At 36.1% G+C, this 72,089-nt stretch overlaps 1 pseudogene; it reads left to right on the top strand.

Annotated features, from left to right (window-relative positions):
- The first annotated feature begins 17,654 nt into the window (after window positions 1-17,654).
- LOC122427573 lies at window positions 17,655-19,731 on the top strand (annotated as a pseudogene).
- Window positions 19,732-72,089: the final 52,358 nt, after the last annotated feature.

Genomic DNA, 72,089 nt, shown 5'->3' with positions numbered 1-72,089 from the left:
TATTTAAATGTTTCTAAAATACATGAACATCATTTTTAGGGACATATTTCTTGCCTCTTGATTTTTTTTACTTTATTTTTGTAAATTTGGTGCCAATCTTAGATTTTGGACACTAAAAAAACTTGCAGGTTTGAATAGTTCGTTACAGATTTTAGGATTAAGAATCTATAATACACAGGCTAAGAGCACATGGAGCAGGAATGAAATCAGTTGTGCTGTGCATCCTTCTAAACCAGCACTTTCACAAAGGTTATAAGGAGCATGAAATGCAGCTTCAAATTTAAATATACAATTTATAACCACATCTGCCTGCAATGAACATTATTTGTTCTATGTGCTTGTGATACAAATATGACTAAAATAGGGTCTTATTGACTGAAAGTTTTGGAAAAAGAGAGAAGGAATTTAAAGTCTACTTTTCTGTCTATTAATGAGTGCTTGGAAACAGGAAATGAAGAATTGAACACAAAGTGCCAGAGAGAGGAAAGAAGACTAAAAAAATATATAGGGTGGTTCATTGCATGCTTATAGTATATATTTTATTTCTTCAAGCAAGATGTAACAGAGTCAGAGGCATTTACTCTGCAAGCCATGTTTCCATTAGGAAATTTGATGGCAAAATATGACACATTGTCCAACCTTATGGTTGAAGCAAGAGGAGATAAATAAAAAAGGAGTAATTGCCAAGTAATATATATGGTGAGAAAGGAGTAATTATGAAATAAAGAGCAAGGTATTTAAGCTAGTTATAGAGGTAATATTTTGGGGTGGGAGGATTCCCCAACACTTTTATAGCTTAATGCAGAAAGAGTCTATATTAAGAAAAAAGTCAACTGAAAGAAATGTTTCCTTAGATGCACTGATAGGAAGCTAAAAGTCTGAGATAGCTGCCAATGATGGCTAGGGGCTAGTTTAAGCAAGATGGGTATCTCTTCTTACATTTGTCTGCCCTCAACTCCAGTTAAGTAGTAGCAGGAGATGAATTGAAATATGGCTTTGGCCACTCCAGCGCTAAATTACAAACGACTGCTGGGTAATAATAAAGTTTGGAGATTCAAAGAAAAATAGCCGAATAACTATCATAAAGGGGAAAAGTGTGGTCATGACAAAATGTAAAATATTTTATTTACTCCCTGGAATCAGAATACTGAGTTAGTATGATTTAACTTAGGGGATGTGTAGCGATTTGGGGTGTGATATTTTTGTTTTTACTATATTACTAATACACCCTGAGACACTAATGATTTGTCTGATCATTTTACTTAATTTAGAAGAAATTTAAAGAACTGTGACGTCTGAATTGAGATGTCTGAAACTTAATCTGTTTTCCTAAAATAGTTGATGCAATATCAAATTAAATCACCGCTGTCTTAAATTTAGCAAAAGTTCAAGTTTATTTTGACTTAGAAAATATTTCAGAAAAAGTATAAATATTATGTCTACATGTTTAAATTTCTGATTTTGTATCATCAATTTTCTTTAGTGTGCTGGATGCTGCCACTCTAGAAATGAGAGCCAAATAGAGAGGGTTTATGAGGTGATGCTTTTTCTCCTTGGAAAGTTTTAAACCTTGAACACAAAAACATTCTGAAAATTTATCATTGTTTAGTTTTGGTCCAAAGCATTCAATATGACTTTAATTAGCTTTCAAAGTCTCCAGCACAAAATAGAGTGGTGGCAGAAATAAGTTGTTTAAAGGAAAAATACACACTGTGCGGAAATGCACAGTCTAATCTTCAAGAAATACTGTATTCCAAGCACAACAGAGTGTTGCCTTCATATCGCCTTTGCTTCGTTTTGATATAAAAGTGGGTTTCTTCCATTTCCCACAGAATATAAATAGCTTAAGAAATTTAAAGTTAACTTGGAAAATTGTAGCCAACAGTGCTTTTTCTGCAAGAGTTTACATTTGTTATTTAAAGAAACACTGAACTCAAAAGTTTATCGCTCATCAAGTTCTTTGATTTAGGGTTTATTTACAAATTATGAGGGGCTTCCCTCATAACTCAGTCAGTACAGAATCTGCCTGCAATGCAGAAGACCCTGGTTTGATTCCTGGGTCAGGAAGATCCCCTAGAGAAGGAAATGGCAACCCACTCCAGTACTCTTGCCTGGAGAATCCCATAGGGGAGCCTGGCAGGCTATAGTCCATGGGGTCACAAGAGTCGGACATGACTTAGTGACTAAACCACCAACCACCACCACAAATTATTGAAAATGTTCACAGATGTGAATTTCCAATGGGAAAACAGTGCTATCAAGGGGACTGTTGATTATTTCTACATTGGCTCTAAGGCTATGCTCAGCCCTACATGTAAATGCTGAAAGGACAAATGACAGCAGGATAGGGGGAAGTTAAATTAAATTTAAAATTAAAGCAGTTGCTTAGAGGTAGATTTGAAATATTCTTTGGAAAACTACAGATTTTGAATGTATTCTCCCTGGAAGTTGATCTTACAGTAATACTCCCAAGTTAAGTCTGGGATTATAAACTTATACAAATTAAAGTAATAGTACCTTATATTTTATCAATATATTAATTTTTACTCATAGAACTTTTTTTAACTATTTGCTGCTTGTTGTTGTTCAGTCACTAGGTCATGTCCAACTCTTTACAACTCCATGGACTACAGCACACCAGGCTTGCCTGTCCTTCACTGTCTCCCAGAATTTGCTCAAACTCATATTCATTGAGTGGGTGATGCCATCCAACCATCTCATCCTCTGTTGCCTCCTTTTCCTCCTGCCTTCAATCTTTTCTAGCATCAGGGTCTTTTCTAATGAGTCAGCTTTTTGTATCAGGTGGCCAAAGTATTGGAGCTTCTGTATCAGTCCTTCTAATAAATATTCCGGGTTGATTTCCTTTAGGATTGACTGGTTTGACCTCTTTGCTGTCCAAGAGACTCTTGAGAGTCTTCTCCAGCACCGCAGTTCAAAAGCATCAATTCTTCAGTACTCAGTCTTCTTCATGGTCCAACTCTCACATCTGTACATGACAAATGGGAAACCATAACTTTGACTATATGGACCTTTGTCAACGAAGTCTCATTTTAATCTAACGAAGCACTCATAAATGATTGGCAGTTGTTTTTTTTTGTTTTTTTTAACAATTTGAAATATGAGAACACTTATGAAAATATATTGGCTGATAAGTCTTCATTAGCAGGAACAGACACTTTTTCTATCACTTTCATTACCCACGCTGTAGGTACTCTCTCCAGGTTCTGCAGCTTAAAGATTCCAGCTTCTAAGAACAGGGTGCAGCAAACATTTTGGTTTCCTATGATGCCAAGTTGTATTGCTCAATCATACGATATTTTAGCCTAGACCCCTTCAACCCAACAATGCTATTTATGTGATCATAAGTTAATGACTTTATTTCTCTTTTATTCCATTTCATTATCTGTAAAATAATAGTAACACTATGGAGAGTTTTCAGAATTAAATATGCAAAGTTTCTAGAACCTAGTAAGTTCTCAATAAATGGTATTCTTTGTTATTGTTGTTTAGTTGCTAAGTCATGTCCAATTCTTTTGCAAACCCATGGATCATAGCTCACCAGGTTCCTCTGTCCATGGGATTTCCTAGGCAAGAATACTGGAATGGGTTTCCATTTCCTTCTCCAGGGTATCTTCCCCAACCCAGGGATTAAACTTGTATCTTCTGCATTGGCTGGTGGATCCTTTACCACTGAGCCACCAGGGAAGCCTTAAATTATTATTACTAACATTTAATTTAGAAACATCATCTTTACAAACAATCAAAATAGTAATTGTCATTCTTCTTTCATACATTTACATGAATTTTCTTATACAACCCGTATAATAATCGTACTTGTAATTAATTACTAATCCTAATTCCACTTTATAAATGGGAAAATAAGATGATTGAGAAATTCATCAAAATTGTTCAGGATAACACAAACTAGTAAATAATGAAGTCTGTGTCATAACCTCATGGAGTCTGACTTCAGGGCCATAATTCTTAACCAGTATAGATGACTCCTTACATATTTCACATCCGGTTCTCTCTCCCCTTGACTTTCAGACACACACTAAAATCATAATATTTTCTCATGTAAATTGTTAAAGGTATTATTTTCTGCATTACTGATTGAGAGAAAATTCTAGCTTGTTTTATATTTCATTGTTCCAAGGTTTCTGAAGACACAAGCATACCAACAAACCCAAATTAGACTGGATTATTTTGTGACCATATAAATATTAGGCAGCCAGATAAATTTCAGAACACATTAACTAGAGTCTCCACTGCTATTAATTCTTTTAAATTAATTAACTGAGTTTCCCTGGTGGCTTAGATGATAAAGAATCTGCCTGCAATGCAGGAGACCTGGTTTCAATACCTGGGTTGGGAAGATCCCCTGGAGAAGGGAATGGCTAACCATTCTAGTGTTCTTGCCTGGAGAATTCTATGGACAGAAGAGCCTCTTGGGCTACATCCACAGTGCCATAAAGAGTTGGACACGACTGAGTGACTAACACTTTCACAATTATATAATTATTTTTTTACTGGCCACTCCAAGCAACTTGTGGGATCTTAGTTCCTGACCAGACCAGAGATCAAACCCATGCATCCTGCAGTGGAAGCATGGAGTCCCAGCAACTAGACCACCAGGGAAGTTCCAGAAACTTAATGCTTTAATTCATTCAAAAGAAAAGTTCTTTGTTATGATAAAATTTTGTCTTCAAGCTATACATTTGTCTATGTAGAATGGTGTATACAACTTTCCCCCCATATTCCCTATTCCTTTAAATATCCTGACAGTCACGTGGAAATATTATAAATTATATATTTTCATAATTGAGTAAAAATCAAATAGTGCATACTTTTAAATCTGCTGCACTAACATTAGGGCTTCCCTGTTGGCTCAGATAGTAAAAAAAAAAATCTGCCTTCAATGCATGAGACCTGGGTTTGATCCCTGGGTTGGGAAGATCCCCTAGAGAAGGGAATGGCTACCCACTCCAGTATTCTTGTATGGAGAATTCCATGGACTAACATTATTTAGTCCAGATATTTTTAGATCTAGTTAGTATTAGCATATATTGGTGAAATGATTATGTGTGCTTACTCTTTTTTTTTTTCATGTGAAATATAGTTAATACACAATGTTATGTTAGTTTCAGCTGAACAACATAAGGATTTGATGTTTGTATAAAATATGAAATGATCATAAGAATAATCTAGTAATTCTCAGTCCCCTTAAAAAGTTGTCACTGTATTAATCATATACCTTATGCTGTGTATTACATCCTCATGATTTATTTATTGTATAAGTGGAAGTTTGTACCTCTTAATCCCTTTCACATATTTCTGTCACCCCATCATGCCTCTCCCTTCTGAAAACCACTGGTCTATTCTCTATCTATAAATCTGTTTTTATTTTGTTTTGTTTTTTCAGATTCCACATATAAGTGAGATCATTTACCTTTTTCTGTCTGATTTATTTCACTTAGTGTAAAGCTTTCTAGATTTACACGTGTTGTGGCAAGAAGCAAGATTTAATTTTTTATGCCTGAGTACTAGTTCATTGTGTATATAAACTGTGTATATATAAGTATATATACATAATATGCATATATATACCTATACATACACACCACCTCCTTTTTATCCATTCATTTATTGATGGCCACTTACAGTCTAAGTGTAAATGGCTATTGTAAAAAGTGCTACAATGAAAATGAAGTGCATATATATTTTTGATTTAGTGTTTTTGTTTTCATTGAGTAAATAACCAGAAGTGGAATTGCCAGATCATATGGCAATTTTGTTTTAATTTTTTTGAGAAATTCCCATTCTATTTTTTATAGTGGCTCCACTAATTTACAGTCTTATCAACAATGCACAAATGTTACCTTTTTTTCCACATCCTCACCAACTCTTATTGTTTATTGTCTTTTTAAAATTATTTTTAAATGGAGGATAAATGCATTATAATGATGTGTTGGTTTCTGCCATACATCAACATGATTCAGCAATAGGTATACATATGTCCTCTCCCTCTTGAAACTCCCTCCCACCTCCCACCCCATTCTACCCCTAGAGGTTGTCACAGAGCACCAAGTTGAGATCCCTGAGTCATATAGCAAATTCCCACTATTTATCTATTTTATATATGGTAATATATATGTTTCAATGCTACTCTCTCAATTTATCCCACCCTCTCCTTCCCCCACTGTGTCCACAATTCTGTTCTCTACGTCTGTGTGTCTATTCCTGCCCTACAAATAGGCCCATTGGTACCATTTTTCCTAATTTCCATATTATGCATTACTATGTGATATTTGTCTTTCTCGTCTGACTTATTTCACTCTGTATAACAGGCTCTAGGTTCATTCACCTCAGTTCAACTGAATCAAATTAGTTCTTTTTTATGGCTGAGTATTCCACTGTATATATGTGCCACAATTTCTTTATCCATTCATCTGTCAGTGGGCATCAAGGTTGCTTCCACGTCCTTGCTTTAGTAAGTAGTGCTGCAATGAACCCTGGGGTACATGTGTCTTTTGGAATTGTGGTTTGCTCCAGGTATATGCCCAGTAGTGGGACTGCTGGATCATATGGTATTTTTATTGATGATAGCCATTCTTTGTGAGGTGCTATCTCATTGTCATTTTGGTTTGTGCTTCCCAGATTAGAATGTTGGGCATCTTTTCATATACCTATTAGCCATCTGCATGTCTTCTCTGGATTCATGCTTTTTCAAATCCTCTGCCCATTTATTAATCAATTTTTTTGTTAGTGAGTTGTATGAGTTCTTTGGATATATCATTTGAAAATATCTTCTCCCATTCAGTAGACTGCCTTTTCATTTTGTAGGCAGTTTCCTTTGCTGTGCAAAAGCTTTTTAGTTTGATATAGTCTCTTTTTGCTTTTGTTTCCCTTGCCTGAGGAGATAAACCCAAAATAATATTTCTAAGACTGATGTCAAAAAGCGTGCTGCCTACATTTTCTTCTAGGAGTTTTAGGTCTAACTTTAAGTCTTTAATCAATTCTGAGTTTATTTTTGTATATAGTGTGAGAAAGACCATTATGATTCTTTTTGAATGTAGCTAGTTTTCACAACACCATTTATTGAAGAGGCTGTTTCTCCCCCATTTTATATTCTTGCCTCTTTTACAATAGATTAATTAATCACATAGATGTAGGTTTATTTTTGGGCTCTTTTTTCTCTTTCATTGATGTACATGATTTTGTCGTGTAGTTTGAAATCAGGATGTGTGATGCTTATAGTTTTTGTTCTTCTCCCTCAAGATTATTTTGACTATTTGGGATCTTTTGTGTTTCCATACAAATTTTAGAATTATTTCTTCTAGTCATATGAAAAATGCCATAGATATTTTGATAGAGATTGCATTAAATCTGAGAATTACCTTCTGTATTACAGTCATTTAAACAATATTAATTCATGTAGTCCATGAGCACAGTATATTTATTCATTTGTTTGTGTCATCTGTAATTTGTTTCATCAATGTATTGTATTTTTTTGAGTATAGGTCTTACCTCCCTGGTTAGAGTTATTCCTAGGTATTTTATTCTTTCTTATGAGATTGTTTTCTTAATTTTTTTAAACAATTCATTATTAGTGCATAGAAACACAAAACATTTCTCTATTAATTTTTTATTGACATTTTAATGAATTCATTGAGCTGTTAGAGTTTTCTGGTGGCCTTTTTAGGATATTCTTTTTATAATATCATGTCATCTGCAGTGACAGTTTTACTCTTTTCCTTTCCAGTTTGGATTCCTTTTATTTCTTTCTTGTTTGATTGTTATCCCAGTACTAACTACAGTGAGTAAAAATGGTAAGAGTGAGCATTTTATCTTGTTTATGATATTAGAGGAAATGCTTTCAGCTTTTCATTGTTGAGTGTGTGAGTTTGATATATATGACATTTATTATGTTGAAGTGTGTTTCCTCTTTACCCACTTTATTGGAGTTTTTATGATATGTTGAATTTTGTCAAAAACTTTTTCTGATCGAGATGATCTTACTTTTATTTAATTTGTTAACATGGTGCATTACACTGATTGATTTGTGGATACTGAACCATCCTGGATTTTGTTTGTTATCATAGTGATGCTGGCCTCACAGAATAAGTTTAGAAGCATTCTTTTCTATTCAATTCTGGAATAGTTTGAGAAGGATGGGTCTTAATTCTTCTTTAAATGTTTGATAGAAGTACCTGTGAAATTATATGGTCCTGGACTTTTTGTTGGGAATATTTTGATTGGTGATTCAATTTCAATTCTGGTAATTGATCTGATCATATTTTCTATTTCTTCCTGATTCAATCTTGGTAGATTTTTTGTTTCTAGGAACACATCCATTTCTTTTAGGTTGTACACTTTACTGGTATATGATTGTTCACAGTAACTCTTTATGATCATTTGGTGTCAATTGCAACTTCTTTCATTTTTCATTTTATTGATTTGGGCCCTCTCCTCTTCTTGAGGAATCTGGCTAAAGGTTGATCAATTTTGTTTATCTTCTCAAAGAACCAGCTTTTCTGGGGACTTTTTAGCCTCTATTTTTGCTCTGATCTTTATTATTTCTTTCCTTATACTAATTTGGGTTTTGTTTATTCTTCTGTTTCAAATTCTTATAGGTGTGAGGTTAGATTGCTTGAGAATTTTTCTTTTTCCTGAGGTAGGGTTGTATTGCTATACACTGCCTTCTTAGAACTGTTACTGCCGTATCCCATAGATTTTACATGATTGTGTTTCCATTTTCATTTGTCTCCAGTATTTTTTAATTTCCTCTTTGATTTCTTCTGTGACCCACTGGTGGTTAGTAGTACATTGTTTTTCTTCCTTGTGTTTGAGGTTTTTGCAGTTTTTTCTTGTTATTTCTGTTTTCATATCTTTGTGATCAGAAAAGATGCTTGTTATAAATAATATGATTTCAGTCTTAAATGCATCTTGGAGAACGTTTCATGCACAGTTGAAAAGAACATTTATTTTGCTGCTTTTGGATGGAATATTATATACCTACTTGCTTTATAGGTGCTTGATCTTAATCAACCTTATTGTACATTTGCCGTTATCAATGAGATTTTTCCTTTTGTAATCTTTACAGTTGTCATCATTTCTTTCCCACATAGAGAAGTTCCTTTAACATTTCTTATTAAGCAAGCTTAGTGGTACTAAACTCTTTCAGCTTTTGATGATAAGTAAAGCTCTTTATCTGTCCTTCAAAGCTGAGTGAGAGCCTTGGTGGGTAGACCATTTTTGGTTGTAAGTTTGTTTTTGTTTTTGTTTTTTCTTTTCTTTTTAGTACTTTGAATATATTGTGCCACTTACTTCCAGACTGTAAAGTTTCTGCTGGAAAGCCAGCTTATATGCTTATGGGAGCATACATAACTTGTATGTAACTAGTTGATTTTCTCTTTATCTTTTTGCCTTTTTAATTATTATATGTCTTGGCATGGCCACTCTGGGTTCATTTTGTTTCGGGCTTTCTGTTCCTCCTGGATCTGAATGTCTGTTTCCTTTCCTAGACTAGGAAAAACTTTAACTAATACTATTCAAATAATATTCAGGCTTCCCTTGGTGGCTCAGATGGTAAACAATCTGCCTGCAATGTGGGAGACCTGGGTTCAATCCCTAGATCTGGAAGATCCCCTGGAGAAGGGAATGGCAACCCACTCCAGTATATTTGCCTGGAGGATCCCATAGATGGAGGAGCCTGGAGGGCTACAGTCCATATGGTCACAAAGAGTCAAACACCACTGAGTGACTAACACTAACTATTCAAATAAAATCTTTGCCCCTCCTCTCTCTTTTCTCCTCTGGGACTCCTATAATGTGAATATTAGTATACTTGATATTGTCATAGATGTCTTGTAAACTCTCTTCATATTTAAAAAAATTTTTTGTTGTTGTTTATCTTGGGTGATTTCCACTACTATCTTGAAGTTTGTTCATCTGTTCCTCTTTAATCTACTGTTGATTTTCTTCTTGTATGTTTTCTATTTCAGTTATAGTAAGCATTGGTTTGATTCTTCTCTATATAATATTTTCTAACTCTGTTAAAATTCTCACTGTGTTTATTAATTCTTCTCAAGTTCATTGAGCATCTTAATTTTTTTATTTTTTTAAATAAATTTTATTTTTTAATATAAATTTATTTATTTTAATTGGATCTTTATGATCATTACCTTGAACTTTTTATTGGATTGATTGCTTATTTTCACTTCATTTAATTCTTTTTCTGAGGTTTTAATCTTCTTCCTTCATTTTGAACTTAATTCCTCTATCTCCTCATTTTGCCTAATTGTTTTTATTTACTTCTACGTATTAGGAAGCTTGGTTACATTTCCTGATCTTGGACAACAGTCTTATGTAGAGATGTCTTATGGGGGACAGCAGCATACTCCCCTCTAGACACCAGAGCTATCTTCTACAATGGTGCCCCCATATGTGCTGTTCGGGCCTTTATGTTGTGGCAGGGCCAACAACTGTGGGCACAAGTACATGGGTCTGGTCTCCAGCCCAGTTGGTTCCCAGGCCCTGCCTTGCTTTTCAGTGGCTGCTGGGCCAGGGTCCTGACATGACTGGTTGTGGGACCTGGGGAGGGTGGTGGTTGAGGCTGGCATTGGCTCACTCATGGATGGGTAAGCCCCACTACTAACATGCTAGATGAGACCCCCAAATGGCATTTGCCTGTACCATTGTTCTCCTGGTAGAATGAGCTCCCAGAAATAGCTGCCATTGTATCTATATACCCAGGGGAAGTTACAGTTGCCTCCTGCCTCTCTGTAAGGCTCTACCAAAAGGGTCTAACCCAGGCTTCTTTCAAATTACTGTCTTTGAAATGGAACTTGGAGTGTGTGGAGACTCTTTAAAGCAGAGTGTTTCCTACAACGCTCCAGCTTTGCTGTATCTATACCCACTCACCTTCAAAACCAGTCTGGGGGATATGGCTTCCTGGTATAGTACCCCCAGGCTGTGGAGCCTAATGTGGGCTTTGACACCTTGCTTCTTGCAGAGAACCTCTACATTCTCCCAGTTGCAGGTTACCTCCTCAGGGGTATAAGTCTTAACTACTCTGCATCTCTGTCTTCCCTAACCTATCTTGTTTTGGTTGTTTTTGTGTGTGTGTGTCTATAGTTGTAGAAGATTTTTTCTATTTTTTAGGTCATTCCCACTGATAATTTATCGGTAAATAGTTGGAATTTTGGTGTTCTCACAGGAGGAGGTGAGCTCAGGGTCTTCCTACTCTATCTTGGTCACACCTCTGTGCATACTCTGTTTTTACATTAGGTTGTGACCAAGACTAAAGGGAAAGTGATTATGACTTAGGAAACAATTTGTATACATTTCTTTATTATTACATATAGTTAAATCCTGGAGAAGGAAATGGCAACCCACTCCAGTATTTCTACCTGGAAAATTCCATGGACAGAGAAGCCTGGTGATCTACAGTCAGTCCATGAGGCAACAATGGGTTGTGTGCAACTGAGTGACTGAACACACACACACTTAAATCTAGGATAAATTCTTAATATGTCTCTAGAACAGTATCTGACATCACCTAATGGACAAAGGGCAAGACACTCTTCCTTAAACTGGGAAGCAGACAGACAAAGCTGCTTTTATCACTTCTTGAATTAGAACAGAAAGACTGCTTCAATAATTTAACATTTTTTTCTAACTTTAAAGCAAAATGATGTTATGATGCCAGAAAAATTGTATTTAAAAGTCTATTTACATAGTATATGCTAAGCATATATTTTGAATTTTATGAATTTACTTCGTTTAGAATTTCTGGTTTTGGAATTCTTATTAGATTATCAGAGTGTTCAATTCCTTCTACCCTTTTGCTAACTGATGGGTCCCATAAATATTGAACCCCATCAGTTATACTGATTATAATCTCTGTGCTCAGAATTCTTACTCTTAATTAAGAGGTGATGCTCATAAATTTTAGACCATGAATTTTCTAGGAAGTCACAGTTAGAATGTTTATCAGCCAACATATCTCTTCATTTTCTTTGTTTTATAAAATGAAATGTTGCTGCTATATAACATTGAATGTGATAGATAAAGAGTGGTTGTTTATTTGGCCTCCTTTTTTTTGGAAGCACTAATATTTTGGAAGATAAATAGTACTTGATGCTTCATTTACTTTGATTGTTTTTAATCTCAAGGTACTTTGGAAAGTTTATTATGCTATAAAGCTTGAGTTAGCTACAGCTTTTCTGTTCTGATCCAAATAAGCAACAATCATCAAAATAAAAGTAATTTAGAAACCTTGTGCCATGGATATAGCAACAGAACCATTTCAGAATGAAACTAATTATTGATTATCCCCAGGGCTTCTAAGATTGAGTATGCCTCAGTAGAGTTAATTATGCCCTCAATTTTGTGGAACTTTGCAATGGCAGGTTCAATTTACTTAGCAAAAGTATTGCTTTGTAAGATTTGCAGATGAGTCAATTAGACAGTCATTAATTGGGTGTCCATTGGAAATGGGGTGGGGCCCAGTTGGGAAATGGTCTGCTCCAATGACTAATGTATATTAATGCCAGCATTAATGGGCTTTGAGTTTTTCCCCACATATCTGTGGGAAAGCAAATCAAAGAAACTTTCAAGGAAAAATAGATTTTGCTGAACTGGTATGTTTTTCTGCTCAGAGACTAAGATTGCTTATTGAATGCACCAAAACCAAAAAATTCAGGACAACATTAATAATTATCCTTAACTGAATGATACTAAGAGCTAGAAAGGTCAGAATTTTCAGTGTTGTATTTTCAATGTTTTTATTAGGTAAGGGGTTTTAGTCTCTTTAAGGAAGTATATTACCAAAATATAAGAATTTTCAAAATACAAGAATTATATTCAAAATATAAGAACTAAAGCATTTTCCATTTTAAGTAAATTAGATAGATAGATTTGAGTACTTTATTATCTTTATACCTGATAGTTTATCACCAAATAATTTTACTTTCCAAAGTTAAATTTGAAACATAAAAACAAATGAAGACTTTGTAGTGGGTTTAGTCTCAATTTAGTCTTAGCTGTGGTTGAATCTCAATCCCTAAGGGCTTGACAGGATGTGACTAGGGCAGAGTAGCATAAAGTAGCTTTTTTCACCTACTCAGCTATCTTTGGCCTTTCTCTACTGGTATAAGATAGTTTTCTGTGTATTATTTCTATCTTGATGATTTTCTGAAGCTTGCATATTTGCTTGCAAATATTTTCTGAACTGACTACAAAGGTGACATAATTATTGTTGGTTAATTTTGGTATTCTTTCTGGCCTCAGAATGTCACAGAAAGAGATCCTATTTTCTCCATTATCTTCCAAAGCGAATGTTGAAAAAAAAAATGAGATTGGCTTTTATTCTAGATTACTCATTATATCTTCATTTAATACTGGATTAGCTCCTGCAAACCTGGCAGTGAAGACCAAGTCATTGTTTATATTTTACTTTTTATATTTTATCTTTTGAGTCCCTTTACCCGTTTCTCACACCTTCCAACTCTGGGAACCACCAATCTATTCTCTGTATTTATGCACTTTCTTTTTTCATATTCCACATATGAAAGAAACTGTATGGCATTTGTCATTTTTATTTCTCTGACATTTCACTTAGCATAATGCCCTTGAGGAATATCTGCATTGTCCCAAATGGCAAAATTTTGTTCTTTTTTAATGATTGCGTATATTACTTTGTATGTATATAACACATCTTCTTTATCCATCCACTCATCCATGGACACTTACTTAGGCTGTTTCCATATCTTGGCTATTGTAAATAATGCTGCAAAGTTAGAGTTTTCATTTTCTTTGGATAAATACTCAGAAGTAGAATTGTTAGGTTATATGTTAGTTCTATTTTTTATCTTTTTACTTTTTTGAGGATTCTCCATACTGTTTTCCCTAGTGGCATTACCAAGTTATATTCACATCAACATCACACAAAGAAGTCCCTTTTCTCCACATCCTTACCAATACTTGTTATTTCTTGTATAACAGCCATCCTAACACGTGTGAAGGTATCTCATTGTGGTTTTAATCTGCATTTCTCTGATGATTAATGGTTTCATTAATGTCATTAATGAAAAGATGATTGAGTATCTTTTCATGTACTTGTTTGCCATCTATATGTCTTCTATGGAAAATAATGTCTGCTCAGGTCCTCTACCTATTTTTAATCAGACTCCTTTTCTGCTGTTGAGTTGTACAAATTCTTTATATATTTTGGATATCAACCCCTTGTTCGATATATGATTTGCAAATATTTTCACCCACTTAGTAGGTTGCTGTTTTATTTTGTTGATAGTTTCCTTTGCTATGCAGAAGCTTTTTAATTTGTTGTTGTCCCACTTCTTTAATTTTGCTTTTTATGAATAGTATTAAGTAGCTTATTGAATTGCCTAATTTCTCAAAAGTTAACTAAAATATTAAGAATTTCTCTTATATTCTTGAAGCACATGATAATTAAAATAATAGAATTATGCTGTGTCCTTATTTATGAAATTTACACTGAATTACTAATACTTTGTTGAGTAAGTTGTTATATTAGTAATATTAATTTGAGGCAGTGTGGAAGTAGCGTAATCTGATTTTCAAGAATAATCTCTTTAATTAGTATAATCATACTCTAAAAGAACCATATAATTAAAAATGGAATTAGGTGAAGAGGAAATTATATCTAGATAAAAATTTGGCCTGTAATGTATGGAAGAATAGACCTAAATTTTTTTTCAACACATCTTACATTGATTTTGAAAGCTTCATTTAAATTTCATTCTATAATAAAGAGGAATGAATTAGACATATGTGATCCAGCAACCTTATATAAACCTAAAATAAATTACACGCACTTGTGGATAAAAAAGTTAAGAAAGCATAGACAGCAATGTATGATTAGGTCAATATTCATATCACACAGAAAGATATCTATGCTGAAGGGATACAGAATAGAGATTCACCCGCCCTATACAAACTCAAGCCTGCAAAATTGGTCTAAGAGCTTTTCCCAAGCATCATCTTTCATAATTTTTCAGAGATTTATTTTTTCCCACCCATGAATGGCATTGGTGACTATAGATTTACAGCAGCCCTGGTAAGTGTAGCATCAGTTTTTCCTCAAGTATGTTCCACTGAACAGTATTTTTAGTAATGTGAAATGATGGAAGAAATGTTGTGATCACATATGTTTGAGAAACAATGAATTTATAAAATCAAATTTGTTTACTAAAGTCTTCTCTATCCCCTGGAGAAGGAATTGGCAACGCACTCCAGCATTCTTGACAATTCTATGGGGAGAGGTTCCTGGCAGGGTACAGTTCACGGGATTGCAAAGAGTTCGACACATTTGAGCAACATTCACTTTTTCTTTAGACCTATAGTTTTACCACTGCCCAGACTTAGAAATCTTTAATTCCATACATTCCCTCTTATGTGTTATCTTATCATATTCCTGTATTTTAATTTTGCATATATTTTAAACCTCTTAAAATATTGAGCTTGTTTTAATCAATGTTACTTATTTACCCAAACATCTCCTCTCCTTTAGTCTCTCTTCCTGCATTGCCAGTATCTTTTTAGGATCATTTAGGTTTTGTTTTAGGAATTCCCTTTGATACTTCTTTTCTTTAAGTTCACAGGCAAAACAGCCTTTCAATTTATCTATAAACATCTTTACATAGCTATAATTTTGAAGGATATTTTCCAGAGACAAAATCTGGGTTGGCAGGTATTTTCTCTCAAGTTTTTGAAAAAATTCATCCTGTTTTCTTTTGGTTACTGTCCTTCCGATTTAAAAGTTAGCACTCTTCCTAACAGTGTCATGCTTTTATTTTTCTCTGCCTTTAGACGTTTGTTTGTTGCTGGTTTTCAGCAGGTTTTAATGATGTAACTTGGTGCAAAGGTCCTTTTATATCTCCTTCTTGATTTTGTAGGTCTTCCTTAATTTGTAGTTTAATTTTTTTTCTGCCAGTTGTGAAAATTCCCAGCTGTTTTTCTCATATTGCTTTCTGCCCCTTCTCTCACTCATCCCATTCAAAGATTGCCTTATACATACATTACAACTTTTACCCAAGTCTCACACTTTAGGTGTTTCTCGTAATTATTTTCTGTTTGTGTTTTACACTGAATTTTTTTACTCACAGAAAGTCCAGTTTACTAATTTTGTATTTGCTAAATACATGATTAAATCTAGATGTGAAGTCATTTATTGTAAATATTGTAATTTTCAGTTCTACAATATGAATTTTATATTTCAGAACAAATTTTATTCTCTGGTGATATTCTCCATCTAGTCATACATTATCACCAACATATTAATCACAGTAATTTTAAAGTCTGTGTATGATAACCAATTTTTCTCTTGGATTTGACTATTTGCTCCTGTTTTTTGGTTTGTTTCTTTTGGTTTTGTTTGTTTCTTTTGTGGATCTTTTTTATTTTTGCATGTCTCTTACATTTTGGCTAAATTCCAGAGATTGTATTTGAAGTTGCAGAGATTCAGGATGATACTACCTTCCTCAAAAAAGAAAAAAAAAAAATATGTAATTTATTTTTTTAAGAATTCCTGTCAGGTAGTTATAGAAGAGCAGATAGCCTTGATCCAACAAGGTTTGATATAATTTGTGAGGAATTTCATTCATCCTGAAGAACTTGTTTTCAATTTTCCTTTACTCCTAGAATTCCTCCAGAACTTTCAAATAACTTGATTTTTCCAAAATATCCCCTAATTGCTGAGCCCTAAACAGGTTTTTGCTTCTACTCCCTAGACCTATGCAATTGCTAGCAAATCTGAACTACTATTTTCAGCTTCTTCCATTAAAGTTGACAAATCTCTTAAGGGATACAATGCAGTGCAATTTTTCCTTTTTCTTTGGGACTTTGTTCCTCCTCAGATTCTAACTTAAAGTTCTCTGATGCTTACAAAAGCAGTGTGTGTATTGTGTTTGTTTAGTTTTTAGTTTTTCTTATAATGAGGGTTGTTTTCTGGTATAGGCTCTGACTTCATAGATCAGAAGGATCAGTTTGAGTTATATTTATAAAGGGAATCCAAAGACTCATATTGGTTTGATTGCCAAGTGTGAGGAAAAAATGAAATTAAAGATGATCTCAATATTTCTACCTTAAGCCACTTAAAGAATGGACTTGTCATTAAAAGAAATGTGGGAAACTATAAGTGCGGCACATTTTGAGATGAGAAATAATTGTAATAACTGAAGCTCAAGAATAGGAAACGGACAAGAAATAGGAATATAGGAGTCATTAGCCCACAAAGAAAATTTAAAACATGTGGCTAGATGAGATCACCAAGAACATAAAATATTGTAAATATAGAGAAGGGAAAACACAAGTGGACTGAACCTCAGGGGACATCAGTTTTCAAAGTTAGGGAGGGCCTCTGTGTGCTCGACCAACGGCCCCTGACAGTGCCCACCCCACTGCCTGGGAGCCTGTGGGCAGCAGCACTTGCCGCCAGCATCCCTCCACCAGGCCCAAGGGGACAAAAGTAACTCTAAATCCAGCACATGCATATGGAAGCAAGTTTAAAGGATTTATTATGAAGCACAGGAGCAGATAATGCTAAAAAGCAAGCAGTAGTTGGTCCACATTTAGTGAGTGGGGAAGTATTCCCTTCTCCCTTTGCAGCTGAGATGGCAGAACTTAGTCAAATTCAGTATAAAATGGAATATACCAAAAGTCTTAGTGAGCAAACCAGGTCTGTAGAAAAATTAAAGGTAATGCCACCAAATGCTGACCTGAAACAAGGATTCCAGGAAGGAGTTTCAAATGCTAGCGTGATGTTGCAGGTGCCAGATAGAGTTGAGAATTGTTGTAGCAGGAACTAACAAAGAGATTGCATTTTCAGGACTAGCACATCTTGACCTTATACAGTCTCTCCCTTTAAGCCTCTGGCACTAAAAACACTACCTTGTGTGTTGATGCTAACTGAAAGACCACTGGATTTTCTGGATTTAGAAAGACCTTTTCCAACCTCTCCAAATAAAAAAATCCATGCAAAGTGTTGGCCAAAAATAAAGTGCTGCTCTAAGAGTGAAAATGCTGTTGGCCAAAACAGCTTATCAGAACTTACTCCACATATTTCAAATATAGATAGAAGATTAATCCTTTGTCTGTTGCTTCATTTGCTATTATTTTCTCCCATTCTGAGGGCTGTCTTTTCACCTTGCTTATAGTTTCCTTTGTTGTGCAAAAGCTTTTAAGTTTCATTAGGTCCCATTTGTGTATTTTTGCTTTTATTTCCAATATTCTGGGATGTGGGTCATAGAGGATCCTGCTGTGATTTATGTCGGAGAGTGTTTTGCCTATGTTCTCCTCTAGGAGTTTTATAGTTTCTGGTCTTACATTTAGAAATTTAATCCATTTTGAGTTTATTTTTGTGTATGGTGTTAGAAGGTGTTCTAGTTTCATTCTTTTACAAGTGGTTGACCAGTTTTCCACACCACTTTTAAAGAGGTTGTCTTTTTTCCATTGTATATCCTTGCCTCCTTTGTCGAAGATAAGGTGTCCATAGGTACGTAGATTTATCTCTGGGCTTTCAATTCTGTTCCATTGATCTATATTTCTGTCTTTGTGCCAGTACTATACTGTCTTGATGACTGTGGCTTTGTAGTAGAGCCTGAAGTCAGGCAGGTTGATTCCTCCAGTTCCATTCTTCTTTCTCAAGATTGCTTTGGCTATTCAAGGTTTTTTGTATTTCCATACAAATTGTGAAATTATTTGTTCTAGTTCTGTGAAAAATACCATTGGTAGCTTGATAGGGATTGCATTGAATCTATAGATTGCTTTGGGTAGTATAGCCATTTTCACAATGTTAAATCTCCCAATCCATGAACACGGTATATTTCTCCATCTATACCGAGGAAACTAGATCTGAAAGAAACACGTGCACCCCAGTGTTCATCGCAGCACTGTTTATAATTGCCAGGACATGGAAGCAACCTAGATGCCCATCAGCAGATGAATGGATAAGGAAGCTATGGTACATATACACAATGGAGTAATACTCAGCCATTAAAAAGAATTCATTTGAATCAGTTCTAATGAGATGGATGAAACTGGAGCCCATTATACAGAGTGAAGTAAGCCAGAAAGATAAAGACCAATACAGTATACTAACGCATATATATGGAATTTTAAAAGATGGTAACGATAACCCATATGCAAAACAGAAAAAGAGACACAGATGTACAGAACAGACTTTTGGACTCTATGGGAGAAGGCGAGGGTGGGATGTTCTGAGAGAATAGCATTGAAACAAGTATACCATCAAAGGTGAAACAGATCACCAGCCCAGGTTGGATGCATGAGACAAGTGCTCAGGGCTGGTGCACTGGGAAGACCCAGAGGGATGGGATGGGGAGGGAGGCGGGAGGGGGGATCGGGATGGGGAATCCATGTAAATCCATGGCTGATTCATGTCAATATATGGCAAAAGCCGCTACAATATTGTAAAGTAATTAGCCTCCAACTAATAAAAATAAATGAAAAAAAAAAGAAAAATAAATAAATAAAAATTATCAAAAAAAATATAGATAGAAGAATTGAAAAAACTTCAGATGGCATAATTGTAAATGCAGCTTCCTTAAGACAACAGATAAACTAAAGAGACATCTACAACTTCTGTAAGAGAACACAGAAGGTGCTAAAAGAAAACTCATTATGTATTCATTTACTGTGGCATTCTGGCTGCTTAATAGCTGGCTCTAGTTTTGCCACTAAAGGTAACCTCAACCCTCAGAAATACTGTCTCAACAGCTGGAAATATAAAGAATTGGCAAACAAACCAAAAAAAAAAAAAAAGGTGGGGGTGGGGAGAATCAGCAAAGAGCCTGAGGATAGTCAACCAAAATGATAAGGGGAGGACAATGAAAATGTGGTGTCCACGAAGCCACAGACAAAATGTTTTAAGAAGAGAATGAACAACTGTACTAAATGCTGCTGCTAGGTCAGCAATAGCAGAAACTTAAGCCATTAGATTTAGAAACATAAATACTATTGATGACTTTTAGAAAAAATAATTTCAAGAAGAAAGAAAATCCCTCCATTAGGGGTTGGTTTAAAAAAGAAATTGAGGAGCCTATTTGGAAGCAATAAGTATAGACAATTGTGTAAGGAATTTTGCTGCAAATAGGAACAAAAAATTATCTCAGTAAAGATATAGAAAAGAAAGTTGGGCTAGAAATAAAAATGTTAGGTGAGTTGTATATCCATCCAAGGGGAAGAGATTGTCAAGACTGTTAATCAGTTGGGTTTTGTTTGTTCTTGTTTTTATAAACTTTATTTTTAGAGCAATTTTAAGTTCACAGCAAAACTGAGTGAAAGTTAATGAGATTTCCCATATCTTACCCAGGCTACACACATGCACAGCCTCCCCCATTCTCAACATCCTCCACTCTCAACATACCCCACTATCTATGTCCCTCACTATCAACATCCCCCACAAGAGAGGTACATTTATTACAATCAGCAAACCAACACTGATACATCATTATCACCCAAGTCCATTGTTTATATTAGGATTCACTCTTGGTTCTATATATTCTATAGGTTTGGACAAATGTATAATGGACATGCCTCCACCATTATAGTATTATACAGAATACATCCATTGCCCTAAAAGTCTTCTGTGCTTTGTCTATTTATACCTGTGATTCAGATGGTAAAGATGGTAATGATGATCCTACATGCAGGGCAGCAAGAGACACAGATGTAAAGAACAGACTTTTGGACTCTGTTGGTGAAGGTGAGGGTGGGATGATGTGAGAGAACAGCACTGAAAGATGTATATTACCATATGTAAAATAGACGACCAGTGCAAGTTTGATGTATGAAGCTGGGCACTCAAAGCCAGGGCTCTGAGACAACCCAGAAGGACAGGGTGGGGAGGGAGGTAAGAGGCAGGTTTGGGATGGGGGAACACATATACACCCATGGCCGATTCATGTTGATGTATGGCAAAAATCATCACAATATTGTAAAGTAATTATCCTCCAATTAAAATAAATTAAAAAAAAAAAAAAAAGAATCTGCCTGAAATGCAGGAGACCAGGTTCAATCCCTGGGTCAGAAAGATCCCTTGTGTGGGGGGCGGGGGGGGGGGTGCAGGGGGGAAATGGCAACCCACTCCAGTATTCTTGCATAGAGAATTCCATGGACAGAGGCTACAGTCTGTGGGGTTGCAGAGTTGGACATGACTGAGTGACTAACACCCCACTAACCCTTGGCAACCACTGAGGTTTTTACTGTCTCCATAGTTTTGCCATTTCCATAAGGTCATATTTATAGCTGGGATAATATAAAATATAACCTTTTCAGATTGTTTATTTTGTTTTAATGGGAAAAATAAAATATGTATCAACTAATCGTAGAAGATGGAAATGACCATGTATGGCAGGAGAGAATAGGGCTGATATAATATTCTTATGAAACCACAATTGGACATTATTTTCTCATTTAATTCTCACAAGACACTTTAAGGTAGATATTATTACTATTATTGCCTCAATTTTATATATGGAAGGAGGGAGGTTCTGTAATGTAGTCGATTCTACCAGTTTTTAGTGGTGTTTATTGTGGTGATTCGGAGAAGGCAATGGCACCCCACCCCAGTACTCTTGCCTGGAAAATCCCATGGACGGAGGAGCCTGGTACGCTGCAGTCCATGGGGTTGCTAAGGGTCAGACATGACTGGGTGACTTCACTTTCACTTTTCACTTTCATGCATTGGAGAGGGCAATGGCAACCCACTCCAGTATTCTTGCCTGGAGAATCCCAGGGACTGGGGAGCCTGGTGGGCTGCCGTCTATGGGGTCGCACAGAGTCGGACACGACTGAATTGACTTAGCAGCAGCAGCATTGTGGTAATTACAATTATTACTCGGTGTGGACTCAAAGCTCCAGTGCTTCTTTACTATCTTATAAAGAAGATTATAGAGAGAATTTTAACTCTTTTCCAAATGGATTTATCCTGCCTCACCTTCTTTCACCAACTCTTCCTTCTCTATTTTACAAAAATAGTTGCTATAGTTATAGCGTATTTAGCATTGAATGGTGGCATAGTAATCATGTAATCTAGTGCGTCAATGTAATATACGTCACACTCTGGAGACTCAGAAATATTGATATGTTGTCCAAGAACATAAACTATTTGGTTTAGAGCTGGGACTGAAACCCCAGCTTGAATTCCAATTCAGTTTGTTTTCCTCTATTCTATGTTTTCTTGTCTCATGTCTTAGAAACTGAACTTGACCTCCAAGAGCCCAGATTGCCTCCTGAGTTCACTCTTTTCCTTTTAAGCTCTTTTAGGCTCTTTTCCTTCATTGGGCACATTGTTAATTGCAGACATTCTTGTCATATTTCTTTGTGTTTTCCAGAATCACCTAAATATTCCCTCTATGGCCTTTTATTTTCTTGATCTCATCTTCTACCTTCTCCTAGACACTATTTTAGTCACTTACTTCATGATCATACTCTAGTCATTGACAGTTTAATTCACTGCTCACCCCATGATCTTATTCTCAAGTTTTCTAGTCTCTGACAACAGCTTCCTATCATACCATCTCACAGTTCTTGACATTACTAGAACCTCTTGGTTAGTGTTCTTTATATTTTTCACTCCCTCTTAACTCCTTTTGCTTTTCTTTCCCTCCTTAACCAACTTCAACTTGGTGGACATGAGATTGAGCAAGCTCTGGGAGTTGCTGATGGACAGCAAAGCCTGGCAAGCTGCAGTCCATGGGGTCACAAAATTCAGTTCATGCATGAACTGAACTGAACTTCGTCAACTTAGATTTCATGGTCTAGTCAGTTTCTCAATCATTGCCTCACAAACAATCTGTTTCCTTACACCATCTAAAAAAATCTCATCCCTGGTTAAATCCAGCTTTGCTACCTTTCACCCAACACCCTAGAAACTAAGTCTGGCTTCAGAAACAATACAATCATAGTGCTTGATCACATTTTAAATTACTGGCAGTTAAACACAGGTGAAACCTAAAGTTTGTCCAGCAATGGTGTTACATTTTCCCATCCAAGTGGGAAAACTCAAAGGAAGAATTTCACATTTCACACTCCTAGTCTCTAAGAGAACCATTCTTTATTTTACTTCCCCCCTCAAACATCCAGTATGCCTTCCTTCCTCCTCTCATTTATGATCTTGCTTTTTATTACATTGGGAAAAGAAGTAGAAATCAGCGTTTCCACACTCTTCTATAAGCAATCTCAATTTGCATTTCTACTCATACTGTCTGATCTTTTCCAGTCCTGTGGCCATTGCTGAGTTTTCCATATTTGGCACAAGACTTGAAAAGATCAGTTTTCATTCCAATTCCAAAGGGCGATGCCAAAACATGTCCAAACTACTGCACAGTTGCACTCATTTCACATGCTAGAAAAGCAATGCTCAAAATTCTCCAAGCCAGGCTTCCATAGTATGTGAACCAAGAATTTCCAGATGTTCAAGTTGGATTTAGAAGAGGCAGAGGAACCAGAGACCAAGTTGCCAACATCTGTTGGATCATAGAAAAAGCAAGAGAATTCCAGAAAAGCATCTACATCTGCTTCACTGACTACACTAAAGCCTTTAACTGTGTGGATCACAACAAACTGCGGAAAATTCTTAAAGAAATGGGATACCATACCACCTTACCTGCCTCCTGAGAAACCAGTATGCAGGTCAAGAAGCAACAGTCAGAGCTGGACATGGAACAGAGTAATTCAAAATTGGGAAAGGAGTACATCAAGGCTGCATATTGTCACCCTACTTATTTAATTTATATTCAGAATACATCATGAGAAATGCTGGGCTGGATGAAGCAGAAGCTGGAATCAGATTGCCAGGAAAAAATATCAGTAACCTCAGATATGCAGATAACACCACCCTTATTGCAGAAAGTAAAGAGTAACTAAAGAGCCTCTTGATGAAAGTGAAAGAGGAAAGTGAAAAAGCTGGCTTAAAACTCAACATTCAAAAAACTAAGATAATGGAAATTATCTTAGTCCATCACTAAGTCCATCACTTCGTGGCAAATAGTTGGAGAAACAATGGAAACAGTGACAGACTTTATATTCCTGGGCTCCAAAATCACTGCAGATGGTGATTGCAACCATAACATTAAAAGATGTTTGCTCCTTGGAAGAAAAACTATGATCAAACTAGACAGCGTATTAAAAAGCAGAGACATTACTTTGCCAACAAAGTCCATATAGTCAAAGGTATGGCTTTTTAGTAGTCAAGTATGGATGTGACAGTTGGATGATAAAGAAGGTTGAGCACTGTAAAATTGATGCTTTTGAACTGTGGTGTTGGAGAAGACTCTTGAGATTCCCTTGGAACTCAAGGAGATCAAAATTGTCAATCCTAAAGGAAATTAATCCTGAATATTCATTAGAAGGACTGATGCTGAAACTCCAATACTTTGGCCATCTGATGCAAAGAGCCAACTCATTGGAAAAAACCCTGATGCTGGTAAAGTTAGAAGACAGGAGGAGAAGGGGACATTAGAGGATGAGACGGTTGGATGGCATCACCAACTCAATGGACGTGAATTTGCATAAGCTCTTGGACATGTTGAAGGACAGGGAAGCCTTTCATGCTGCAGTCCATGGGGTCACAAAAAGTCAGACACAACTGAGCGAATGAACAACAGCAGCAACCCATACTGTCTACCTGTCCTCATTCTCAATTGACAAATATTCCTTGCTCCAAAGTATTGAGAACCTTTCTATCTGTGTGCTGGATCTGCACAGTTCTGGTCTGCTCAAGAATATTCCTAGAATTTTGCCCTCTTACTATCTCTACATCATCGGTTTTTCTCACAACTTATTAATTCTCACCATCACCATTACAAATAACGTATTCCTCATCTTCAAGAAAAGTTATGTCTTGACACAGATCCTCCTGCAACTATTGTACAAACTGTCTGCTCTTAACACCTCGAAAGATTTCTCTATACTGATTGTCTGCATTCCTCTTCACATTAACTCCTAATGCCCAGTTGCCTCCAGCACCCCACCAAAAGATTTTTGTCAAATCAGATATAACTTAGATATGGAAACATTCAAGGATAAATTGTCAGTGTGTGTGTTATTTGATCTATCTGCAGCATAGGTCCCAACTTCATGATGTCCATCTTTATTTGACCTCCAGAATCTCACTCTCTTCGTTCTTTCCACTTCACTGGCTGATGATCACAGTTCCTTCTGATGGTTCTCTTCATTTCTAACTAAATGCTCTGGACTTACTACTTTTTATCTTCTATACCCCCCACTAAATCAATATTTAAAGAGCAGGGAGGCTGATTTAAACTTCCTCATGTGATGCCAAAAGTCATATTACACCTGCTACCCATGATGGCCAGTTCATCACAGTACCACTGTATTCTCATCAGGCATTGGACCAACTGGATATGCTGGGCTTTTCTCATTTTGGAAGCATTTACATTTCTCACTGTTCCCAACCCTTTTCTGAAAATGAGTTTCGTTGGGATAAAGAGCAGACTAAAGAAGTGAAAGGAGAAAATGTGTTAATTCCTTTGCCTGTAATTTTTATTTTGTTTTACAGAACTGTATAAATGGATATAGGAAAGATTGTAAACTGGTAAGATGGACTGAAAGCTCTACTTAAGGTTCTGAATGATGGGATTTTCCTTTGGGGGCTTAGAAATGTGAGATTTATGATTGCACTCTTTTGAAGTAAGGATGAAGTGTGTACATTCTACATGTGACTGTGAAATAGCTTTTAGTAAGGGAATTCTTCTAAGGGAATGATAATTTGTATACTTTGGTGCTCACAGTGGTCGATGTGGTGCTAAATTTTTTATGATACTGTGCTCACTGTGGCCTAGCCTAAGATACTCAAATTTATATTTTCTTTTAGTGAAATGTTTCTACATAGCTTAAAATTTTAAATACAATGTTTAACTGCACAGTATCTTTTCATGCTTTTTCTGACATGTGGAACATCTGACATTGCAAATAGTTGCTGTTGAACAAAACTTTTACTATATAACCTGGTCTTTATTTAATCATGTATAACATGAGACATGTTTGGATGGAATTTGTCTGTGTTCATTATTTAGTTGTAGTTTCTAGGAATACATTTGCTTTTTTCTTTTATTAGGTATACCTGGTTTTATAATAGCAGGTGTAACCACATAAGCATGCTCAAATAGACACACATACATATATTTAAATGAAGGAAAAAGTTTTTCACAGCACATGTTGCCCAAACCATGCTGATTTCAGTTAAACACATTTGGCTATTGATATGACAGGTCACCATGCAATTTAGAGGCAATTAAGAGGTAACAAATGTGCTGAACTGAAACCTCTACCCAGAATGTTTTTTCTGTGCACATAGATAAAGTAGATAGATTTGTGTGTCTCTATTGTCCCCTCTTGGGCTTCCCTTGTGGCTCAGCTGATAAAGAATCGGCCTGCAATGCAGGAGACCTGGGTTTGATCCCTGGGTTGGGAAGATCTCCTGGAGAAGGGAAAGGCTACCCACTTCAGTATTCTGGCCTGGAGAATCCCATGGACTGGTATAGTCTGTGGGGTCGCAAAGAGTCAGACACAACTGAGCAACTTGCACTTTGCACATTGTCCCCTCAGTGATGTCCTTAGGCCAAATGGCAATGTCAAAGGCTGCAGACAACTGCCTAAAATGGATGAAGGATAATCTTGATTTTTCATTTCTGCAGTGTTTATATAGAGTTATGAATACTTCATTAGTGCAACTGCATGAATTATCCTATAGCTATTAAGCATGGGCTAATTTAAAAATCAAATTGCCATTGTAATATCTATTTTAAAAGGCAATCTCATGGTAACATGTTTCACGGTGTTGAATAATGACAGTCTTTGATGTTTTGTGAGGAGGTGCACTGGCAATGTGAATTGGATACTTAGACATTTTCCATGGCCACCTGTATGATGAATACCCCCCAAAATGAGGCAGAATAGCTCGTGTGCTTAGTTAATGGCAATATGCCCCACACACTGACAAAACAGAAATTATGGGTATGATTTTAGGCATAAAAACACCAGATAATTTTGTTCATATTGAAAAGATGTAGCCAAAGTGTTAATGAAACTCAGGTCCAACTGCTGGTCACTCACAAGCCAATACTCAAGAGACAAGGTTAGTGGAAAGGAAATTTTACTTTATTCTGGAGGGCAAAAGCTGAGGGAGAGGGTGGACTTAATGTCCAAAGGTCACCTCCCCACTAATAATCAGTGGGCAAGGGCTTTTAAAGGGGAGTTTCAGGGGTGTATAGGCAGGGGGAGGAGATTACATGCAGACACAGCAGTCAGCTCTAACAGTCATCTTGAGATTAGTTATACAGTAGTCTAATCAGCATCATCTTGATTGTTTTTAAGTACAATTAATCTTCAGGTCCAAGGTCAGTTTGTTTTCATTTCTCTGAGGCCAGTTGTCAGAATTGTGGCAGCTTGTGTCATGGCTGCTGTTTGCTCATCATGTAGCTAACTTCTTCCACCTGGTGAGGGTTTCAGTACCTATAAAACAGTTCAGAATATTATTTATAGTCTTTGAAGAAGAACAAAAGTTCCTTTTCTTTATGTAATGACTAAACTACTATTATTTGGTCTTGTTGGGCTGTTCTCCTTTGAGTCTGCATTTCTCATGTCTCTGATTAAATTTATTCTTTCACTAAAGTTTTTCTATAGACTAAAGGAAGGTTGAGGACATTGGAGGGGGTGGAGTCTGTCCTGGGAATGCCCCATGGAGTCTGGCTCCATTTCAAAAGTGGTACATTGCTGTTATATTATTTTCAGAAAATGAATAGAGTTTTATTCTAAGAAAAATCTTAATTAATCCTATCACTAACTGTATGCAGTCCCTCTCAAGGGTGTGGTTTATTTCATCTGTTCTATGACCATGTAGAGCTTTTAAATGTAACTAAATTATTTAGTAACTATGTTGCCAAATTCAGAACTCTCAGTGTAATATCTAACACATGCTTCCCATATTTTTATTTTCATTATCTTGTTTTCCTTGTAGCCTTAAGATTAGTTGTTCTGAATAATGTTCTAGTCAAGAAAAGATAGATTCTTCCTGAAAAAAAATATGCCATTTCTAGGTGAATTGCTTAAAAAGGCAAACAAGAAAACAACATAAAAGAGCCATTTTAAAGGTCACGTTGCTGACAAATTGCCTATTTAAAATGGAGAGTCTCCTAAACAGTGTCGTAGTTCTCCAAGTCCTACTCTAAATTCTCTTTATGACTTTGTACTGCCATTAGACTTGCTACCAGCAGAAATCAATAAACAGAGATAAAAACTCAAATTATTAGTGTCTATTGATGCCACTGAAAGTGTCCCCGAGCATACGTAGTACTAACTTGCATTCTCACTTCAAGATCTGTATCCTTCACATACTTTTGACCATTCATTTACATAAACCTCATAAATGTTGATTTTAACTGTACAATACTTTAACAAGCAAGCATTTATAGAGAATCTACTATGAGCTGGAGGTACAAATAGGAATTACAGAAAACCATGTCTTTTAGGAACAGGAAATAGAGCAGAAATATTTAAGTAATATTTTAACACTGTGCTCTTTTTAAATTGTGCATAAAAATCTAGTTAAAAGATAACCATTTAAGTGTAAAACTTCAGTTTTCTTAGCAAGTTAGTAAATTTTGGTTGAATTTATTTAACATCATGAAATTTTGGTCTCGAGCAAATATGTTCTAGATTTCATAGCAGGAATTGCCTTTAATTAACTGGGTAATAGGAATGGGGACCTTTATAAGTGTTAGAATATGTACACTGAACTTCTTTATAAACCAGGCAAATAATTCCTCAAATTTGAGTCGGCTTTGAAGAATTATTTCTAGGTGAAAGGACTTTCTATATTTCATTTTTAACTATCAGTGGACACCAGCAGTCAAAAAACAATCTCATAATTCCATTTCTGATCAATAAAGCTAGGAGACATTTGCCTCTTTCAACAATGATAACAGGTTCTTCTGGAATAATGTTCATGGTCGACCTCACTTTGCTTTACCTAAAGCAGAGTCATTTCCTTTAGGTTCACACATTTGCCCACATTTACTGTTAATGGTATTTTATGGTTTTGAATGTTTGCAAAGAATATTTCCCCTAAATAATTTTGAAAAATGACAAAACATCACATTTAACAGTCCCAAAGAATATGTTAAATATGGCCAAGAGCAGAAAAACAAGAAAAAGTAATTGGAAAGTTATAATAGTCAACAAAAAGAAGTAATAATAACAGCATGAGAGATAGGCAGGTTATCTCTCTATCTATCTACCAGAATTTACAACATAGTTGAAATGAAAAGGAATGTGTTGGGAGAGAGGTTCAGGAGGGAGGGAACATAGGTATATCTATGGCTGATTCATGTTGATGTATGACAGAAGCCAACACAATATTGTATAGCAATTGTCCTTCAATTAAAAATGAATAAATTTTTAAAAAGCAATGTGTCAAGAGGAAAGGCTGGGATTGGATAGGCAAAAAAATACCACTTGAGCTGAGAAATGTTGGAATGCTCATTCATTCATTCATTCATTAAGAATTTATTAACTTTCCCTCTTAGAATGTGTATCCTTGTTTGAACATATATATTTCCATATAGAGAAAAAAGCAGAGTAATTTTTTTTTGTTTTTGATAAGAATATGCATAGAATACACTGCTTAAGAACATTAACATTTATCATTCTGATAGAAATCAATTCATATATCAAGTATTTAAATTCCCCAAGTTGAATTTCTTCATATAAAAATAGAGGTAATAATACATATACTCATCATAAGAGTGTTATAGAATTAGATGAGGAGATATTAATAAGTTACTTTGCTTGTGCCTCATAACTATTATTGGTTTTTTGCTCTTATTGTTTTCCATCTGGAAAAAAGTGTGCACATATCCTTCTATGAATTTATTATTTCTTCAGACAAAGTGAAGTTGCTCAGCCATATCTGACTCTTTGCGACCCCATGAACAGTAGCCTGCACCAGGCTCCTCCGTCCATGGGATTTTCTAGGCAAGAGTACTGGAGTGGGTTGCCATTTCCTTCTCCAGGGAATCTTCCTGACCCAGGGATCAAACCCAGGTCTCCCACATTGTAGACAGACGCTTTACCGTCTGAGCCACCAGGGAAGTCCTTGACAAGGTACTACCCAATTGTCAAGGATAGCATTTAAGATCCAATAATAGTCAATTTTCATATGTTTCACCTGGTCACTTGTTTTTCAGTGTATATCCTTCAAAACCAATCTATTAGTTCACTTATAACATGATCTGGAAAGAAAACACCTTCAACGACTGACATCTCTAGAGATCCCTTGAAGAAGATGCCTTTGGTAGTGGCAATGTTTGCATTAGGATATCTAATAATATTGTATATATAGATTCCAGAGTTCAAATTACAAGGTGGACAATTGGTTTTCATGTAGACCTGCAAGAAAATATATGGACTCAGTATCTAAACTTTTATACCTTTGCTAGACTGGTTCAATAAAATCCCATACTTATTCATGATTTAAAAATAAGCAGTGGTGGTGGTGGTTTAGTTGTAAGTCATGTCTAACTCTTGCAAACGTATGGACTGTAGCCAGCCAGACTTCTCTGTTCATGAGGTTTCCCAGGCAAGAATATCAGAGTGGGTTGCCATTTCCTTCTCCAGGGATCTTCCTGACCCAGGGATAGAACTTGGGTCTCCTGCATTACAAGCAGATTCTTTACCAGCTGAGCCTCCAGGAAAGCTCAAAAAAAAGTAAGTTACTGAATTTTGAAATTAGTAATATAGTGAATGTTAATTCAATTAACAGAATAGCCTGCATCAACCTTTTATTCCCCAGAACACTGGCCCTTCAATACAGATACTCAATAAAAACAGAAACTTGTCCTAACTTAATTTTGGAAAATACTGTATAGTCTATTTATGCTTTAATTTCACAGAGTAAATTAGTATATAAAATCTTCAAAACCTGAATTAAAAAAGCATTTAACCTTTACTAACATCCTTAATAACTAGAGGTGGATGGTTTGGAGATTATTGATCTGAATTGAATCATTGAGGTTTGCCTAAATTCTGTTATCCTCAACACCAAACAGTTCCCAACTGATGTGACTCTATTAAATTAATATTTATTAAATAGAGCCTAGGAGTGACAGAATGTGTGGTTCAATAAAGAGAGCAAAGGGAAAGTGAAATAGAGGGTTATTACTTGCAAGTCTTGGAGGTGGTACTCTGTACACTTGGAGGAACCAGTCAAGGCAAGGTGCAGTCAGAGCTAGAGCAGGACGTGGGGCACATACCTGTATTAGGATCTGTGTGTAGAGTTCCTTCAAGCTCCTGGGTCAAGATTGCATGCTAAGTCACTTCAGTTGTGTCCGACTCTTTGTGACCCTGTGGACTGTAGCCCACCAGACTCCCCTGACCATGGGATTCTCCAGGCAAGAATACCGGTGTGAGTTGCCATGTCCTCCGGGAGATCTTACTGACACAGGGATCAAACCCACATCTCTTCTGTTTCCTGCACTGGCAGATGGGTTCTTTACCACTAGTTCCACCAGGGTTAAGTGCAGATTTGTCAATTCAAACCAAAAAGTGTGGGGTTTGGTGAGTTCCCTGAGAAGTCTTACCTAAGGGATGACTAGGAGAAGGCCCTGGGAGGTAGGAGTAGAGTGAAAGTTGCTCAGTTGTGTCTGACTCTTTGCAACCCCATGGACTATACAGTCCATGGAATTCTCTGGGCCAGAATACTGGAGCGTATATCCTTTCCCTTCTCCAGGAGATTTCCCAACCCAGGTAATGAACCCAAGTCTCCTGCATTGTAGGCTGATTCTTTACCAGCTGAGCCACAAGAGAAGCCCAAGAATACTACAGTGGGTAGCCTATCTCTTGTCCAGTGGATCTTCCCAACGCAAGAATCAAACCAGGGTCTCCTGCATTGCAGGCAGATTCTTTACCAACTGAGCTATGAGGGAAGCCTGGGAGGCAAGAGAGTGCTTATCAAAAAGGAATCTTGGGAAAATCATATCAGGAACTTACATTTGTGTCTTGTGACTCTGTGTCCATTATTTGGGAGGGGCCAGTGTCAGTTCAAGCCCCGTGACCTGGTTGGCCACACAAAACAGATGCAAAGGCAGCAGTTTTATGAAGCAACTCAGCTAAACTTTCAATTAGGTGTGCTTTACTAAACTTCCTCACATTATTGTTTATAAGTCTCTAAGTTAAGATACATTGTATTTGAGGATGTCAGTTTAAATGCAAATATTTACTTGAAAAGTTTTTTTTGCAAACATTATTACCATTGTTGCTGTTACATTTTAGATGAGAACAAAGCTACCTGAGAATAAAATACAAGCTTTAAAATATTGACACACTTTCTTCCCCAAAATGGAAATCTCTGATTTAAATACAAGCATTTTTCCATTATCTACTGCATTCCATCAGTGTCCACTTTTTATTGATTGCACCTCAGATATCTCTAGTGTTGTTCTGAAGCTAGCTGATACTAGCCCAGCAGAGCTGATTGGGTACATCTCTTCCCAACTCTGCTTTCAGTGATCACCCAGTTTGAAGTTGGTAAGGCAGTTTGTAATTGGCCATGGTACGGGCATTTACACACCACAGAATTAGGCCAATGCTACAAATCAGGCATTGTTTTGAGCTAGTTTGCACATTTACCAGCACATCTCTGCACTCTGCTCCTCCTCCTCTGCATTCTTATAGCTCAGTGGTAGTGTAGACCTCCTCATTTCTAATGTGGAATATTGTAACTTGGGCCTCACCATTTGAGTATATTCTACACATAACTGTCATATATTCCTTCATAAAATATAAATAAATTAATGAGTAAATAAAATATTTCATTTTGATTCCTGCTTGATTCTTCAGTCTCTCTGCTGTCTACAGATAATTAACTCCTTAGCAGGTCTTAAAAGGCCACTTTTGATCTGGTATCTCCTCTGTTTTCAGTTTTGTATTATTATTATTATTTTTTTTTTTTTTTAGTGATTTTGAACTTCTTTTTTTTGGGGGGATGGGGTTGTGCTAAGTCTTTGTTGCTGCTCACTGGCTTTCTCTAATTGCGGCAAGCAGGGGCTACTCATAGTTGCAGTACATGGCTTCTCTTGCAAAGCACAGGCTCTAGGCACATGGGCTTCAGTAGATGTAGCATGTGGGATCAGTAGTTGAGGCCTGTGGGCTCACCGGCTTGAGTAGTTGCAGCACACAGGCTTGGTCATTATGGCTTGTCGGCTCTAGAGCAAGACCTTAGCATTGTTGCAACTGGGGTTAGTTGCTCTGTGGCATGTGGAATATTCCTGGACCAGGGGTCAAACTGGTGTCCCCTGCATTAGCAGATGGATTCTTATCCACAGTGCCACCAGGGAAGTCCTGAACTTCTTTTCATAACTCAAATGGCCTTGTCCACTGAAAATATTCTTTCATCCATTTATCTAACAGGTGGGATCCTCTTATTCCAAAATATTCTAAATATCATTTTTTTCTCTGTCAAGTATTTCAGAATAGCCTTTCTTCTTCCACATATAGAATTTTAAATTTTCATATACAACAGATTACACTGAATTATAATTATCTATTGATATGACTGCTCTCTCCACTGGATTCTGAGTGTACTAGCACTTGATAGGGTAATATTGAAGAATTCACGGTTCTGAAATCAAATACTATTACTACTGATAGTAAGCTACAGGTACAGAGAAGGAATGGTGGGGCAAACTTTGATAGACCTTCTCTAAACTTTGTCCAGTACCAACTCTTTATACCATGTGATGAAACACAGAAAATTTGGATGATCAAACATTCCTTTATAAAATAAGCAATCTCTTTTAAGACATAGGGATTTAAGTTGAGCTTACAAGAGATTGTGAAGTGGGAGTTATTAATGCAGAACCAAATTACTTTAGAGCAGGCACAACAGTGGATGCTTATAATGGATTCTTCTAGTCATAGGTCATTTGAAAAGCTTGTATTTTCAAGAAGAGAAGGAAGAGCGGGTTGGTGGGAAGATCAGAAAAGAATTTCTCTTTTTAACCTAAGATTAATTCTATTATAGGGTGAAGGTATATATTATAGCACATGGTGGGTATTGATTTATAACCCTTTTTAGTGCGATATGACACAAATGTTTGAAAGCAATTTATTTTAGCTGCTTCCAAAAGCTGTCTGAAATCCTATTAAGGAAATGATCTCTGAAGAAATACATCTTACTTGCTGCAAAGGGTTTACAAATACAGGTATCTCAGAGTAATCCTGCCTTTACAACAAATGTTATCTTTAATGCAGTGTTATGCTGAACACCCATAAGCTGCTTTACCTCCAATTCTACAGAAAATATATTTATAACACAGTGTATCTGCAACTGTGATGCTTTTGACTAGATAGAAAATTGTGTATGGAAGAGAAGAAAGATCATTATCTAAAGTGATGCTCATTCATCCAGAAAATATTACTTGACATCCCTGTTAGGCCAGACACTGTTTCTGGCCTTTAGGATAAAACAGTGATAAAGAAGAAGAATTCTTACTCTCTCTGGTAGACATTTATTAAATAATAACAATAAAGATATACTATAAAGGCAAACAATGATTCTTTTCTTCTTTAGTAGATGTGATGTTTATTTCAAACTTTGATTCAGGTTTATAACAATGGGTTGTTATTATTATTCAGTTGCTAAGTCATGTCTGAATCTCTGCAAGCCCAAGGACTGCAGTGTGCCAGGCTCCTCTGTCCTCCACTGTCTACTGGAGTCTGCTCAAATTCATGTCCATTGAGTCAGTGATGCTATCTAACCATCTCATCCTCTGCCACCACCACCCTCCCCCCACCCCCCACCCCCCAGCCCCGGCTTCAATCCTTCCAAGCATCAGGGTCCCCTCCAACGAGTTGGCTGTTTGTAACAGGTGGCCAAAGTACTGGAGCCTCAGCTTCAGCATCAGTCATTGCAATGAACATTCAGGGTTGATTTCCTTTAGGACTGACTGGTTTGATCTCCTTGCTGTTCAAGAGATTCTCAAGAGTCTTCTCCAGCACCAGAATTCAAAAGCGCCAATTCTTTGGCTCTCAGCCTTCTCTGTGGTCCAACTCTCACATCAAACAATGATTCTTTAAATGTAAAAATAGATTGTCATAAGAATTGAAACTATTATAATGGGGGGGGGGCTTTTTAAAAAAAAATAAAGTAGCAATAATGTCTTAGGTAGGGTAAATCAAAATGAATGCCAGATAGTAAGAAACTCTGATGTTTAAGTTTCATTGACATCACTATCCACTTCTATTTAAGTGTATAGAGTTAGTGAAGTGTCATTTATTTTTTTCCTGCAAATTTCAGGGTGGAGTGTCATTCTCATTGACAGAACACCAAGCATTGAGTTCTATCTATTTAAATGCTTTAGTACTAATATAAGAAAAGAAATATAATTTCAGTCTCTTTAGTAGTGAATATAAATTCAGATGATTTACCTTTCATATCTTCAGAAATAGCCTCTGTTATACTTATCAGGATTACTTAAGCTATATGAATTTTCTTTACTAAGATCTCAAAGATGGGAACTTACAGCTACCAAGCTTTAAACAATTTTTGTGAGGTTAAATGGAGTTCAACTATTTATTCATTAATTTGTTCATTCTTTCAGTATTTATTGTCAACTTACAATTTTCTTCCTACTTTATTATATAGACTCTAGTGCAAAACACATTATTATTTTATATGCCACAAGAAATAAAAATTAAATGTTTACAATTATATTTTAAGATTTCACCAAAAGTAAGAATGATTCAGATTGTAATATATTAAAATATTAAAAAGTAGAATAATATAGATAAAATATTATATCAATAGTATTGATTTCTACAGTATAAAGAACAATGTCCTGTTTCTGATAAGTGCATAGCAACATCCCAGTTCCAAATTAAGTTAACTTTTTCCCCTCAAAGCCAGAGAGCATAATGAAGAGATATAAAACAAACAAAAAAATGCAAACCCATTTTTATAAACCTCAACTTTCCTCCTCTGTATATTTTCTATACTATTCACACAAATCAATTCACTTCTAGACACCAAATGTGTGGAGAGACTTCCCAAAGACTTTTTCTTTAAAGCTAACAAATACCTGTATACCATATGTTTGTCTCCAAGAATATCTTAAGTACAACTGCTTAGCCAGAGAAAACTAAAAAAATAAAATATATCGAGTGAGTCTGAATAGGACAAATATAGGACAGATCTTAGAAATTACATCAAATATTCACACCCAGAATGAGATGGCCCAACTCTGATTGAGAGCCGGTATGAATAGGATTAACAGCAAACAGGCAGGGGTACAGGTATGGGAGTAAGCAAAAAAGGGAGACAGAGACAGAAACAGAGACAGAATGAGAGTGAGCATATAACATGCATATGAAGCACAAGTGTGCATATTTGTTGTACTATCACTACACTACACTATCACAAACAAGAAAGAATTCCTCCTTTGAAAGCAAGGGTAGTATCCCTTGATGTCCATAGGTCAATGGTGAAGAACCTATGAAAATTCAAGGACCTTCTTAGGATATATCCTGAGCTGGGTTAGAATCCGAATGGCTTGGCCACACAGAAGCATCATTAGTAAAGAAGTGGTCTCAATCTAGCTATGCATGAGGGTGTCCATTAGATCATACAGAAATTGCTGGGTCATATGGCAGTTCTATTTCCAGTTTTTTAAGGAATCTCCACACTGTTCTCCATAGCGGCTGTACTAGTTTGCATTCCACCAACAGTGTAAGAGGGTTCCCTTTTCTCCACACCCTCTCCAGCATTTATTGCTTGTAGACTTTTAGATAGCAGCCATTCTCACCGGCATGAGATGGTACCTCACTGTGGTTTTGATTTGCATTTCTCTGATAATGAGTGATGTTGAGCATCTTTTCATGTGTTTGTTAGCCATCTGTATGTCTTCTTTGGAGAAATGTCTGTTTAGGTCTTTGATCCATTTTTTGATTGGGTCATTTATTTTTCTGGAATCGAGCTACAGGAGTTGCTTGTATATTTTTGAGATTAATTCTTTGTCAGTTGCTTTGTTTGCTATTATTTTCTCCCATTCTGAAGGCTGTCTTTTCACCTTGCTTAGGTTTCCTTTGTTGTGCAAAAGCTTTTAAGTTTAATTAGGTCCCATTTGTCTATTTTTGCTTTTATTTCCAGTACTCTGGGAGGTGGGTCATAGAGGATCCTGCCGTGATTTATGTCAGAGAAACTGAACAACCTACACTGGTCCTTCATATATTTCTCAGAATTTTTTATTGCTAATATAGGAATCAGCAATAATAGAGGTAGGTTACCCAAGAAAGCATAAAGACTACTTCCAATCAAATATACTGTTAATAAGGAAAGAAATGCAGAGAAGTAGGAAGAAAAGCAGCAAAATATCTTTGAAGATGAAGCAAAATTCTCCCACCTCCCCCAAAAAATGTGACACAAGATATTTGTGACCCAAAAACACTATTTTTATATTAATGAAGCAATTATAACTGTGAAGAAAGATCAGTTATACAAATAAAAATTATAACTAGAAAGAAAACCGGAAAGGATTCCATAGTCACACAAAGGAAATATGACCAGATAACAAAAGATTGTGACCAAATAACAGATGAAATGAACCAGGAGTAGCAAAATTAATTTAGGTATAAAAACAGACAGTGCAGTACCTGAAGGCTGAAATGGAAGCTGTGCCCAAAATATATCACAGATTTCAAAAGACTATAGAAAGATATAGAAAGAAAGCAATTGATAGAGAAGAGTAGCAAAGAAGATGCAAAATACTCACTTAAAACTGCTGAAAAGACAACAAAAACACTGAAAAAATGAACTTTCAAAAATATAAATAAAAATACATTTCCTAAAATAATAGAGGCTATCAGTGTCCATATTAAATACACAGACACACACACACACAGAGTATTCCTATAAAAACTGACCTTGAACTGCAACCTTAGTAAACCAATTCAACTTTCAATTTAAAAAATCCTTTCGTCATCTTAGTAGAAGATCAAGTTACTTCAAATTATCTTAAGGAGGGTAAACATACATTCTGGTTATCCTGGGGCAGTTCTGGTTTATGTTGTATGTACCATCCAAATTTTCATGCACTCTTAAAAGAGTTCCCCTTTGGAAATAAATGGTAAGATCAAGTTAGTATTGTATTTTTCACAATTTTAAGTGTCTGCAGACAGTAGAGACCTATTTCTAAGGCGTCTATAAAAGAATGGGTCAAGCATTTTATATTCAGTTCAGTTCTATTTCTAATGTAAAGTCTACACACCTCTTAATTTGAAGTTATACAAATTCAGGGAACATATTTCCTACATCAACTTTCCTGATCACTTTTCCAGATCAAGAGCAGCAAATTAGGGCCTGTATGCCAGTGCAGACCTTTGTCTATTTTTGTAAATAGCTTTACTGGAATATCTGTTTACATGCCATCTATGGTTCTTTTAACACAACAGAGTAGGGTTGAATACTCATGATAGACATTGTATGGCACAGAAAATCTGTATTGTTTACTCTTCAACCGTAACAGAAAAACATTTGATGATCCCTAATCTATAGTTCCACAATGAAATGTAGGAATTCTTAACTATAATTTTAAAAGACACAGGTACCCAAATGTTCATTCCAGCACTGTTTACAATAGCCAGGACATGGAAGCAACTTAGATGTCCATTGACAGATGAATGGATAAGGATGTTGTGGTACATATACACAGTGGAATATTACCCAACCATAAAAAGGAATGATTATGAGTCAGTTCTAGTGAGATGGAAGAACCTAGAGCCTATTATATACAGTGAAATAAGTCAGAATTTGTTTCTTTAAGCATGGGCTTCCCGTGTGCCTCCGTGGTAAAGAATCTGCCTGCAATATGGAAGATGCAGGTTCTATCCCTAGGTTGGGAAGATCCTTGGAGAAGGAAATGGGAACCCACTCCAATATTCTTGCCTGGGAAATCCCATGTACAGAGAAGCCTGGTGGGCTACAGTCCATGGGATCACAAAAAGTCAGACATGACTTAGTGATTCAGTCAGTTCAGTCACTCAGTCGTGTCTAACTCATTGCGACCCCATGAATCGCAGCACGCCAGGCCTCCCTGTCCATCACCAACACATGGAGCTTACCCAAACTCATGTCCATCAAGTCGGTAAGCCATACAGCCATCTCATTCTCTGTCGTCCCCTTCTCCTCCTGCCCCCAATCCCTCCCAGCATCAGGGTCTTTTCCAATGAGTCAACTCTTCGCATGAGGTGGCCAAAGTATTAGAGTTTCAGCTTCAGCAATAGTCCTTCCAAAGAGCACCCAAGACTGATCTTCTTTAGGATGGACTGGCTGGATCTCCTTGCAGTCCAAGGGACTCTCAAGAGTCTTCTCAAAAAACCACAGTTTGAAAGCATTAATTCTTCAGTGCTCAGCTTTCTTCACACTCCAACTCTCACATCCATACATGACCACTGGAAAAACCATAGCCTTGACTAGACAGACCTTTGTTGGCAAAGTAAGGTCTATGCTTTTTAATATGCTATCTAGGTTGGTCATAACTTTCCTTCCAAGGAGTAAGCATATTTTAATTTCATGGCTGCAATCACCATCTTCAGTGATTTTGGAGCCCAGAAAAATAAAGTCTGACACTGTTACCACTGTTTCCCCATCTATTTGCCATGAAGTGATGGGACCAGATGCCATGGTCTTAGTTTTCTGAAGGTTGATCTTTAAGCCAACTTTTTCACTCTCCTCTCTCACTTTCATCAACAGTCTTTTTAGTTCCTCTTCACTTTCTGCCATAAGGGTGGTGTCATATTTCTCCTGGCAATCTTGATTCCAGCTTGTGCTTCTTCGAGCCCAGTGTTTCTCATGATGTACTCTGCATATAAGTTAAATAAGCAGGGTGACAATATACAGCCTTGATGTACTCCTTTTCCTATTTGGAACCAGTCTGTCGTTCCATGTCCAGTTCTAACTGTTTCTTCCTGACCTGCATACAGGTTTCTCAAGAGGCAGGTCAGGTGGTCTGGTATTCCCATCTCTTTCAGAATTTCCACAGTTTATTGTGAGCTCCACAGTTAAAGGCTTTGGCATAGTCAATTAAGCAGAAATAGATGTCTTTCTGGAACTCTCTTGCTTTTTTGACAATCCAGCGGATGTTGGCAATTTGATCTCTGGTTCCTCTGCCTTTTCCAAAACCAGCTTGCACATCCAGAAGTTCACAATTCACATTATTTCTAAATACTCGCTTCGAGAATTCTGAGCATTATTTACTAGCGTGTGAGATGATTGCAATCATGTGGTAGTTTGAGCATTCTTTGACATGGCCTTTCTTTGTGATTGGAATGAAAACTGACCTTTTCCAGTCCTGTGGCCACTGCTGAGTTTTCCAAATTTGCTGGCATATTGAGTGCAGCAATTTCACAGCATCATCTTTCAGGGTTTGAAATAGCTCAGCTGGAATTCCATTCACCTCCACTAGCTTTGTTCGTAGTGATGCTTTCTAAGGCCCCCTTGACTTCACATTCCAGGATGTCTGGCTCTAGGTGAGTGATCATACCATCGTGATTATCTGGGTCATGAAGATCTTTTTTGGACAGTTCTTCTGTGTATTCTTGCCACCTCTTCTTAATATCTTCTGCTTCTATTAGGTCCATACCATTTCTGTCCTTTATTGAGCCCATCTTTGCATGAAATGTTCCCTTAGTATCTCTAATTTTCTTGAAGAGATCTCTAGTCTTTCCCATTCTATTGTTTTCCTCTATTTCTTTGCACTGATCACTGAGGAAGGCTTTCTTTTCTCTCCTGGCTATTCTTTGGAACTCTAAATTCACATGGGAATGTCTTTCCTTTTCTCCTTTGCTTTCAGCTTCTCTTCTTTTCACAGCTATTTGTAAGGCCTCTTCAGGTAGCATTTTGCTTTTTTGCATTTCTTTTCCAAGGATATGGTCTTGATCCCTGTCTCCTGTACGATGTCACGAACCTCCGTCCATAGTTCATTAGGCACTCTGTCTATCAGATCTAGTCCCTTAAATCTATTTCTCATTTCCACTGTATAGTCATAAGGGATTTGACTTAGGTTATACCTGAATGGTCTAGTGGTTTTCCCTACTTTCTTCAATTTAAGTCTGAATTTGGCAATAAGGAGTTCATGATCCGGGCCACAGTCAGCTCCCGGTCTTGTTTTTGCGGACTGTATAGAGCTCCTCCATCTTTGGCTGCAAAGAATATATTCAGTCTGATTTCAGTGTTGATCACCTGGTGATGGCCATGTGTAGAGACTTCTCTTCTGTTGTTGGAAGAGGGTGTTTGCTATGACCGGTGCGTTCTCTTGGCAAAACTCGTTCAGCCTTTGCCCTGCTTCATTCTGTACTCCGAGGCAAATTTGCCTGTACTCCAGGTGTTTCTTGACTCCTTCTTTTGCATTCCAGTCCCCTATAATGAAAAGGACATCTTTTTTGGGTGTTAGTTTTAAAACGTCTTATAGGTCTTCATAGAACTGTTCAACTTCATCTTCTTCATCATTACTAGCTGGGGCATAGGCTTGGATTACCATGATATTGAATGGTTTGTATTGGAAACGAACAGAGATCATTCTGTCGTTTTTGAGATTGTGCCCAAGTACTGCATTTCGGACTCTTTTGTTGACCATGATGGCTACTCCATTTCCTCTAAGGGAATCCTGCCCACAGTAGTAGATATAATGGCTATCTGAGTTAAATTCACCCATTCCAGTGCATTTTAGTTCGCTGATTCCTAGAATTTCGACATTCACTCTTGCCATCTCCTGTTTGACCACTTCCACTTTGCCTTGATTCATGGACCTAACATTCCAGGTTCCTATGCAATATTGCTCTTTACAGCATCGGACCTTTCTTCTATCACCAGTCACATCCACAACTGGGTATTGTTTTTGCTTTGGCTCCATCTCTTCATTCTTTCTGGAGTTATTTCTCCACTGATCTCCAGTAGCATATTGGGCACCTACCGACCTGGGGAGTTCCTCTTTCAGTGTCCTATCTTTTTGCCTTTTCATACTGTACATGGGGTTCTCAAGGCAAGAATACTGAAGTGTTTGCCATTCCCTTCTCCAGTGAACCACATTCTGTCAGAACTCTCCACCATGACCCGTCCGTCTTGGGTGGCCCCACACAGCATGGCTTAGTTTCATTGAATTAGACAAGGCTGTGGTCTGTGTTATCAGATTGGCTAGTTTTCTGTGATTGTAGTTTCAGTCTGTCTGCCCTCTGATGCCCTCTCTCAGTGCTACCATCTTACTTGGATTTCTTTTACCTTGGACGTGGGCTATCTCTTCACGGCTGCTCCAGTAAAGCACAGCCGCTGCTCCTTACCTTGGACGAGGTCACCCTCCTGACCTTGGACATGGAGTTGCTCCTCTTGGCCCCCCTGCACCCGTGCAGCTGCCGCTCCTTGGGCGTGGGGTTGCTCCTCTGGGCTGCGCTTCTGCAGCTTGTTTTATTACTCACTTGTGATTAAACAACAACAAAACAAATATTAACACATATCTATGGAATATAGAAAGATGTTACTGATGAACCTATTTGCAGGGAAGGAATAGAGAAACTCAGACATAGAGAACAGACTTGTAGACCCAGTGGGGAAATGAGAGAGGTTGCGGCTGATTGAGAGATTAGTATTGAAATACATACATTACCTAATGTAAAATATATAGCTAGTGGGAACTTGCTGCATTACACAAGAGGATCAACCAGGTGCTCTGTGACAACCTAGAGCAGTGGGAGGGAGGTTCAGAAGAGAGGGAACATATGTATCAGTTCAGTTCAGTTCAGTCACTCAGTCATGTCTGACTCTTTGCGACCTTGTGGACTGTAGTAGCCCAGGCCTCCCTGTCCAACACCAACTCCCGGAGTTTACCCAAATTCATGTCCAAACTCATCTCCAAGCTTCCTACTTTTGCAGTCATCTATAATGAAAAGGACATCTTTTTTGGGTGTTAGTTTTAAAAGGTCTTGTAGGTCTTCATAGAACTGTTCAACTTCAGCTTCTTCATCGTTACTGTTCAGTGTATAGACTTGGATTACCGTGATATTGAATGGTTTGCCTTGGAAATGAACAGAGATCATTCTGTCACTTTTGAGATTGCATCCAAGTACTGCATTTCAGACCCTTTTGTTGACCATGATGGCTACTCCATTTCTTCTAAGGGATTCCTGCCCACAGTAGTAGATATAATGGTCATCTGAGTTAAATTCATCCATTCCAGTGCATTTTAGTTCGCTGATTCCTAGAATGTTGATGGTCACTCTTGCCATCTCTTGTATACTTATGGCTGATTCACATTGTTGTATGGAAGAAACCAACGTAACATTGTAAAGCAATTGCATTCCAATTAAAAATAAAATAAAATTTAGGAATTCCTGAAGTGAGTTGAAAGCAATCCTTGCAAATATTGTGATTGTTGGCAATTTTGAATAATGAGAAATTTAACCACTAAACCATAATTTCTACTTTATTAGTTTATAAGGATGAGCAGAATATATTAATATTTTCTTAATTTAGTATACTTAATCTAAGTTAAAATACTAAAATATTCATTTACCATAATCATAGAATAGAATTGATTCTTCCTTAATATGTAAACTTGTTAAGTACCTTTTGTAACTCTCTAAATTCACCATATAGCTGCTGCCAAATAATAAAAAGCAATTCTTTTTTGTACTCCCACCAATTGCAGGACAAAGAACAAAAATTCTCCAGCCTACTCATCTCCTGCTGGCTCAGGAAAACAGATTAGGTTTTAATAGATATCTCCCAGGAAGGCTGCTTTATGCTAGCATCAGTCTGCTGAATCAGCTTCAAAATACACATTTTATCTAGCCCTTGAAATATGTATATTAGCAGTAGTGTATGAGTAATAATTTAACTTTCCAAAATAAATATCTTGAGCATCTCTCAATGCCACATTTTCTTCTTATTTTTCTTTCATGTTTATGATATAGCTACCAAAAACTAAGCTAGATCTCCTATTCAAAATTTAGTATTCTTCCATATCTGATTGTGATACATAAAACGTACAAGACATCAGTATCACAAACTAGAATAACAAATTTTAAGAAATTAGGCAAAAGATGTTAAGTAAAGCAAACCAAAGAGATTTCTAATCTAAGATAAATTTGGAAAACCCACTGAAAATAGGAATTCCTAGATAAGATCTAGGGAAGTTGTTTTCCAAAATTTCTGTTCATATGAACTTTGCTTGACCTTTATGTTGGCTTCTATTTTTTTAAAGTATAACTGACTATCTGTGCTGTGGAACTGTTATTCAACTTATTAAGATTAATATAAAATAATCTAAAATAGCTTTCCATAAGTCTTCAAGTCTCTTTTACAACAAATTATATTATTTAGAAATTTGGTTCAGTTCATTTCAGTCACTCAGTCATGTCCAACTCTTTGCAACCCCATGGACTGCAGCATGCCAGGCCTCCCTGTCCATCACCAACTTCCAGAGTTTACTGAAACTCATGTCCATTGAGTCAGTGATGCCATCCAACCATCTCATCCTCTGTCATTCCCTGCTCCTCCCGCCTTCAATCTTTCCCAGCATCAGGATCTTTCCAAATGAGTCAGTTCTTCGCAACAGGTGGCCAAAGTATTGGAGTCTCAGCTTCAACATCAGTCCTTCCAGTGAATATTCAGGACTGATTTCCTTTAGGATGGACTGGTTGGATCTCCTTGCAGTCCAAGGGACTCTCAAGAGTCTTCTCCAATACCACAGTTCAAAAGCATCAATTCTTTGGTGCTCAGCTTTCTTTACAGTCCAACTCTCACATCCATACACGACCACTGGAAAAACCATAGCCTTGACTAGACAGACCTTTGTTGGCAAAGTAATGTCTCTACTTTTTAATATGCCATCTAGGTTGGTCATAACTTTTCTTCCAAGGAGCAAGCGTCTTTAAATTTCATGGCTGCAGTTACCATCCGCAGTGATTTTGGAGTCCCCAAAAAATAAAGCCTGCCACTGTTTCCACTGTTTCCCCATCTATTTGCCATGACATTTTGGGACCAGATGCCATGATCTTAGTTTTCTGAATGTTGAGCTTTAAACCAAGTTTTTCACTCTCCTCTTTCACTGTCATCAAGAGGCTTTTTAGTTCCTCTTCACTTTCTGCCATAAGGGTGGTGTCATCTGCATATCTGAGGTTATTGATATTTCTCCTGGAAATCTTGAGTCCAGCTTGTGCTTCTTCGAGCCCAGTGTTTCTTATGATGTATTCTGCATATAAGTTAAATAAGCAAGGTGATAATATACAGCCTTGACGTATTCCTTTCCTTATTTGGAACCAGTCTGTTGTTCCATGTCCAGTTCTAACTGTTGCTCCCTGACCTGCATACAGATTTCTCAAGAGGCGGGTCAGGTGGTCTGGTATTCCCATCTCTTTCAGAATTTTCCAGTTTGTGGCGATCCACATAGTCAAAGGCTTTGGCATAGTCAATAAAGCAGAAAAAGATGTTTTTCTGGAATTCTCTCGCTTTTTCGATGATCCAGTGGATGTTGGCAATTTGATCTCTCGTTCCTCTGCCTTTTCTAAAACCAGCTTGAACATCTGGAAGTTCATGGTTTATGTATTGTTGAAGCCTGCCTTAGAGAATTTTGAGCATTAATTTACTTGTGTGTGATAAGAGTGCAATCATGTGGTAGTTTGAGCATTCTTTGGCATTGCCTTTCTTTGGCATTGGAATGAAAACTGACCTTTTCCAGTCACATGGCCACTGCTGCATTTTCCAAATTTGCTGACATATTGAGTACAGCACTTTCACAGCATCATCTTTTAGGATTTGAAATAGCTCAACTGGAAATTTGAGCTACATTTGGAAATTTGGTTACATTTAACCAATACCTTTCCTTATTCTCAAGTCAATCAATTAAACATTCTCATGTATTTTAAACTATATTGAATAAACACTGATAATACTTGGTACTTTTTCAATTCATTGTAAGAGAAGCTGGTACCAAAATCTTTGTCTCCTGATTTCAAGTTTAGTTTTATCTAATTCTTGGATAACTTCTTTCAATTTCATATTTTGTATAAACCTGTAAAATCTGCTTTTCATAATCAACAAAAAGACACGGTGCTGATAAGCTATGCTTTTAAAAAGTACAGATGGTTAGAAATTTGGCTGTTTAAAATTCTATATGTAAGAGTGGAATACTCTATCTGACTCTCACCCTGAGGATCTGAGTCACTGTGAAAGTGAAAGGAGCTCAGTCATGTCAGCCTCTCTGCAACCCCGTGGGCTATACAGTCCATGGAATTCTCCAGGCCAGAATACTGGAGTGGGTAGCCTTTCCCTTCTCCAGGGGATCTTCCCAACCCAGGGAATGAACCCAGGCCTCCTGCATGGCAGGTGGATTCTTACCAGCTGAGCCACAATGGAAGCCCAAGAATACTGAAGTGGGTAGCCTATCACTTCTCCTGAAGGAATCAAACCCAGGATTTCTTCCCGACCCAGGAATCAAACCGGGGTCTCCTGCATTGCAGGTGGATTCTTTACCATCTGAGCTAAGGAGTCACTTTGAGAGATACTCAATTTCTAAACCATGTTTAGAGATTCACAAAGGGATTTCAGGACACAATATTACACAAATTTGTAATTTTCTACTGAGTCTGTTTCTCAGTCAAGGTCTAATGGTAACCTTTTTTACACATCAGGGTCTTGTTTTGAAACTATCAAAATATGGCTTTGTATAAATTTTACCTGGACTTGACCCTTCTGCCAAATCCTACTAGATAGTATCTTCATTTGTAAGATGGAAGATGAAAGGCATGCCATGATTCCTCTGAAAGGTATTTTTAGAGGATATTTATGTATTGTTGAAGCTGATATTTCTACCACTTAATTCAGACCTTGAACAATCTCAATGATATTTAAATTTGATCATGTTCTGAATTATTAATTTGTTTCTGGGAACACTACAATACTTATTATTTAGATTACATCCAATGAAACCATGGTCATGCTAAAATAAGTTTTTCATAACAAATTTAACAAATTCATTTAGCAAATGCCATTTAACATATATTTGAACATAATGAAAGCACAATTTTATATACCACAGATAATTTTAAATGGTAATCATTTCATAAAATTTTACTGGTACAAAGAAACACATTACAATTTGTGAATATAAATGTGATATATGATAAAACTATTAAGATAATGTTCTATAAAAACAATTTTAATTCTGTCCCTAAAAATAACAAAGTGATAATAGCTTAAGAATCAAAAAAGAAGATAATTAAATACAAATTACTATTAAATCATGGAAGCTACTCATGGGAGAAAAACTGACTTAAACAGATATACAGTCTCATTAATTTATTCATTTTTTTTTTTTTTTTTACTCTAAATAAGGCATGCTGTGCTGTACCTAGTTACTCAGTTGTGTCTGACTCTTTGTGACCCAATGGACTGTAGTCCATCAGACTCCTCTGTCTTTGGAATACCTCAGGCAAGAATACTGGAGTGGGTTGCCACACCCTCCTCCAGGTGGTCTTCCTGGTCCAGGAATCAAACCAGGGTCTCCTGCATTGCAGGCATATTCTTTAACAGCTGAGCTACCAGCCAAGCCCAAAGAAGGCATAACCAAGCCTAAACCCTTTAGCATAATATTTTCAAAAAATTACTTTTTTTAGTCATTGCATACTACAAATTAGTGAAAATCAGTGTGATAATAAATTAAAATCTTTGTTCATTTTGATTTAATACTACCATCAGTTATTGAGTTTAAAAAATGACCTTAATTGGAAAAATAATGTGAAAGTCACTCAGTTGTGTATGACTCTTTGTGACCCCATGGAATTCTCCAGTCGATGGAATTCTCCAGGCCAGAATACTGGAGTAGGTAGCATTTCCTTTCTCCAGGGGATCTTCCCAACCCAGGTCTCCCACATTGCAGGGAGATTCTTTACCAGCTGAGCCACAAGGGATGCCCAAGAATACTGGAGTGGGTAGTATACCCCTTCTCCAGGAGATCTTCTCCACCGAGGAATCGAACTGGGGTCTCCTGCATTGCAGGTGGACTCTTTACCAACTGAGCTATCAGGGAAGCCCAAAAAATAATGTAACATCCCAATAATAATAGAAAGCCATAAATAAGAATATTTCCATTTTTTCCAGTGGTGAAATAAATCCATGAAAATTACTAAAGCACAATAGTGAGATAAACTAACTACTTTTCATACACATTTAATGCAACATTGCCAGATATTTGAGAGGCTGTCATTTTGTGCTATTCAGTGTTCCAAAGCATTATCTTCTGTGGTAGAGCCATGGAAGTTACTCTGATACTGGAGTTGTCAGGAACGGACTGAAGTTGAAGAATCCAGGCTGCCAATCTCTTTTCTTGTTGGAACTGGAACATATTGTGACTCTCTGCTCATAGAATATCCCTCATCCCTTTGTATAAAACTGGAAGGATGTTTCCAAAAGTACTCTCTACAATGCTATATAAACTACAGACATCTTTCAGGATACTCTAGGAGTCTGCAAAGGCACAGCTATAACTGCTGAGGATAAATCTTGGATAAAGATTTATACTTGGTTCCCTGTGTTACACTTCCCACTAACCTTAGGGAAATCAGTTAATTGTATTTAAGCCTCCTACGTGATTCAATATTAGTGTTAAAACAAGATGATCCTCCTAAGAGAGAAAGGAACACATAGCTGATGGAACAAAAGCATCTGCCTTTGCTTCTCTTGGTTTTAAATTTATGCTCAAGGCATTTTCATTAAACCTAGAAAAACATTAGTAGGCATCATTTTTTTAGGGGTTTTCTAGGGGGCATTTAAAAAATTTTTTAATTTTCATGCTGTACCAAGTGCCTGTTTGTTTTTGTTTTTTTTTTTCAGATTATTTTATAGCATCTGACATTTTTTTCTTTTAATTTCAATTTGATTTTTGTTAAAGACACCTTACATGACACCGTTTTTATTCAAACACTTACCTTAATGAGGGTCATCATTTCCTATTTCAGCTGACTTTCAATACCATGCAGCTTATCAGACAGGATTGTATCTTGCACATTACTTCCCTAGAGCAAGACAACCCTGTAATATCCCTTAACCATCAATTAGATCTGAAACAAAGTCTGGCATAGTATTAATGGCTTCAGAATCTAGATACTCTGATTGAAAAAAAATCTAAAAGATTTTTCAACTAGAATTTAATTCTGAAAAAAAAAGAAGATTCTTATATTTAAATAGATTTTAAAAAGATAAACAGGCTGGGAAGAATAGGACTAGAATTTATATTTTAGATACTCATATATTAGACATGCTTACATACTTAGTTCGAAATTATAAAAATAATTATTTAAAAACTGATGTCCTCATGTAATGTGTTTAGAATAATGTATTTAATGCATTTAGTAGGAACTCTGAAAACAAGACGTTGATTAAAAAATTTTAAAGAAACAATGGATAAAAAAAAGAGAACAGAATGTGAGTCAAACCAAAATACATTAAATTTCCCTAAGAAGGAACTGTAGTTAGATACCTTACCCTTGTGCATCAAATTTTCCAGCTCCTTCCTGATTACTGATTTAGTTTGCAAATCATTACTCAAAAGACCTTGACTGAACCATGATGATATTACAGAAAAGAATAAAAATACTATATAATGAATATTTTCTGATGGCATTTAGTATTTTGAATGTCTTATATACTTTATAGAAACCACAAACATTGTATGAGGCAGAGAAACAGCATATGCCATGGTTGTGAAGTAGGAAGAAACTGCATAATCGTAGAATAAAGAAATGCCTTAAGTGGCTTGGGCACAGAAAAGAAACATGTGTGCGTCAGAGGATGAGGTTAAACATGCTGCTGCTGCTGCTGCTAAGTCGCGTCAGTCGTGTCCGACTCTGTGCGACCCCATAGACGGCAGCCCACCAGGCTCCCCCATCCCTGGGATTCCAGGCAAGAACACTGGAGTGGGTTGCCATTTCCTTCTCCAATGCATGAAAGTGAAAAGTGAAAGTGAAGTCGCTCAGTCGTGTCCGACTCTTGGCGACCCCATGGACTGCAGCCTACCAGGCTCCTCCGTCCATGGGATTTTCCAGGCAAGATTACTGGAGTGGGGTGCCACTGCCTTCTCCACTTAAACAGGCAAACAGGGCCAAATAATATAAAACTGCATAATACATGTAAATAACTTAGAACTTTATCCAAAAACAATGAGTTACCATTTGGAGAGTTTTATAGTTGCATGAAATTTTTCAGATATGTCTGTTTAAAACAGAACTAAAACTAAAATGTGCAGGAAAAAGTTGGTAGGAACAGATGAAATTGCTAAAATATAATTTAATGTTTCAGGTAAGTCATATATTGCATGGAGAAATAATGGTATTAGTAAAAAAAAAAATTGATGGGCCTAAGGTATATTTGGGCAGCATATAAATTCTTTTGGATATTCCATATCATTGTTGCTTGCTTTACTTGTCTTTTTTTCCCCTACAAAATTAGATTTTACTCATCTTTCAATATCTAATTCCTAGCATGTAGCTTCTAATTAATAATTTAACCCAAGTCATGGAGCAATAGCTAGAGAGTCACAGTAGTGTGAACACAATGCCACTGACAAAACCAACTGGCTAATTTAGGTAGTGCCTACAATGAAACCTGGTCATGTATATAAGGCCTCAGGGTTATTGGAATTAGTATTTTCACTGAATGTGTTTTTTCTCACATAAACTTTGAATTTTAGTAAGTGAAAAAAATTTTAGCTGTTGCTCAGTCATGGAGTTGTGTCTGACTTTTTGTGACTCCATGGACTGCAGCACGCCAGGCTTCCCTGTCCTTCACTGTCTCCTGGAGTTTGCTCAAACTCATGTCCATTGAGTTGGTGATGCCATCCAACCATCTCATCCTCTGTTGCCTCCTTTACCTCCCACCCTCAATCTTTCCCATCATCAGAGTCTTTTCCAGTGCATAATGTCTTCACATCAGGTGGCCAAAGTATTGGAGTTTCAGCATCAGTCCTTCCATTGAATATTTAGGGTTGATTTCCTTTAGGATTGACCAGTTTAATCTCCTTGCTGTTCAAGGGACTCTCAAGCGTCTTCCCCAGCAGCACAATTTGAAAGCATGAATTCTTCAGAGCATATCCTTCTTGATGGTCCAACTCTCACATGCATACATGACTACTGGAAAAACCAAAGCTTTGACTATACGGATCTTTGTAGGCAAAGTGATGTCTCTGGTTTTTAATACACTAGGTTTATCATAGGGATTGTTCCAAGCAGCAAGTGTCTTTTAGTTTCATGTCTACAGTCACCATCCCCAGAGATTTTGGAGCATGATTTCAGTTTTTTGAGTGTTGAGTTTCAAGTCAGCTCTTTCACTCTCCTCTTTCACCTTCACCAAGAGGCTCTTTAGTTACTCTGCTTTCTGCCATTAGAGTGATATCATCTGCATATCTGAGGTTGTTGAAATTTCTCCTGGCAATCTTGATTCCAGCTTGTGCTTCATACAGCATGGTATTTCGCATGATGTACTCTACATATAAGTTATACAAGCAGGGTGACAATATACAGCCTTGACATACTCCTTTCCCAATTTTGAACCAGTCTGTTGTTCCATGTCTGGTTCTTACTATTGCTACTTGTAGAAGAAAATCTACTATCCCTAAATCTATTGAAGCTGAGTTTGGACTAGAGCAGAAAGAGTAGTGAGCCCAAAATAACTTGTATTCTAAACTCTGAACAACCTATCTATAAACAATTAGATAAAAAGTCAATATTTTTAACATAAAAACCTGAATATTAAGAAAAAACTTAGGATGGTAAATGGATTTAAAAATATTTCTTCCAATTCTTCAGATATATTATTCAACTAATTTAGCACATTGCAAGCTATTCTAATCAGTTTTCATATCATCATGAGAAAATTTCATTAGAAATGGCATTACTGAAAAAGACTATTAGTAAAAACATAAACATAAATTTCATCAATAAAAATACACCATGATTAAAACTTTTTAAGTTTTCCCCAGTTCCATAACTTTGGTTAAAATCATAACATAACTAAAAAGGCATTTGAGCAGCTACATATAAACAGGCATTCAAATTAGTTCTACCAAGATACGAATTCCACCACTGCAACTGAGAAGTGAAATGAGTCTATTCTGAAAGTTGAAATTAATTCATTAGCTTTTCAGATTCATACCTAGGTATTTATGAAAAATAATTTTAATAAGACAAAAGCAGAAGTTCATTTTGTTGAATTTAAGTGCTAAATATACCATTAAGAATCACTGTTAATTTTCCTTTTTTAGAAAACAAATTCTGAACTGCCTCTAAAAATCGTATCATTATTCTTAATCTTTTGAGGGCTAGTAACTGATTGAATCTAATTCAACATTTTTTTTTTTTTGGAAGGTTTGCTATTGGTCTGACTATGTTCATTTTAGCCAATGGAAGATTCTTGTTCTTTTGGAGTTCACAGTTCAGTGGAAGGCAATATGTGAACTAATAAGTATAACTATATACATATATGTGTGTGTGTGTGTGTGTGTGTGTGTGTGTATCTCAAAGAAACAATAGAAATGCATATGACGTGGCATGCCTCCACTCTTAATGACCCCAGAAATCATGTAAAATCTGCTACAGAAGCCTAGATATTTAGTTATCATAAAAGAGAATTCATCCAAAATAAAAACTACCTCCTATAAAAATTATAGTCTTTTCAATTCTATCACACAGTAACAAAATGCTCAAAGTCCATCATGACCAAGTCACACTTTTTCTATCCCTAATCAGGCTTTCTGTTCCATGCTTATGAAACAAGAATGGCACAATTTCAGTCTCCCACTGGTACAGCAGAATGTAGTAAATACATAAAAGAAAAGAATGATATGACAGTAATTTTATGTTTTACCAGTGAATCTGGAGAAACTGATACGTCCGCAGGTATCAAATCTGACTGAAACATCAGTGTATCTTAATGTATTAAACTGAGGTGGATGTGTATTATGTGGGGCCTAATGAAATCACCCAAAGCCGTTTACGGTCTCATAACAGTGCTAGGACTTAGTAGTTACTAACTACATTCTCCTATAAATGTCATTTCTTCTTGCTTTGAATTGACTGAATCATGTCCTGGTATCAAGCCTTCGAAAATAGATAGTTTGCTATTTACTAAGTTGTTTTAAGGCTTAAAATATGCACACAGATATATCTGTGTGCACATTTACATATATTTATATATGGTAGACATATGTAAATTTTGATGTGGAATCTATGAATAGTCAAGCATGATATAATGAAAACCCTACCTCATAATTTGCTTTCTGATTTTTGTTCATTTTTTTTTACCTATGGCAAAACAATATCTCTAGAGGAGATTTATATATAATAAGGGCGTATGTATTATAAGGTAGTCTACTGATATCATATTTTTTGTTTTGTGCCCTAAATTTAAATACTTTTTTAAATACTCAAGTAACATTTGTCCAATAGTTCTTCCTTTGATTCTTGCATGAAAATAAGGTGTTTCTTATGGGACTGTGCAGTGAGCAGAAACTTAAAAAAAAAAGATAGGTGAGCCTATGGATTGAGTGAAGTACCCATTATTGTGCTGTGGATAAAGCTGCATAATAAAAGTAAAATGCCAGGGAGGCTTTGGAGAATAACATTATTATTGAATATGAAAGAGAAAAATCAAGCTTAGTAATTGATAATTATTTCCAGAGCTTTAGGAAGTAGCCATCATGCAGCAAATGTCAGTCATTTTTATTGTTTACAAATGCTTTATTTAAAACTGCCTTAATTATCTTTATGTCCATTATTGATTAATTTTAAACTTATGAATATTTTATATTTGTCAATCTGACTTTGGCCTGACAAATTATATATATATTATATTTGTATATATTTATATAGCATATAATACAACATAAAATGTATATATATTTAGATATACATATATTTCAGATTGGGCTTCTGAGGTGGCACTAGTGGTAAAGAACCTCCCTTCCTGTCAATGCAGGAGACTTAGAGACATAGGTTCGATCCCTGGGTTGGGAAGATCCCCTGGAGGAGGCGATGGCAACCCACTCCAGTATTCTTGCCTGGAGAATCCCAAGGACAGAGGAGCCTGTCAGGTGGAGTTCAGTCCATAGGGTCCCACAGAGTTAGACATGATTGAAGTGACTTAGCACACACACAGGCATATTTCAGATTTGTGGCTTTTATTCTCTTCTGTTGATTTTATTTTCCTCCTTAGAAGGAAGGAAACTTGATCAGGTTTAGCTGAATTGTTGGTGTTTCATCAAAGAATATTGATGTGCATTTTTTATTTGACAAAAAATGCAACTCTTACCTTCCTCATTCAGAATTCCATAAACACTCCACAAAAGCAATGAAAGGCTGAAGTTTGTCATTGTTACTAGATCTCTCTGACTCTGCACTTTGGCACTTTGGCTCTCAAGTGTTATCAAATCAATACGATCTAATCCAAATGCATCAATAGCAAGATCAGGGTTATAGATAACTTGGAAATATGCATTGCCAGGTAACAGGTATTATTTATTTCAGAATGCTGAAGTGTATAGCATGTGTTTGTACAATGCTATTGATATATCTGCAGAGTTGATTTGTGTCATATAAAAGAATTTTCCAAGAAGGCTTCCAAAATTAAAAAATATATATACTTCGAATGATTAAAGGCTTATTTCTTGACTTCCTGTGGTTCAGAATATAACCTAATTACACTAACTGGCATGAATAAAAAGTATTTTATTTTCTTAAAGTAACTAATTATGTAAACACTATATGCTTCTCAGAATTTTGCCTCACATTTTTCTTTTACCCAGATTCTGAAAATTATTTTTTCTGGTTAAAGTCTGATTGTCTGTCACTGCTTTTCCCTGACACTTGCTACAAAATGAACTCTCTATCTTGCTTTAGCTTGATACTATATGCTTCCATAGAAAGAAGGCATGAAATCTGAGGAGCTAAACAGTATGCAAATCTTAACAAGAAATCTAGGAAGAACTCAGAATTAATTTGTTAAAATAAGAAATTAACTTTAACATGGAAAATACTTCACCTAAAATACATAAGACTCACTAACATACAGTTGTTTGGCAATCAGATTACTTAGTTGTTCTCAAAACTAGCTGAGTATCAGAAACAAGCTTTTTTAAAACATTAACTCTGTAAAATACTTCTTTTGCCTTAATCTATTGGACCAGAGTGGTTTGAGGTCTAAGATCTGATTTTTTTTTTAAAGTTTTCTGAAGTGAGACAGATGCAGATTGCTCCAATGTATGTCCTATAAATGCTAACCTAGGAGTTCCTTATCTATAACACAGAGCACTGAATCTCTAGGATTAACCCCTTAGTCGTCCAACTATTTTCTATGATCTGACTTTGTCATTATTGGGACCATAAGGCTCTTGCTTGACTTAAGGGTTCGATGACTTTATTTGTTTTAAGCTTCCTCTTCTCAACTCTTCTTTTAAAAAATTTTTGAGAAGCTACTGTTACTAGAAACTGTGCAAGAAGATTTTTATCATATTTTCCTTAAATCCTACTTCAACTCTGTTAGAGCTTAAATTGTACCTGAAAAGGGTATGTTGAAATTCTAAGCCCCGGTATCTTACAATGCGGCCTTGTTAGGAAGTCAAACTGTTGCAAACAGGTGGCACTAGTGGGAAAGAAGCCACCTGCCAATGCAGGAGACATAAGAGACACGGGTTCCATCCCTGGGTCAGAAAGATCTCCAGGAGGAAGGCATGGCAACCCAGGATTCTTGCCTGGAGAGAATCCCATGGACAGAGGAGCCTGGAGGCTATCGTCCACGAGGTCACAGAGAGTCAGACATGACTGAAGCGACTTAACACACACACAAGATGGAGACATCCTGACGTAGGATGGTGGGCCCTTAATTCAGGGTGACTGGTATCTTCATACAAAGCACAGAGGAAACACAGAAAGAGGCACACAGGGAAAGTGTGTGCTCAGGTACACAGAGGTACAAAAGGGAAAATGGATGTGTCAACAGAGACATAGGTTGGAATGACCCACCCACACGTCAGAGAGCACCTAGGATTGCTGCAAGCCACCAGAAGCTAGGAGAGAGGCAAGGAAAAATCCTCCCCAGTTTGTTTCAGAGAAAGAAGGACACTGCGGACACCTTGATTTCGCCCTTCTGGCCTGCAGAACTGTAAGACAATGGAAGTCTGTGGTGTCAAGCCACTCAGTTTGTGGTCCTTTGTTATAGCAGCCCTAGGAAACGAACACAAACTTGGTGAGAGAGACTGCCATTTTCATTTTACCAATGAAAAACAGAGACAGAAAGTTTATGTAAATAATCCAAGTTTGTTATATAAACAGTAAATAGTATTTTCTGATGCTAAATCCAGTGTTCTTACCACTATATTTCTTATCATTTAAATTTTTTAAAGTGTTTATATAACTCATGTATTCCACTGTGCTGAAATATGCTAAAAGAGATATTCTATAAACATTGTTGAGTGGAATCTTAGATGTAGCCTTCTCTCAAGAATAAGTAGCATTAGAGTTCCTTTTTTTATATAAGAGGAATAAAGAAAGTACTGACATTCTCAGGTGTCTCTAACTGGATGCCATATGTTGAACTCTGTCAACCCAATTCATCCCTCTGCCCTTTCTGACACCCCTTGCAATCAATGAGAATGCTAAAATTAACTCAGACTATATGTGCTGGAAGAATCATAAAAGCTGTGTAATCCAAATACTCTAGCTAATGACTGAACACATGAAAAGCACAGTAGAACTCTATTTATAAAAATCAATACTCGTCCTCATTTGCAGAGGCAACCTTTAATGTCTTTTCTGTTAATGTTAGTTTTGAGGAAATGTTTTATATGCATCATTTTTAGAAATGCTCTTCAGCTGCAAGTTTGGAATAGAAATCAAAACATTTTGGGATTGTTTTGCTATGTATGAATGCAGATATGAAACAATACTTAGAAAAAAATGAAAGAATATAGTTTAACAAAATGAGTTTCAGAGAACATTTTATTTCTTTAGGTTCATGCAATGAAACTCATAAAATAGACATCCTTAAAGTAGCACTATTTTGAGGCTTCAAAGAGTATATGCTGATGTCAATAATGTTATAATAAGGTGTCCATAATGCTTAACAAAATCAACAATGGCAATACTAGAATATTCCTGATTTTATATATTTTGACTTCCCTGGTGGCTCAACTGGTAAAGAATCTGCCGGCAATGCAGGCGACCCAGGTTCAACCCCTGGGTCAGGAAGATCCCCTGGAGAAGGGAATGGCAACCCACTCCAGTATTCTTGCCTGGAAAATTCCGTGGTAGGGGAGCCTGATGGGTTACTGTTCATTGGGTCGCAAACCGTCAGACACAACTGAGTGACTAACAACAACAACAAATCTTCAGTGTTTGACGGAGTAGATTGGACATATAATCTAGCAGTATTAGTTATTTGTATTCTGGACAGTTCATTGAATATTGAATGTTTCCTAAAATAACATGAATACATTTCATGCCTTGATCACATATCATCTCCTGAAAGAAAATGAAGTCCCATGAATAATATAATCATCAAAGAAAAACTGTAATACAATTGCATCATTTTAATTTTATATTCTGCTATTAATATATCTCTGAGATTTTTTAATAAAAACTTTGCATCTTCTAAAATTAAATCTTATCAATTTACCTTTAATGGATTCTAAAATGAAAAATGCCAGATGAATAGAAAAACAGCAACTAAGTCTTCAAGTACATATAGAAAGATTGGCTAGACTGAGGGAGACTTTAGAGGCCAACTGGGTTTACCAAATGCAAGGTGCTAGGTTAAATTTTCAGCCTTATAGTCCTACCTTATTGTTCACTGGAAGAATTATATTTAAACTAAGCTAACCCATTTAATGCAGTCCATGGGGTCACAAAGAGTCAGACAGGACTGAATGACTGAACTGAACAGAACTGAACTGAATCCATTTAATGTTAAAACAAATGTGATAAATTGTATTCTTTTAACTGAGAGGAAAAAAATAATGTAACATAATTAAATGTTATGACTTCATGGAATATACTATAATTGTAGGCCTGGTTCATAGTACATTGTCTAATGAAACAAAGATATTTTCTTCTTTTGAAGTTTTAATGCTTGCATACTAACATATATCCTTGCCAGGTATATATCTTTTGCATTGCTTGTTTTCTATTTAAGCAACATTTAATTATTATTTAGGCGACCTTTACTTGTGCTTAAGTGTTTATTTTCAAATGTTTTGAGCCTGCTCCAGTCCTTTATGGTCTAATCTAGCTGATATAAATGTTTTTGCGTGTTCAGTTATGTCCAATTCTTTGTGACCCCATGGACTGTAGCCTGCCAGGCTCCTCTGTCCTTGGGATTTCCCAGGCAAGAATACTGGAGTGGGTTGCCATTTCCTCTTCCAGGGGATCTTCCTGACCAGAGATTGAGCCTGCATCTCTTGTGTCTTTGCATTTCAGGGGTATTCTTTATTCCTTTAGCTATCTGGGACACCCCGGTGTAACATATTCCTAATTCAAAATTTGTTAAGTAACCTCAGGCCCAGTCAAGAATCACATTGATATCAGGAGTGTGTACAAAACTCTTGCTCACTAGTTGAGGTTAATTCTAAATGTAAATGATGTTTTTGTACTCATAAGTTAGTTGATATCTCTTTATGTACTCTTTTATGTTAAACAATTATCTAAATTCTCATATTTTTAATCTTCAGCAATTACTCTGGTAACTATCTGGCAATCCACAAGGGATACATGTTTCTTAAGGGAAAGTCTTCTTTACCAGTTGTTTTGTTGGTCAGCCGCTAAGTCATGCTCAACTGTTTGCAACCCCATGAACTGCAGCACACCAGGTCTTCTTGGCCTTCACTATCTCCCAGAGTTTGCCCAAGTTTATATCCATTGAATAGATGATACCATCCAACCATCTCATCCTCTGTCACCCTCTTCTCCTGCCCTCAATCTTTCCCATCATCAGAGTTTTTTCCAGTGAGTCAGCTCTTCGTATCAGGTGGCCAAAGTATTGGAGGTTCAGCATCAGTCCTTCTAGTGAATATTCAGGATTGATTTCCCTTAAAACTGACTGGTTTGATCTCCTTGCTATCCCAGGGACTCTCAAGAGTCTTCTCCAGCACCACGAATCTTCAGCTCTCAGCCTTCTTTATAGTCCTGCTCTCACATCTGTACATGATTATTGGAAAAACCATAGCTTTGACTATACAGACCTTTGTCTACCAAGCAATGTCTTTGCTTTATAATACAGTCTAGGTTTGTCTTTGCTTTCCTTCCAAGAAGCAAGTGTCTTCTAATTTCATGCCTGAAGTAAACTTCTGCAGTGATTTTGGAGCCCAAAAAGAGAAAATCTGTCATTGCTTCAACTTTCTCTCCATGTTTGTCATGAAGGGACAGAATGCTATGGTCTTAGTTTTTTTAATGTTGGCTGTTAAACAAACTTTTTTCCTCTCCTCTTTCACCTTCATCAAGAGGCTCTTTAGATCTTCTTTGCTTTCAGCTATTAGTGGTGTCATCTGCAGATCTGAGGATGCTGTTATTTCTCCTGGCAATCTTGATTCCAGCTGGTGATTCCTCCAGCCAGGACTTCACATGATATACTCTGCATAGAAATTAATCAGGGTGACAATATACAGCCTTGTCATACTCCTTTCCCAGTTTCGAAGCATCAACTGCTCCATATAAAGTTCTAACTGCTGCTTCTTGACCCACATACAGGCTTCTCAGGAGACAGGTAAGATGGTCTGGTAGCCCCATTTCTTTAAGTTTTTCCACAGTTTGTTGTGATCCACACATTTTGTGTAGTGACTGAAGCAGAAGTAGATGTTTTCCTGGAATTCCTTTGATTTCTCTATGATCCAATGAACATTAGCATTCTAATCTCTGGTTTCTCTGCCTTTTCTAAACCCAGTTTGTAAATCTGGAAGTTCTCGATTCAAGTACTGCTGAAGCCTAGCTTAAAGAATTTTGAGCATAACCTTACTAGCATGGGGAATTAGTGCAATTTTCAAGGGGATCAAGCATTCTTTAGCTTCTTTACCAGTGGGATCCCTTAAAAGTACTCACATATGTGGAATATTTGGGTGTAAGTAGGTTGGTTTAAGGTCTAGGTATGACTTGAAACTGGATTTAACTAAACTTTGCAAAGGGCCAAATTTTGCTTAATGATTTTGCTTAAAGGAAAAGACAGTGAGGCATCTGTAGCAGAAGGCTGCAGAAGGGCATCATTATTACAGGGTAGCAGAGTTTCTACTACAAAATATGTTCTCACAAATTTCATAATCACTTACTCCATTTACTAATAATAAATTGAAAATATAAAGGGAACGTTCTAGGGATAATTCAGAGACAAGGTCTTTTTGTTATTTATTTTTTATTTAAGGATTTTCATCTTATATTTTAATTATTTTTAGATACTTTGTGCTTTCTCATTTATGTTTTGTGTACGTGTTTTTTAGCTTTCTCATATAATGGAAAATTGCTTAATGGAGATTTGTCACCATACTGCCAGTGAACAGAAGTGTATTTCTTTCTGAGAATCACATGTCTAAATCAAACTTCATTAATAATGGCAAAAATAATACAGGGAATTCCAACATGCCTTAAACACAGTTCACCCTCTTTTTAGCATCTTACATTAGTATTGTACATATGTTACAATTAATGAATCTATGTTGATACAACCACACTTTATTCCTATTTCCTTTATTTTTACTAAATGTCTTTTTTTCTGCTCCAGAATCCCATTCAATATATTACTACCACATTATAGACTTCTCATGTCTCTTTAGACTCTTCTTGGCTGTGGCATTAAAGAAACTTCCTTCTCTTTTCCCTCTTCTATTCTCATGATCTTCACAATTTTGAAAAGTACTTGTCAGATGTTTTGTAAAAAAAAAAAAATCCTTCAATTGAGATTTGAATGATGTTTTACTTATTATTAGAATGAGGTCTTATACTTTTTGGAGTAAGACCGAAGAGGTAAAGAGCCATTCTCATCACACCATATCAAGTGTATATATTAACAGCATGACTTATCTCTGTGCAAGGTAGTGTTTGTCAGATTTCCCCATTCTGCAGTTATTAATATTTCCCCCCTTTGCATATTATACTCTTTGGAAGGAAGTCACTATATATAATCCATGCATAAAGAGTAGGGAGGTATGCTCCACCGCCTTGAGGGCATGCTATCTAAATAAATTATTTGGAGTTCTTCTGTATGGGAGATTTGTCTCTACTCACTATTCATTTATTTATTTATTCACTCATTTATTCAGTATGGACTCATGGATGCTGTTTCAGCTTTGGCTATTGAGATTTCTTACAGTGGTGGCTGTGTTCCTGTAACATACTCCCATCAATGTTTCTTTCTTTGTTTGCTTTTTGTTAAGCTTTTAGTATGTCCTTACTTACTAAAAGAGTTCCAGGCTCATATTGTATAATACTTGCCCCCATCCCAGAATCAGCCATTTCTCCAATGAACTCAAATTCATCTTATTGGAGAATGGCACTGAAAACTAAGTTTTAGGTGCTGGTATACTACTGAGGCTCCAATTCTTGTAGATTCTCTCAGCTGATATATCAGATATACACAAATAAATGTGTGTGTTTGTGTGTGTATACTAGCCTGTGCATATGTACGTATCTGTAAATATTTCTGTGTTACTAATTTATTTACATTAAGCTAAACAAATTCATACTGATATCTGACTCTAAGCAGTCATTGCATGGATTGTACTACCTTCTTTCATTTGCTTTTTTGTGACTTCCAACTCTAACAGTAAGAAACTTCCTCCATCTCACATCCATTTACTTAACTGTTCAATTCCTGTATACATGTAGAACAGTATTAGAATTTTTAATCCAACTCCCATGGGAAAGTATTCTTGTATAGTTTCTTTTGCCTTTAAACTTACAAATTCTCTTTCATTTCCAAAGTTACTTTTTCCTTCAACCTTCTTCAGTGGGATTGCTTCTTACATTTGTACAGTTACACCATTTTGCCACATTCTATAGTCCATGCTAGAGTTATCAAATCTCCTAAATGATATTTTTAAAATTTCCATTCACTAAGGTTTATTTTTGTGCTATAAAATTTGATAGATCTTTACAAATACATAGTGTCATGTATCCCTAATAACAGTATATTAGAGATACTAAAAATAATTCGTTATGCTTCATATATTCAGTCCTGCTTCCCTAACCCACACCTTTGGTAGTCACTGATTTTTTTTTTTTCTATAATCCCTACTGTTTGGTTTTCCAGAATTTTATGAAATTGGAGTATACACTGTGTATACATTTATGACTGGTTCCTTTCACTTAGCAATATGCATTTTACATAATTCATGTAGTTTTATTTGCAGTCATCTCATGCTTAATGCTGAATAATACTCCATTGTATGGTTGTACCACAGTTTGTTAATTCATTCACCTATTAAAGGATATCTTGGTTAATTCCAGATTTCAATGATGTGGAAAAAGTTGCAGTAAACATTTGCATTTTTCTGTGGACATAAATTTTCAAACTAGTTGAGTAAATGCAGAAAAGCCCAATCACTGGACCAGGGGGTAAATTATGTTTAACATTGCAAGAAACTATAAAACTCTTTTCCAAAGTAGCTTACAACTTTTAAATCAGTAAATAATGAAAGTTCTTCTAGCTCTACCTTCTTACCGACATTGGCTATAGTCAGTTTTTTGTACATGAGACATTCTAATTAGTATATATAGTATCTTGTTTTCATTTTCAATTCTTTAATTACAAATGATTTTGAGCACCTTTTCACATGCTTATTTGCTATCTTTATATCTTCTTTTAAAAGTCCATGCCAAAATTTATCCATTTAAAAAATTATGTTATTTCCTTACTGTAGAGTTTTGAACACTCTTTGTATATTTTCAATCCAAGTACTTCATCAGATATGTCTTTTATAAATGTTTTCTCTTATGTTGTCTATTTTCTCATCTATTTTCTTAACAGTGTCTTTCACAGAGCACAGAAGTTTAAAAATTTTTTATCTTGTTTTTATTGAAGTGTAGTTAATTTGCAATGTTGTGTTAATTTCTGGTATACAGCAAAGTGATTGTGTTACACAAGTACATACATATATATACCTTTTATATTCTTTACATTATGGCTTATCATAAGGTATTGAATACAATTTCTGTGCTATACACTAGGACCTTGTTGTTTATCATTTTTATTTATAGTAGCTTGTATCTGCTAATTCCAAACTCCTAATTTATCCTTCCTTCCCGCTTTCCTTTTGGTAACTATAAGTTTGTTTTCTAAGCCTCTGAGTCTGTTTTATAAACAAATTAATGTATACCAAATTTTAGATTCCATACATAAGTGATATCATATGATATTTGCCATTCTCTGATGGACTTAATTCACTTAGCATGGCAATCTCTAAGTCCATCCATGTTGGTGCAAATGGCATTATTTAATTATTTTTTTATTGCTGATTACTATTTCATTGTATATGTGGTATATATACACATGTGTATATAAATCACCATTTCTCTATCCATTTATCTGCAGATGAATATTTATGTTTCTTCCATGTCTTGAACTGTAAATAACATGCTATCAACATTGGGATGCATATGTCTTTCTGAATTACAGGGGGTTTTGGTTTTTTATTTGTTTTTTTTTTTTTTTTTTTTTTGATATATGCCCAGGGAGTCTGATGGCTGGATCACAGGGAACAACTATTTTTCTTTTCTTTTTTTTTTAAGTTTTTCAGGGAACCTCTATACTGTTTTCCATAGTGGCTGTACAAATTTACAGTTGCACCAATAAAGAGTACCCTTTTCTTGACACCCTATTTAGCATTTATTATTTGTAGTCTTTCTAATAATGGCCATTCTGACCAGTGTGAAGTGAGTCCTCATCATAGTTTTGATTTGCATTCCTCTAATAATTAGGAAAGTTAAGCATTTTTCATGTGCCTGTTGGTAATCTGGATGTCTTCTTTGGAGAAATGTGTATTTAGATCTTCTGACCATGTTTTGATTGGGTTATTTGTTTTGCTGTTGTTGTTATTGAATGGTGTAAGTTATTTGTATATTTTGGAAATTAATCCCATTACAATTACACTGTTGGCAAATATTTTCTCCCAGTCCATAGGCTGTCTTTGTTTATGGTTTCCTTTGCTGTTCAAAAATGTGAAAGTTTGATTCAGTTTCATTTGTTTACTTTTGCTTTTCTTTCTTTCTGCCTTGGGAGACTGATCTAAGAAAACACTGGTATGATTTATGTCAGAGAATGTCTTGCATATGGTCGCTTCTAGGAGTTTTATGGTATAATGACATAAGTCTGTAAGCTACTTTGAGTTTCTTTTTGTGTACAGTGTGAGGAAGTGTTCTAACTTAATTGACTTGCACACAGCTATCCAGCTTTCTCAACATCACTTTTTTCCATTGCATATTATTACCTCCTTAGTTAAAGATTAATTGCCTGAATTAGATGTATGAATTTGTTTCTGAGCTCTCTATTCTGTTCCACTGATCCATATGTCTGTTTCAGTGCCAATACAATGCCATTTTGATGATTGTAGCTTTACAGTATTGTCTGAAGTATCAGACAGTTATGCTTCCAGCTTTGTTCTTTCCCCTCAGAATTATTCTGGCAATTCTGGGTCTTTTGTGGTTCCATATAAATTTTAGTATCATTTGTTCTAGTTCAGCGAAAAATGTAATGGGTAATTTGATAGGAATCACATTAAATCTGTAGTTTACTGTGGGTAGTATGGCATTTTAACAAAATTAATTTTTCTAATCCAAGAGCATGGGATAGCTTTCCATTTCTTTGAATCATTTTCAACTTCCTTTGTCAATATTTTATAGTTGTTAGCATATAAGTCTTTCATTGCCTTGGTCAGGTTTATGCTAAAATATTTAATCTTTCGATACAATTTTAAAAGGTTTTTTTTTTTTTTTTTTTTACTTTCCTTCCTTTTGTGTTCATGTAAAGAAATGCAACCAATTTATGTACATTAACCTTGCATCCTGCTACCTTACTAAATTTATCTGTTCTTGTACTTTTTGTGTGGGTTCTTTAGGGTTTTCTATATATCATGTCATCTGCATATAATGGAAATTGTACCTCTTTCCTGCCAACTTGGATTATTTTCACTAATTTTCTTGTCTCTGGTCTGTGGCTAGGAATAAATGGGTTGAAAGACAGTGGTGGGAGTGGGCATCTTTGTGTTCTTCTGTATTTTAGTGGGAAGTATTTCAGATTTTCACATTGCATGTTATGTTGGTTGTGGGTTTGTCATAAATAACTTTTATTATCTTGAGATATGTTCTCTCTATACCCAGTTTGATAAAAAGTTTTATCATGAATGTACGTTGAACTTTGTCAACAACTTTTTCTCCATCTACTGAGATGATCATGTAGCTCTGTCTTTAATTAATGTTGTGTATCATATTGACTATTTTCATATGTTGAAACATCCTTGTAAATGTGGAATGAATCCAACTTGATCATGGTTTATGATCCTTTTTATGTGGTGTTGGATTCAATTTGCTAATATTTTTTTGAGGATTTTGGCATCTATATTCATCCAATGTAATGGATTATAATTTTGTTTTTTGGTAGTGTCTTTGTCTGGTTTTGCTATCAGGATGATGGTGGCTTCATAGAATGACTTTGGGAATGTTCCTTCCTCTTCAATATTTTGGATGAGTTTAAGAAGAACTGGTATAGCTTCCTCTTTGTATGTGTGGTAGAGTTCCCCAGTGAGGTCATCTGGTATTGAAATTTCCTTTGCAGGGAACTGTTTTTTGTTTGTTTGTTTTGTTTTTAATGGATTCTATATCAATTCTAATGATTGGTCTGTTCAAATGATCTGTTTCTTCTTTATGAGGTTTGTGGATTCTGTGTTTTTAGAAACCTTTCTATTTCTTCCAGGTAGTCAAGTTTATTGACATATAATTGCTCATAGTATTCTCTAATGGGTTTTTATATTGGTTATTTCTCCACTTTCATTTTTCATTTTATTTGAGTCCTTTCTCCTTTCTTCTTGGTAAGCCTGGCCAGAGATTCATCAATTTCATTTATCCTTCAAAAAAACAGGTTCTTATTTTTTATTAAGCTTTTCTATTTTTTCAATATTTATTTTATTTATGTCCTCTCTGATCTCTGTTAGTTACTTCCTTCTACTAACTTTACATTTTCTTTTTTCTTCTTTTTATAATTATTTTAGGTAGTAGGTTAGGGTGCTTATTTGAGATTTTTCTCGGTTTTTGAGGAAGGCAGTATCACTATGAATTTTCTTCTTAGAACTGCTTATGCTGCACCCATAGATTTTTGCATGGTTGTGTTTTCATTGCCATGTGTCTCAAGAAATTTTTTAACTATCTCTTGATACACCAAATCATTTTTTGGTAGAATATTATTTAGTTTCCATGTAATCATTGCTTTCTCATTTTCTTTCTGTATTTGAATTCTAGTTTCACGCCATTGTGGTCGGAAGAGATGCCTGAAATAATTTATGTCCTCTTAAATTTGTTAAGGCTTATTTTCTCTCCTAGTATGTGGTTTACCCTATGGGACTCCATGTACACTTGAAAAGAACATGTACCCTGGGTTTTATTGGATGTAATATCCTGAAAGTATCAATTAAGACTAACTCTTCTATTCTGTCATTTAGAATCTCTGTTGCTTTGTTATTTTTCAGCCTGGAAGATCTGCCTAGTGATGTCAATGGAATACTGAAATCTCCTACTATTATACTATTCCCATCAAATTCTTCCTTTATTGCTATTAGATTTGTTTTATATATTTAGGTGCTCCTATATTTGGTGCATATATGTTAATGAGTTTAATACACTTTTTGTATTGATTCTTTTATCATTATGTAATTTTCTTCTTTATTTCTTTACAGTCTTGTTTTAAAGTCTATTTAGACTGTTATGAGTATTATTATTCCTGCTTTCTGGTCATTTCCATTTGTATGAAATATCTTTTTTCCATCCCCTCACTTTCAATCTGTATGTGTCCTTCACCCTAAAATGGGTCTCTTGTAGGCAGCATATGGTAGGCTCTTATTTTTACTATCTGGTCTGCCACTCTATATTTTTTGTCTTTTCAAGATTCTAAGAAAATTTTTCTATTTATTTTCTTTTATTTAATTGATATATTTTGATTTACAGTGATTGAGGTGTATGGCAAAGTGATTCAGATTCTTTAGCATTATAGGTTATTAATTCTCTGTGCTATACAGGAGATCATTGTTGTTTATCTATTTTATGTATAGTAGTATGTATCTGTTAATCTGAAATTCCGAGTTTATTCCTCCCATGCCTTTCCCCTTTGGTAACCATAAGTTTGTTTGCTGTATCTATGAACCTATTTCTGTTTTGTAAATAAGTTCATTTGTAGCATTTCTTTAGATTCCACATTTAAGTGATAACAAACAACATGTTTCTTTTTCTGACTTACTTCACTTAGCATGATAACCTCTAGGTCCTTCCATGTTGCTGCACGTGGCATTAATTCATGCTTTTTTAACCGAGTAGAATTTTGCACTCAGTCATTTAAAAAATTAAATCTTTGTCAGATGGATATGGTGTTATAGAGTGTTCTAATTTCATATTTTTACATGTAACTGTCCAGTTTTCCCAGCACCACTTGTTGAAATATCTGTCTTTTCTCCATTCTAAGGTCTTGCCTTCTTTGTCATAGATTAACCAACCATAAGTGCATTTGATTATTCCTCGGCTTTCTATCTGGATCCATTAACCTATATGTCTGTTTTTGTGCAAGTACCATGTTCTTTAATGACTATAAGTTTGTAGTATAGTCTGAAATCAGGAAGCGTGATATCTCTAACACTAAGGTTGTTTTCACTATTAGGGGTCTTTTGTGTTTTCATATGAATTGAAAATTTGGAGAAGGAAATGGCAATCTACTCCAGTATTCTTGCCTGGAAAATCCTGTGGACAGAGGAACCTGGCAGGTTGTGGTCCATGGGATTGCAAAAGTGTCAGACACAACTTAGCGACTAAACAATAACAAATTTAAAAATTTTGGGGTTTTTTTGTTGCTGTTGTTCCAGTTCTGTGAAAAAATGTCATTTGTAATTTGATAGAGATTACAGTGAATCTGTAGTTTGCCTTCAGTAGTACCTTCATTTTAACAATACTGATTATTCCAATCCAAAAACACAGTATATCTTTTCATCTATTTGTGTCATCTTTATTTCATCATTATCTTATAATTTTCAGAGTACAGATTTTTTTTTGCCCTCTTAGGGTTATTCCTAGGTATTTTCTTCTTTGTGGTATGATGGTAATGGGATTGCTTTCTTATCTTTGATATTTCATTGTTAGTGTATAAACTGCAACACATTTCTGTATATTAATTTTGTATTCAGCAACTTTACCAAATTCATTGATGAGCTCTAGTAGTTTTCTTGTAGCTAAAGAAAATTCTTTATGATTTTCCATGTATAGCATCATGTCATCTGCGAACAGTGACAGTGTTAATTCTTTCTTTCCAAATCAGATTTGTTTTTCTTCTCTGATTACTGTGGCTATGGCATCCAAAACTATGTTGAATAAAACTGTGAGAATAGGCATCCCTATCTTGTTCCTGAGTTTGACTGCTTTCAGCTTTTTACCATTGAGTATGATGTTAGCTGAGCACCGAAAAATTGATGCTTTTGAACTGTGGTGTTGGAGAAGACTCTTGAGAGTCCCTTGGACTGCAAGGAGACCCAACCAGTCCATCCTAAAGGTGATCAGTCCTGGGTGTTCATTGGAAGGACTGATGCTGAAGCTGAAACTCCAGTACTTTGGTCACCTCATGCGAAGAGTTGACTCATTGGAAAAGACGCTGATGCTGGGAGGGATTGGGGGCAGGAGGAGAAGGGGGTGACAGAGGATTAGATGGCTGGATGGTATCACCGACTTGATGGGCATGAGTTTGGGTAAACTCCGGGAGTTGGTGATGGGCAGGGAGGCCTGGCGTGCTGCAATTCATGGGGTCGCAAAAAGTCGGACACGACTGAGCGACTGAATTGAACTGAACTGAGTGATGTTAGCTACAGGTTCCTAACATATGGTCTGTAGAATGTTGAGGTATGTTCCTGCAATGCCCACCTTATGGAGAGTTTTGTCATAAATGGATGTTGAATTTTATCAAAAGTTTTTTCTGCATTTGTTAAGATGATCATACATTTTTATTTTTCAATTTGTTAATATGACATATCACACTGATTGATTTGCAGATAAGGAAAATTCCTTGTATCACTGGAGTAAATTCCACTTGATCATGGTGTATGCTCATTTTAATGATTTTAATATATTCTTGAAATGAGCATGCCAGTACTTTGTTGAGAATGTTTACATCTATGTTCAAGAACAATTTTGGCCTGTAATTTTTGTGTGGTATCTTTGATTTGGTATCAGGGTGATGGTGGCCTCATAGAATGAGTTTGGAATTTTCTGTTCTCTGGAATTGTTTGGAATAGTTTTAGAAATATAGGTGTTAACTCTTCCCTAAATGTTTGACAGAATTCACCAGTGAAGCCATCTGGTTCTAGACTTTTGTTTATAGGGAGTTTTTACAATACTGATTGTTTCAGTACTGGAAATTTGTTCATATTTTCTATTTGTTCCTGGTTAAGTCTTGGTGGTTTGTCTATTTCTTCTAGGTTGTCCATTTTATTGGGGTATAATTGTTCATGATCTTTTATATTTCTCTGTGTTGGTTATACTTTCTCCTTTTTCAAATCTAATTTTATTGATTTGCCCATCTCCCTATATTTCTTGATTGATCAGGCTAAATGTTTAACAGTTATTTTTAGCTTTTCAAAGAATTAGTTTTTACTTTCATTGATCCTTTTTTTTTTTTTTTTGGTGTCTTTTTGTCTCTATTTCATTTATTTCTGCTCTGATTTTTATGATTATTTTCCTTCTACTAATGTTGGGTCTTGTTTGCTTTTTCTCTTCTTTATTGACATATCCATTTACTGCAATTTTAAACCATGTTTTCCCGTCGATTTTGTATTTTGTCTTTTATTTTTCTTTTTCTTTTGTGGTTTGATGACTTTCTTTTGTATTATGCTTAAGTAATCTTCTGTTTAGTTTTGTAAGCCTATTATATGTTTTTGATTTGTGGCTACCCTTTTTTTCAAGTATGTTAACCCATGACAATATCTGCTTGCTTTAGACTAGCATTTATATAGGCTCAAACACATTTGGGTGGGGGGGTGGAGTCTACTTTTTCTTATTCCTCTCCCCCACATTTTATGATTTTAATGTCCTGTCTACATCTTCATGTTTATGCTTTTGCTATTAATTGTAGCTATTATGGATTTCACGTGTTTTTTTGTTTTTTTTGTTTTAAATGTCTGTTCTGGCTTATTTAATTGATCACTTTACAACTGTTATATTCTCTTCCATATAGGATCTAGCTTCTTTTCTATTTAGAAGATACTTCAATATTTCTTTTGGATTAGGTTTAATATTGCTGTATTCTTTTAGTTATTACTTGTCTGAGAAATTATTTCTCTCTCCTTCTATTCTACATTATAATCTTGCTTAGTAGAGTATCCTGGGTTGCAGGATTTTCCCTTTCAGGATTTTGAATATATCTTGGCATTCCCTGCAATGTTGCAAATGCCTGCAACATTTCTGAAAAGAAATCACCTGATAACCTTATGTGGGGGGGAGGGTTCTCTTGTGATTAATTCTGTTTCTGTCTTGCTGCATTTAGAATTTGCTCTTTCACTTTTGTCATTTTAATTATAATATGACCTGGTGTAAGTCTTGTTTGGTTTCATCTTGTTTGGGACCTTATGTGCTTCCTGTGCCTGGGTATCTGTTTCCTTCTTTCATTTTGGGAAGTTTTCAGTCATATTTCCTTTAAATTCATTTACAATCCCTTTTTCTCCCTCTAGATTCCCTATCATGTGAAGATTGGCAGACTTCATATGATCCTGTAGTTCTCATATATTGCTTTCACTTTTTCCTATTCGTTCTTCTATCTGCTATCCTGACCAGGTGATTCCCATTATTCTATCTTCCAGATCATTTATTTGTTCTTCCACATTATTTAGTTTGGTATTTATTGCCTTTAGCTCAGTTTTTATCTCAGCAAATGAGTTTTCCAATTTTGACTGGCTGCTACTGTAGTTGCCAGTTCTTTGTTACAGTGCTCTGCATTTGTATCAATAAACTTTCTTAATTGCTTTAGTATTCCTATTGCCTTATTTTTAAACTCAAGGTCTAATAGACTGTAGATGTGTTTTATTCTTTTCATTGGGAGTAGTTCCTCTGCTTCTTTATTTTGCTTATAGCTCTCTGACTCTATGAATTTAGGATAAACACTTTTCTACTGTGGGGCCTCCTCTTTGTTCTGTGGGTGTCACAGCCCTGCTGGGGAAGGAGGTGCTCCCCAGTTGTTGCAGTGGAAGCCCTCCTCCAGAAATGGTTCTGGATCCGTGAGGTAGGCAGGACTGGAGCACTCCTGTTAGAAAAGGAGCCACTGCATATTTCTCCACAGGCGCTGTCCATCTGGCTGCATGCTCTGTGGTGTCACCTGTCCACTCTTGTGCATGTTGATGAAGTACGCTATTTTTGGCACTGCCGTTAGCCCTATCTCAGTGGTGGAAACACTGGCAATAGGACCAAACGTCCCTCAGGCACTGTGCTCAGAAAGCCACCTTAGCAGATTCGCCAAAGTCTGGCACCCAGACCTGATTTAGTTGTCCATCTGGGCCAACTGTCAGAGCTATGGGAATCACCTCAGAGCCCAGCCTTGTTTTCATATGTACACACCCACAAAACCCACCTCTGCTAACTCTGTACCTGCCCAAGCCATGGGAGCACCAGTAATCTGCTTGAATCTCATGCGGGTCCTGTGCTCACAAAGCCATCGGCGGTAGAAATCTGAAGACACACTGCTGCTAGGAATTGACTCAGATTATCGCCCC

The sequence above is a fragment of the Cervus canadensis genome, chromosome 2, assembly GCF_019320065.1.
Source record: "Cervus canadensis isolate Bull #8, Minnesota chromosome 2, ASM1932006v1, whole genome shotgun sequence".
Classification (NCBI taxonomy): Eukaryota; Metazoa; Chordata; class Mammalia; order Artiodactyla; family Cervidae; genus Cervus; species Cervus canadensis.
Note: the sequence above shows the minus strand (reverse complement) of the source record. Positions and strands in the feature narration are given on the sequence as shown.